This window comes from Plectropomus leopardus, chromosome 13, assembly GCF_008729295.1.
Source record: "Plectropomus leopardus isolate mb chromosome 13, YSFRI_Pleo_2.0, whole genome shotgun sequence".
NCBI lineage: Eukaryota > Metazoa > Chordata > Actinopteri > Perciformes > Serranidae > Plectropomus > Plectropomus leopardus.
Genome location: NC_056475.1, coordinates 16,380,709 through 16,443,070, shown reverse-complemented (window position 1 = coordinate 16,443,070; position 62,362 = coordinate 16,380,709). Strand labels below are relative to the sequence as shown.

Below are 62,362 nucleotides of genomic sequence, written 5' to 3'. Positions count from 1 at the left end.
TAGGCCCTGGCTCTACACCAGGTATAATCAACTTACGGCCCGCGGGCCAAATCTGGCCCCCGATCGAGTATAAATATCCTAAAATCCTAACATTAAAAAATATGTTCTATATATCCAAGCAACATCCTAAAATCACAGAGGTATCCTAAAATCCTAGAAATGTCCTAAGGCCCTAGAAACATCCGCAAATCCTAGAAACATGCATGGGGCTGCTGCAACTGGCCCTTGGCCTCTTGTCATTTTGCAAAAGTGGCCCCCAAGCAAAGCAAGTTGAGTATCCCTGATCTACACTATATCCGCTGTTGCTTTGTTCCCCAAAGAAAAGGAGGGAAAATCCAAACTATGTCTTTCATGTGCATTTGTACTTAGTGACCTAAGAGTGTGAGAGGGTCAGTGGGGATGTCAAAACAATGCCATTTATAAACATTTTATTCTTAGGTCACTTACTGAGGCATGCAAAGCTCATCTCAAAATCTGGCCTGTGTGTGATGGCATTCTGTGACATCATGCATTCAAATTAGGGGGGCACAAAAACTCGAGCCAAACAATGCAGTCTGATGCAACAGAAACATTATGTGGCATCAGAATGCCTCACACTATCGATAAAAAGTAATTACTGAATATAGTCTCTCTTTCTCTCTTTCACACACACACGTAATGTAAACAAACATTTCTGAAAAGGATCACTTTGTTCTTTAAAGAACTCTGAACAGAATACCTATGGTGTCTGATATTTACAGTTGCAAGTGTAAATACAAAATAAATAAGTAAATGAAAATAAATCTCACTATGTGATAGTATCACTGCTTTTGAAAGCATGTGCTGTGCAAAGTAATCTCAAAACAAGGTCAATTTAGTTCTTGGTATTTCATCGTGTCACAAGATTTTGTTTGGATGTTCAAATTTCCATTTTTCGGAGCATTTTAAAGAGGTTTTATCCATGGTAGGGTCAGGGAAAAATCACTTTAGAAAAGTATTGTAATATTTTGTGTGGCAACATTGTATCAATACACAATTTTGTATTGTTTTTTCTTTTTTAATTACATTGTTATTTTTAATATTGAGGCACAAATTATACTTTTGGGAGACTATTAGAATAATAAAATCATTTGTTTTTCAGTGTCACTAGATACATATTGCTGCCATTAAAATGACTGAAAAAGCAAAAACTTATTAGATTAAATATTATTATTAAACAGATGTTGACAATTTTCCTTTGGGGACTAAATCTGCATTTTAAAAAACAAATAAATCACAATACATATTATTGCAACACTCAGCATATCAAAAAAAAAAAAAAGAAAAACATTGCAATAGTTTTATATGGTTGCCTAAGTATCATGCTAACATCACATCAAACTGTATTTGACAAAAAAATCTCTTCACAAGGGAACATCTGCTGAGGAAGAGTGTGAACTAAGAAATGGGCCCAGTGAGGAGATTGTTTCATGAAATACTGTTTTAAGGGTCAAGAATGAAGTTTTACTCTCTTCTTTAAACTTATTTGAGCATTTTGGTTCAATTTTAATGTCCACTAACTCATTTTTTTCTGAACTTTCAGACACATCTAATGATCTTCATCAGCAAACGTTGCTGTCTCAGGTAGGTCAGTCTGGCTTTAAAGATGGAAAACTGCTCTAGTCACTAAAAATCAGTACAACGCTGCACAGTTGTTTTCCATCTGGAGGTTAAACACTCGAAACAATGTGGACGATTTAGTGTTTATGCTTTTCAAGAATCTACTGAACATATACTTGTGCTCTTAAAATCATCTTATTCCATATCGTCTGTTAATATTTTGTATCTGCTTGTTCGGACTTGTCGTTGAAACCATGTTAACTCTACCAAGTCTTTAATGATAGTACATAACACAGGTAGGAACTTTAGGATCATGCAAAACCTATTAAACCTCAGTAACTTCTGTTCATTGTTTTATACCTGTCCTGCACAGACATGAACCCTGTAGAGATCAGTGTCGTGGGCCAAGGTCACATACGTTGAAACCTTTATGGATTGAAAAATCTGAGTCTGACTGAGGCCATCGTTGTGGTCAGAAATGGATGTAGCACTCCCTGTGCTGACACAGAACAGGGAGTGTCTCCATCAGACTGACCCCGGTATCACCCCGCAGTTTTTGTGCTGATGGCTGCAGAAGTTTACATGCCAGAAGATACTTTCATACATGAGTATCAACTAGTAAAGGTCACGCAGAGTTACTTGGAGTGTTTGTGAAACAGTGAAAGTAATTTCAAAATCCTGTTTTGATTCGGTCAGGCACTTTTATGTTTTTAGGAATATGTACCATGTATTTTTTTAACACATCACCTTTATGACACAGACAAGACAAAGTAGTAAAATAGAAATCATCGTGGACGGATTATGGGATAATGGGCCCCTGGGGACAGACATGCAGAAGGCTCCACCATGGGGGCAAGAATCACAGACTTTTAGCTTCATTTAACTTCTTTTTGTTGTGGTTTTACGTCACTTTGTAGTCACGGTGCGTATCTCTGTGCTTTTGTGTCTCTGGTGGTAGTTTAATGTCTCCCTGTAGATGTTTTTTGTCTCTTAGTGGAAGTTTTATGTCTGTAATTTTTGTGTCTCTTAGTGGTACTTTTGTATTTCTTTGTACATGTTTTTTTTTAGTCTTTTTGTAGTTGTTTTGCATCTTTTAGTGTTTTTTATTTTTTTGTAGTTGCTTTGTGTCTCTTAGTGGTAGTTTTGAGAGTTTTCTGTCGTTGCATTACACTCTTTGTATACAGCTTTCTCTTTCTTAGTGGTAGTTTTGTGTCTCTGTAGTTTGGTGTTTATTAGTGGTAGTTTTGAGTCTCTGTAGTTGCTTTGCATGTCTTTGCAATCATTTTGTTTCTCTCTGTCATCATTTTGAGTCTCTTTATATTAGTTTTGAATGTCTTTGTAGTTGCCAGTTGCCATGTATCTCTTTGCAGTCATTTTGTATCTCTGTGGTTATATTGAGTCTCCTTGTGCCTCTTTGTGGTCATTTTGAGTCCCTCCCAGGTTTGTACGTGTTTCTTTGAGTGACATTTTGTAGATAAAGACAAGGAGGGCCCTGATACTTTGGACCACTGGGCCTGTGGCTTTTTGGCCTTTTCAATTATCCATCCATGGGGCTCACTGTTCAGATTCTAAAAAATCAACTAATGTGGTGCTGTCATGCTACATATTTCCAGATATTTGTTTTACTTATGACATGTTCACACTGCTAATTACTTTTTGATATAAGGTCACCATAGTAAAGTATCTGTCTAACGGAGGTAGTGCCAACAAGATAGAACTAAAAAGAGAAATTAAGGGCCATATTGACCTTAGAAATGAAGGAATCTGTGTGTGAATATGAGTGTCGGCCATCCAGTCATGTACACTTTGAATAAAATGGATTTGTGAATTGCCTTTTCTCCCCCTCCACCCATTGCTCTCCGTCCGATGGTACTATAGTAGCCACTCGTCTCACCTTTTGTACTTGCCCAGTCACACTGCTTTGGGTTGCTCTTTCAATTTACTTCCACTTTATCAAGCTAACCCAACTGTGTGTCTCTGCAAACACAACAAGCGCCACGGCTGCACACTGGGCTCCAGTGTTTAGAACCGCTAACAAAACACCACCTAATCTCTGCCTTGGCCCACAGTGCCCATCCTGTCTGCCCACTTTCATTACGCAGGACAAGGCCAGCACATCAAAGATCACTTGTTCTGTAGGTCACAGTTTTCACTGATTAGAAAGATCAGGGTCTGTGTATGTATACCAGAAAATATCATCTTTCTACTTCTGTGTACTCAAACATATTCAAACGTACGCACGCATATGCGGTTTTGACACCATGCACTGGAGGACTGTGGTTTGTCTTACCTCTGGTGCACGAAAAAGTGCAACAACATCAGCTGGCTGAAACTAACTGCTGAAAAGAGGCAGAAAGATCAGTCCATGCAAAAGTGGCAAAGTGAGCTGAGAAGTATGACGTGATATATATATATATACAGAATTTAAACAAGAGCTCAAACTGGAAAAGTATTTGTTGCATGTCAACCAAAACTACAGGCAGGCTATTTGTAATTTTAGAGTAAACAGCACATTCTTGCAGTCATTTTTAGATATAAAGGGCTGGATAGAAACCAGAGGTCTCCAAACTCTGTAATGACAGTCGTGTGGGAGATGAATATCATATATTGTTTGAATGTCAGAGCATACGCTTAATCAACTATAAAGAAGGTTTTAGCCAAAGTCTTATGTAAACAGCTACTCTGTGTTTAGGTTAATTTTGTTATTACAGTAAAATAAGCCAAAAATAATCTGTAAACTAGGTGCTTTTTTGAAGAATGTTCTGCCTTTGTTTAAGTCACATTAGTTGTACTTAAGCCATGCAGTGTGCCATTGTTACGTTACTTTTTTATGTAATGTTTGTACTTCATACCATGTGATATGGTCCTGAGTTAAATAAATAAAATTAAAAAAAAACATGTTTGTGTGTTGGAGAGGGGATCCTTCCTCAGTTTCTCACTTTTTATTCTCTTATCTAAGTTGAATGTAGGGAGTGCTATGCTGTATAGGCTGGTTGTACAGCACTCAGAAACCTGTGATTTGAGGGATAAATACATTAATCTGACTTTTCTCTTTTATTTCTTACAGTGAACCATGTGTTGTTCAGTGCAACACAGGTACTGAACTGTATAAACTGTTCATAGATCCTTTTTTTTATATTAACTTGGAAGCCAAAACTGTGTCCAATTACAGTCACGTCTGCTTTGGATCACCTGCAGGTCAAGGTCTACATCACAAGATCACTATTCTGGGACAACTTTAATCCACCTGCGGCCAGAATTCTCCTTCCCCCATTAATCCCTCTATTTCCTGAAAGCGAACTGCAGCAAGAAAAAGATTAGAGGACTTAAGGTTTCATGTCAAGTGAAACAAAAAGACCCAGTGTTGCCACTGAAGAGCCATAATTTGTTCTTAATTTGCCTCCTTTCTGCCACGTAAACTGCAATTTTGTATTGACTGCTCAAGAACAGGCTAAATCCTTTTGATTATATGATAAGTTAAAAAACAATTAGTTATAGTTTCCAAAGGCGTCTTCAAATTAATCATAATATCCGCATTTATACAGCACATTTTCAAAGGAAATAAAATAAAATCCATAAACTTTATTTAGGTTTTATCTGACAAATAGCCCAAAACCCAAAAGTGAATCAAATCCTCACATAAGAAGAGCCAGAAGTGACAAATTAGTTAAACATCAAAATAGTTGTTGATTAACTTTCTGTTGACTGATTGATCAATTAAATTATCTATTACTTTAGCTCCAGAGAGTTGCATAAAAGTTTGTTTGGATTAATAAAAATGCACTTCACTATATGCAGAGGAAAACAGATCCGTTACTGTATTATGGTTTAGTTAAAGTGTGTGTCCGGCTTATCTGAAATTCTAAATGAATGGGCGGAGTGTTCAAACTTTCCTCAAATTCAACTTTTTCAGCCATATTCAACTCCTTTCTGTTCATTCATATTTTCACCCAGAGACCTCAATCTAACCTTTAAAATATTCCACATCTTGTCTACATTCATACTTGCACTAAACTTTCAAATCACATTCATACTTTTTGAAATGTGCAGACTTGCTTTGAGCTTGGTAAAACTGCCAAATTCAAGATTTAACATTGGCCTCTATGGGACAGGATGTTCAGAGCTAGAGTGGAGGACCCAACTGTTGGAGTGCAGAGAGCCTCCTAAACATCTGTCTTAAACTCGTCATCACGCCTACAACTTTTGCTCAAAACACACCATCTTTGGGGAAAACATAGTACAACTTGTGCTCTTCAAACAATGTGACTTTGGAAGCAATCAGACTTACAGAGCTCCTACAGTGAGCCTGAAAGTGAAAGGAAATCCACCAAATGCCCCATGTAACTCAATGTAAATGAGTCCAGAAATCTCTGTCACCATGGCAACCCATCAGTGCTGCTGGACACACCAACATTCAGACACAGACACGCACACACAGGATTTAACACATTCTACATTTAAAATCAATCTGCTGCTCTGTAAGCACGTCTGAACCTACACCAACACATTTAAGACACTGTTCTGTGTATTTCATGGAGGCTATTCAACATTTTCAACCATATTCAAACTAATTAGACCCCTTTACACACTTTCAAATTTTAACGACATTCATACTAATTAAACCTATTCCAATTTTTTCAGGTATTCAAACTACATCACCATCTTCTGACAAATTCAAGCGAGCATTGCAGTGTAGCTTCAGCTTTTCAGCATGCTTAAACATATTTTACATCATTAGTATCATTCGACATTTTAAAGACATTCATATTAATTAAACCTATTCAAACTTTTTCAGGTATTCATACTACTTCACCTTCAAGTCATTCAAGCAAGCATTGCAGTGTAGTATCAGCTGAGCATTCACACCCGCAATTTCTCCAGAAATTGCATTTTCTAGGTTAATTTCAAACCCTGCCAGGGTTTCATTTTTAGAGTGAAACATAATCAGATTTCACCTAAGCGGTGATTTTCGTACAGTTCCTTACTTACCAGTCTACAACTGAAAACTATGTTTGACTGCTTTAAAAATGTCGTAAAAATCTTTATGCACAAATTTTAATATTTACACAAAGCATTGTAAAATTTCTCAAAATTACTAATTTCAACCTCCTCTTTTTTATTTTTTTCCATTTCATTGCTAAATTAGGTCATCTGCCAATCTGTAGCCACTCATCCAGCTCCCATGACTCTCCCTGATCCGTCTCACTGAGTCTCAGTGTGACGCACTAATCACAAACTGTAAGAAGGCGGGTTTTACCGCTTCTATTTCGTCGATTTAAAACCGAAAAGACACATGTAGACATGAAACAGCAGGCAGCAGGAAATTTAATTGGTGGACAGAAATAACAAGGAAGTTCCTCGTCACCCATTGTGAAACTGCAATGATAACATGTATTAATACACCTCACATTAATATTGATAGAAAGGATAAACTGGCTGAAAATAAGCGCAGAATTAAGCCTTATTTCAGATCAATAAACCAGATGCTGATTACGCCTTTTAACAATGAAATATTGTTCATATAATGAACCTCTTGTCACAGTGCTTAGATATGGTTATTTACCTAACTTAACATTCCCAATAGCTGATTTGACAACACACAGCCAAAGTGTAGGCATGATGATGGGACTAAGAAAGCAGAGTAAAAACAATTAATCATGAAACAATCCTGTCTAAGAGCATGTTCAGAGCATTTAACTCAGGGCAAAGTATATTGACCGGAAATGAAATGTCGCTCTTTTTCATGATGCTACATGTTGCTCGACTTTGGGAGGTTATCATCAAAATCACAACTCTGCTAGCAAATGAAGACATTAATCAAAGCAGAAAATTATCCTCATTTTAAACTGGATCAAATCAATTTAAAAGACATTCAGAAAAACATAATAATCATTGTAAAAAATAAAAAGTCTAGCTATGACAATAGGATACATGGACCATGTTTTCTTTTTCACTGATTACTGAATCAAAAATAATGTACATACTGTATGTGGAATGACTGAATAAGGACACAACATCAAACAATTTATACATTGGATCTCTTAGTTTTGTCCAGGAGCAATAGTTGTGTTTTTCCTGCACCGTTGATACTTATCAGTTCTGACATTTCCACCCGCTCTATAATGACGTGAAGTCGAAATAAATGTACATGGGGCAGGTGCAGCAGTCTGTATTATCTTTGCAATAAGAGAGAGAAAGAGACAGACATGAGAAATAATATACACACATGTTCAAGCTTTAAGTGGATTTGGTCGATGCTGTGAATCTCAGAATCTACTGATTACTGACTGAATGTAATGGCACAATATTATAATACTATTCACATAATATCTCACATGAGAAATAAGGGTGGGTCCATTCTCTACAACAGCCCAAATATCGGTACCTTTTTCTTTTTTTTTTTTTTTGTTGACAAACTACTTAACTTTTCAAATAATCAAATTCACATTTCATACATTTGCTATACATGTGAATGCTCTTTTCACTGCTGTCATGCATTATTTTTTTGCTAGAGTAGGCAGTTGCTTGGGCGTTACAGTCGACATAGAAGCGACACTGTGGTCTCTGAAATAATTTTAAGTAAGCATATTCTTGTTTTCCATAATGGAAAACTTAGTTGTACACTCACTTAAAAGTACCACACGTTTCTGAAAGTGTCATTAAACTTTGGAATAAAACAGGACTTGCTGACTCCTGTTTAATATTGGTGTGTCACTTTTAAATTCAGCCAAATCAGGTGATCACTCAAAACAGAACAGAACAGAACAGTTTTTGCAAAAAAATGCGATTGCCTCTTATGTGATTATGCAGGCAGGTGAAGTAAATTATGGCAGCTTCAATACAAACTAAACATGGTACATTACACAGGACTGCATGCAGTTTTCATGACATGGTGTCAAAACTGAGCTTGAAGCTGAACTGTGCATTATACTTCACAAATAAGCATCATGCAGTGGTTTTTTTTCTGGCCAAGATCCGCCATGTTCAGGGTTCCCACACATTTTCATGGACAAAATATCAAAAACCTTTCCATGACTTTTCAAGGACCAATAATGCAACTTCCATGACCATTCACAATGTTTAAAATGAACATTGCTCCATCTCAAAAATGCAGTTGAAGTATTATGGGGGCACAGCACAGGTATGGAAACTGTGGGATTCATGACCCCACATGTTAAATATGCAGTGATATTTTTTTTCTCTTGATCAAACACATCAGATTGCAATTTTACTCAAACAAAACGGTTGCTAGATGGAATAAAACCGAGGGAAGAAAATGAAATGTACGTGATGGTCAACAAAACATTTCACACATCAGCACTTATCAGAGCTACGTTACATCAACAGCTAGCTGCAGAAAATAAATTTGCCATTATGTTAAATTATGTGAATGTTATTCATTGAAGATTACAGTTATGATTAATTTCACAACATACAACAAAATGGACTTTTCAAAAAACTTTCAAGCATTTTACTAATTCCATGACTTTCTCAAACCTGGAAAATGAGTGTGAATTTCCATAACTGTTTCAGCTTTTCCATGATTGTGGGAACCCTGCATGATGCATTTATATGGTTCAAGACGGTCAATATGCAGTAACTGGAATGCAATGTTTTTTGGTTTTTCTTTTATCGCTGATTTAAGTATGGGTATTAAATTGAGTTCATTAGACATAAACTGCCTGATGAACCATCGTTGGTACAATAGACAGGTGTAACTTGAACATAAAAATGCAGATATATCAATATTGAATTGGTGACAGCATTAACTGCTTTGCTTTAAAAAAATAATAATAAAAAAATCCATGTCTGGAGAAACTGAATTTAGGGAAATAAAGATTTGAATCAACACACTGAACAACATGATGGTACTCAGAGGCATATAAAATAATTGATCAGCGACAAACACACATATATACTGCGAAAAAAAGCGTGCAAGTTTGCCATGCAGCCGATGATTAGTGCAGTTGATAATGACAATGTACCACGATTAGTTTGAGAAATGTTTCAAAAAGAGCTTTAGTCATGGGTGGTGTGCAGTACTTAATCCCAGTAAACAATAGTTCACATAACTCCAAACACTAGCAGTGGTTTGTGTTGTAACTGGCCTGATACTGGTGGACGGAGAAACTTCTGCAAGCCAGTTTCTGAGAATCAGCTGATTACCTTTAGTACACTCAGTACCAACGAAAGACTATCAACTGCAAATGACATTTTGTCATTTTTCCTCTACATGTCAGATTATGGGTAAACTGGCTTGCAGAATGTTCTTCTGTTTGATGATCATGCCAACATTTTTGAGGAATAATTGGTTGTGTCATGTGACAACCAGGGACTATGTGTGGTACATTTACAAGGTAAAGTGACAGATCCCCGTGATAATTTATATATGGTTTTGGCAGTTTTCTATTTAAGTAATAGTGAACTATCGCCTTTGGTCTTTTCAGTGCCCATGCAGCCACCTTCAACTTTCAGAAAGCTCTTAGAGACGGGATCAAATAAAGCAAACTTACTTCATTCATACCTAAGAAAAACAACAAAAAAACAAAGAGAACAAAACAGGATCAGAATGCTCATTGACAGTCTGCATATATCCCTATAGTACACATCAGTGTCATGTTCTGACATTATTCTACTTTATTCACATTATATTACAATCATGAATATATGACACTTATCTGGGAAAGCCTGAATGTATAAAACATCATTTTTACTCCTAAAAATTGTGATTAAGCGCCAAATCTTCATGCAACAATCCCTAATACTGAGGGGTGCTTTCCTCATTTTACACTTATAAAACAAATGCACAGGGGAGATTGTTTAAAAGCCTTATCGACATGTCCAGATGTATAGTAGAACATACTCTGACGGCAAGATTAAGTGAATATGACTTCACAATGGTATACGCAGTGAAAGAAAAAGAGAGAGAGGTAGAAAGAGAGATAAGAGAAGATCAGAGGCAAGCGACAGTCTGTCCTACCTACACCCCAGAGTTCAACCCCCTCCCACCTCCCTCAGTGACCCTAGTGTCGTACTTTTCCAGGAACGTAGTTACGGTCAATGACTTCCTCTTGCAGAAACATGTGAAGACAGCGCTCGCTCTGGGCCAAGGGGTGACCTGCAATTCTACAGAGACGCACACACAGACAGACATAGACACAAAGTCACTCATTTTAATCAGGGTTACGAAACATTTTCATGGAGAAAATTTCTAAACTTTTCCATGACTTTTCAAGGACCCATAATATATCTAAAGAAGGAGGGAATAAGGAAGAAGATTAAAAAAACATACATACATGAGGGTACGCAAAACATTGTCACACATTACGTTATGTTGACAGCTAAAGAAAATAAATCTTCCATTGTGTTACATTATCACTACCCACAGAAGATTACTGTAACAGCTTCATTACACGCAACCAAATTCCATGACTTTTCCAAAACTTTCAGTGATTTTCAACCCTTTGAAACCTGGATTGACATCAATTTTTGACATAGTTCAGACGCCTTTCACAAATGTTTTGATTACTGAGCAAGGTTTGATTTCTTTTAAAAACATCGGCAATGGGCAACTTAGCAAAAAATATCCAGGTGCAAGAAATTAGTCGTTTTTGATAGTTATACATTATTTTACGGTCATTTTGGTCATTTTTCTGTTATTTTTACTAATTTTCTGCTATTTTAGGGTCTTTTATAATAAGCAGCTCATAGTCTTCTTCCCATTTTTGAAAGAAATCAAGACAGTTTGCTTAGGTTTAAAAGGGTTAATAATTCAATGACTTTTCCAAAACTCTCAATGATTTTAACTAATTCCATTACTTTTCCAGGCCTGGAAAATGTGATTTTTCTAGGTTTTCCATGACAGTAGGAACCCTGTTTAGTGCTTTGCTTTGAAGCTGGTGAGATGCAGTTTTGGACTCATCACTTTACACGCATACATTAATTAGGTTAAGCCATGTGTTGGGCTTGACATGTTTGGCAGTGACTGACTCGAGTGAATATGTGAATTTAGGTTTAGGCCAACATATTTTCTGGCCGCATAACTTGCAGGAAACACAGTAACAGCTTTGGGACAAGCTTTACAGAATTTAATCATCCTGCAAAATATTTTTGTAGCTTCTTCGTCAGCAACTCACATATTCCAAATTAACACATTTTCATGTGTGTTTGTTTCATTTACACCTAAAAACACAAAGCATATGTTTTAATGTAGGGTTGAAGTGACTGACCTGTTAATGAACTGCTCCAGACCCGATCGCCGCTCCTCGATGAAAGACTCCTCAAAAATGCCCTCGTCTGTGCGGAATGGCAACTGTCTGCTCAGGGCTTTGCCCGGCAGAGATGGTACTACAATCTGAAGGTGTCACAAATAACAAGAAAGCTAACACATGAAATCTGAAGTTCCCACTCACTATGTAGTTAAATAAAAAAGGCAGACATTCACATCAATACAGTTAAGCAAAGTAATAAACTTATTCAGAATGGCAGTGCATCCAAATGTTAACACACTCAACAGTTTGAGACGCCACAAAACTTACATTTTCATTCGCTATATCAAGACAAGAACAAACCCAAAGTGCAATCCTATTTTGAGTGATAATCAAGGGATTATATTTTTTCACCTGAAGCACCAACATTGTCACTTATCACATCACTGTAACTATTAGTTTGCCAAACCAGCCTGCTTAAATGATTAGTCTGAAACATAACATTACTGCTCACTCACCTTACTGTCTCTTTCCAGCTCATTCTTTAACCACTCAAAGTCACTGTATCTTCTTCTCACACAGGAATCCTTCAGTTTGAAAATGGGAAGGTTTGTCTACACAGAGAGGAAGAAGACAACCACAAACAAGAAGAAAACAGCCCTTTATTTATGCTAAATTCAATCATTTGGACATGGGCGCTGTTGAAAACAGAGTACAAGACCTGCTGAAGAGCTGGCGACTATCATGACTGCGTGCTGGAGGCACTGTGGAGTTGCCCTGAGAGAGAAAGGTCTGACAGAAAAGTAAATATCTATGATATCAAGTCAGCAAAGTTGGCAAAAGAAAAAAAATAGACTAGCACACTAGTTTGACGTGAGAATACAGCTTGTTTTATATAGAAACTTCTACAGTTGTATCTAGCGATGCAACTACGTTTTATTTTCATTAAAGATTTTTTAATTTATTTTAATCTTTTAGATTAATCAATTGTTTAATCAATGCAGAGAAAAGACAAATTCCCAGAGCCCATTGTGTTGTCCACAAAATGGTTATTATGCTTTATCAACAGCCCCAAAGTAACAGATATTAAATTTACAATGATTTAAAGAAAGTGACTTAAGGAAAAATCCTCACATGAAACAGCGAAATGTTATCAATGATTTAAACTGATTTTCTGTCAATCAATTCTCGTGAATTGATTGTTTTAACACTAGTTTTATGTGGCCAGAAATCATGAGGAGACTTTTAAAAAGTGTAGAATAAAAAAGTGGTCTGTTCATAAAAAGTTGAGGCGATTTTGAACCATATCGTTTGATGTTTCATTTATTTAAAATACAATCAAAGGAGCCTGCCTAACAACGCTTTTTCACTACGGGCTAAAAAGTTTGCTGTTTGATTAAAAAGGCATATCATATGAGCAACTGACAATAATTGCTCCAAGTTATTCATTCATTTACTGTAAGTATCTGTCAGTGTTTGAGTGATAACAGAAAGGTGATTCTTTAGCACAACTTTCCTATGATGAACTGCTGTCTGTACACAGATGTAACAAAATGCTTTCCAGTGAAGGCTGGCATCTGTTAACTAAACTGATCTGCTTTGTTTAGGTTCGTCTGTAATAGTGAGACAGACCCATTCAGATAAGCAAGTTAACAAAAATTATCCTCAACTAGTTTATTTAACCGCTGATCCATGAAACTATCACACAGGGTTGTGCACGAGTCTATATGTGGTGTGTTGAGAAAAAGCAACTTCTTTACATTATGATGGGCAAACTCTCCTGAAAGAAAGACACCAAAAAGGGGATTTGACAAGACAAGGAAATTACACTTAAGCAATTGCGATGTTTGCACTAGCTTCCTGAGAATAATAACATTTCTTGAACTTTGCAGTGTCAGCGAATTTGTGACTAAGTCAGCGCAACTGCCTATCTGCTAGAGGAGGAAGTTTAACTTACTACGCCTCTTATTCCCAGCAGTTACTAGTGTTATTATTCATATTTATATTATTTAATAAGGGTAATAATATCACTTGATACTTTTAATTTAACCTTTTGAAAATGAAGCAAGTTGGCTTGATTTCTTTCAAAAACATTGGAGGAAAGCAATAAACAATGAAAGAAGAAATTACCCAAAAATTAGCAAAAAGAAATTGGTGAAAAGTACAGGAAAATTACCTGAAAATAAAAGAAAAAAAGGGGGGGGGAAGTACAAAAGAAACAAAAAATCAAGGAACTAACTTGAAAAGAGGGCTAAAATATAATAATAAAATATAAAAATATAATAATTTTGTAACATAATTCTAAACATGTTATTATGATCATATTACAAATATAGTTTTTCCCTGTGAAAGGCGTCTGATAAAAGCTCTAGAAAAGTTATGTTGCTCCAGATTTCAAAGGGTTAACTTATTTGAGTAACAAGTAAGATGTCATTTCTCTTTTCCATAAAACCGGACATCTTCAGCAGTCTTTTAGCTAGACACGTTAGCTTTTGCTTACATGTCTCAAACGTAAACGTTATTCTTCTTCTTCACACGTTTACCGGAGGACAGCAGTAACGCCTGCTGTGTTTGTTAACGTTGTTTGTAAACACAGCTGACATCTGTAAAGGCAGACTTTGATACATTTGCATCACGGTGTCTGGCGTCGTTGGGACTCCCTGATTTCTACAGTGTTTCACTCCGTTTTACTTTTTACTGTTATTATTTACATTCTTATTATTTAATATGGATTCAGTAAACTTAACTTGAGTGACAGACTTTAACATCGTTTGTTATACTTGTTAACGTTGTTGGTTCATAAAACGTTACTTGACATCTGTAGAAAAAAGATGTTATTTTGGTCCTTACTTTCTTGACAGCTAGCTTATGTCCAGTGACGGTAGCAGTTAGCTTCACGGTGTGTGCTGGGACACCCAGATTTCCCCCATGGTCACGTTTGATTTTCCTGGTTACTACTGTTATTTATTTTCTTATTATTTAACAAGGTTAATAATAACACTCGATATTAAACTTAATCTGAGTAAAAAACGTCCACGCTGCAGCATGCTATTTCTTCATTTTCCATAAAACCACCGATATGTCCAGCTTTTCTTCTTTAGTTAACGCCAAGTATCATTTGCTTTGCCTGCATGTCAGTCACGTTACTCTTTTCATTCGTTTACCGAGTAGTTGCGTCTGTCATGGTGGTTACTTGTTAAATTGATCCCTACTTTCCATACTTAATATGATGTTAGTTTCAAAAACTAACATCATATTAAGTACGGTTAAGTAACGTTAGCGGTTAGCTTCACGGTGTCTGCTGGGACTCACAGATTTCCCAACTGTCATGATATTTAGTTTTACTGTCAGCTAATTTTACGTTAAAGATAACTAGCCACTTAGCTACATAAAGAGCTAGTTTACAATGCGTTTTTATTTGACGTTAATTCTGCAACAGTGCCCGCTTTCATGCTGGAAAACGGGCGCATGTTCGCGAAACTTCTACATCCCAGACTAGCTAACGTTAACAGCTCCTAGCAGGCCTCGCTCAATCCCCGGACCTCGATTTTTACTGGAGCGCCATCTTGACCCGCTCCAGCCGCATACCGCCAACGTCACAGCCCGGTCCCCCTGTTGACTTCAGCACAGTGGCTAAACATGCTAACTCGCTAGCTAACAACAACACTGCAATTACCAGTTAGCTTAGCCAACAAATGCTAGTGGTGCAACAAGGTGTTTTGGGGTCGTGATGGGAACACCTTACCCTCATGCGAACTTCGTAGTTTGTGTAACGATTGCGTCCAGCTCCAACAGTTTGTGGATCATAAACGTCTATTTCCAGAAAATTGCTGGGGGGGCCGTAAGCATCCGACAGCTCCTGGGGCTTGGGATTCAACCGGCGAGTGTCGGCCACCGAACCGTCTGTCATCTTGTCGGGTAGTAATTTTTGGACGACCAACTGCGAATCGAACCAACTAAATGCACAGGGAAACCTTAAATTGCATCTGAAGACATCAATTGATTGCGATAGTTGATCGGTTCAGCCAGGGAAGTAGCGGACTTGTGTGTCTCTCTTGTTGCGGGGGCCAGCCGCCCAGCCTGCGTCCTACCCCTTCTAGAATCTGAAAAATACGTTGACTCAGTTCCGTACTGTGCGGGACACTCCACACTCCCTCTAATGGACACTGAGATAAATAAATGGTTGAACTTGCCCCTATATCAATCACTGCAGTTGTGCATTTAATGTAACAGAGCTTTACATGAAAATCTAAATATTTATTGATCAAGAACAGGTCATAACAGATACTGTATGTATAAAAGATACATAGTAGGTTACAAAAACATCCAATCATATTGAAAAAGTACATTCAAAGATATTAAGATAGATGACCATTAAAAAATTAAAGGCATATAATACAAAAATATCAGCCTGGGTTGAAAATTGTTATATTAGGCCTACGACATGCAGCCATGTCACCGGGTTACAAGGAGTTGGCAATAGCAACAAATTTGGTTACATTCAGATATCAAGTAATAAAGAGTCAGAATTGCTGACTCTGATACAGATACTGAGACTTTTTATAATGATCAGTCTGCTAAAATAACAGCTAATAACCTAATCCAATGCTGAAGATCTGATTTGACTCTCTTTGTTTGTTTATCTATCTATCTATCTATCTATCTATCTATCATTTATCATCATCATATATCATCAGTCATCATTTATGACCCACTAGAAATATGTGGCGGTGTATTTATCTGCAGTGACTCTGAACTTTGCCTGTATTTTCCCTATTTCTTCTTATTTTGCTGTGTTCGGGTATTCCTGAGTGTAGTCTGCAAGTCAGGTTGGGAGATAGCGACCAGGTGTCAGCTCGTAAGCAGCAAGAGGGAGCAAAGGAAATCATGGACACAGTGCGTAGATAAAAAAAGGAGAAGAAAAAGGTCCCTGCAAATATGACAAAACATAATATGGGGCTGGCTGTCACTTTCGCTGCCGATACTGACCAACGATTCCTGCATGATATTCCTTTAAATTTATGAAAAATGTACACGTACATCAATACACATTAAAACAATACCGCTTTGCTGAATTTAGGCAGAAGAATAACATTTCTGAATTGCAGATTTAAAAAAAAAAGTGACAAACTGAAGCAAAAATGAAGAAGACAGTGATTTTACAATTTGGTCATACTGGAAGTATCCAGAGGAGTGAAGTCCTGCTTTGCTGATATAGATTCTGATTTAGTAACTTTAGTGTGGCTTTTCCTTCTTTTTACTCCTGCTGACGTTACATTCTTGTTTATCAACAAAGTGAAGCTGGATTTCTGAACAGTAACGAACTGATACGTGGGTGCTTCCTTTTTTTTTTAAAGGACTTCTAATTGTTTAAATTTACAGTCACAATTCAGAGATCGGAAGGGATGAGAGGAAGTGGAAGTTTTATGTCTCTTCTCTGACGTGAGTGGAACTTCAATGTGCTCTATTACAGTCAAATATACAGACCACAAAGAAACTGCTACAGTAAACACTGGTGCCTCAAAGTGGTTGACAATTACTTTGTATATATTTATACCTTAAAGTGTATTTTCAAGAGTGGCTTTGAACCGAATGGCACTGATAAAATTATTTTAACATTTTTATTAGCGTAAAAAAAAAAAAAAAAGAAGCTTTTTTTTTAACCTATAACTGCTGCATCAGGTTGTTGGCATTCTTTACCATTAAGAAATTTAATTGAATAAATTGCTTTAAACCCTTTGATACCTGAGAATATTGACTTGCTTTCTTTCAAAAACATGAGAATAGGGCACAAGCAACTTAAGAAGGAATGGCCAAAAAAAAATTACAAAAAAAATTACGAGACAATGACATGCAAAAAAGTGCTGACATGCAGATAATGTATATGTATATACTTTTTTCCCCCCTGTTGCATAATTTTTAATTCAATTACAAGAGTTATAAATACAGTAGTTACCCGTTTTTTGGTACTAGCTAACAATTTCCAATAATTCTTGTCTCCTTTTTCAATTTTTCTTTGCATTTTTTTGGACATTTCTGGTTAAGTTGCTCATTATGTTTTCCTGTTTTGTTTTTTTTTGTTTTTTTTTTTTTTTTAAGAAATCAGGCCAATTAGTTCCAGAGGTCTAAATGCTGGTGAAAGGCATCACAAGAAAACTGATGTTACTCCAGTTGTTCAAGGGTTACATGCATCAAACAGATTTAGTTTTATCCTAATTTTTCTGATTGTTGCAGCCATGTATGGATATGTGTCAGTGAAAGACAGTGTGGATTGTAAAGTTTTGGGAAACGTAACCCTGACTGAGATGCCTCTAAACAGAAACTGTTTCTCCTCCGCACACTAGACTGTAACGGTGGAGGTGGAGGAGGAGCAGGGGGTGGTCAGGTCGGATTCAGTCCCAGGGATAAGGACGGAGCAGTTGGTTTGGTCAGTGGTGGCAGAGCAGGTGGAGCAGTCGGAGCTCTCGCTGTCAGTCTGGGGGACATGGCAGTACTCACGAACAGGACAGGGACGCTCATTGTAGTTAAAGCTTTCTTTCAGGCCTTTGGGGAACTGAAACCAATCCTTTAAAAAAGTTATAAAAAAAACATGTATGACTTGTTTTGCTGTCATTCCCTTTATGATGGTCCATTACTGTCCTGTCATTTAATTATATTTAGTTCAGTGACTGCAGTGGTTTTATTAGCTGCCAAATAAAATAATTAGGTTTAATACAATTCTGTGGTGTGACGGCAGCACAGAGCTCGGGATGCTACTGACCTCGGGGTTGTGAAGCTTTGCGGATGGTTTGGGAACCACAGGGATGAAGATGATTCTGATTCTGTATGGGAGGTAGACACATTTTCACTCTCAGATGATCATATCAACAATAGCTCATCTACATTATTATATTTATTGAGTGAAAACTCAACAAATAGTTTTATCGAGTGACAACTCAATAAATATGTCAGCACCAAGCGGGACAGTGTGTGGGAGTTTCTCTCTTTGTTTTTAGATAGTAGAATGACAAAAAAATCTGTACATTATTTGAGAAAAACATGAGCCTACATCCCATTTCGTATCTAAAGGTTCTCCTACTATTCTCATCATTCTGAAACCACAAAGCGACAAAAGTTGAGGATGATGATTTTCCATCCTGCAACCTAAAGAGAGGCAAAAATGTGTCTGATGTTACACATAGAATGTAAAACACAATATAGGAAATTTAAAATTACGTAAAAATGCAAGTAATGCTGTAAAACATCTTGATAGGTTCCAAATATAAATTGTAAATACAAAACAAGCTGTGCAAACGATGGTAATGATGTAAGAATATAGATGATAATATAGTGTCAAAAATAGATAATAATAGTGCAAAAACTATTTTTGTTCCACTATGTTGGAGTAGTTTAGTTTGTTTAGTTGACAAATCTGCTATATTTACATCCATACTATAATAATCTGAGCTGCTCTATTTGCAAATCAAGGACCCCCAACAATGTCAAATAAATCAAGCGATGTCCACTTCTGCTCTTCAGCACTGCTTGAGTGAGGTTATAGGGATGTTTTAGAGCATAATACTAACAATTGCAAAGCAGATTTGTTGGGTAAATATTTTTAATGATTACAAACACTAAATCTAATGATTACCATCACTGAAACATGACATATGACCCACCTCTCGTGGTGCAGTAACATCATGACCAGCAGGATCAGGATAAAGGCACCCACCACGTACAGCACTGGAGTCCACACAGATGTTGAACTCTTCACTGGGTTAGGGGCTGTGACAATGAGAGAGATGAGTAACTGTTTCATAATCTTCTACATTTATTTTGTTGTGCACATGCAAATTTGATGTTGAATCCTGGTGAATAGGTCATAGAAATTCAAAGAGTTTACCTATCAAATCACACTGCGCTTAATAAAAGAGAAATAAGTCAGGTTTTTACTAGCCTGGTAAGACCATCCTGATGATGTGAGCTCAACACTTTGTTTCTCTGTTGGGCTCCTCTGATCAGGATGGTCTTACCAGGCTAGTTTTTTACTGCCCTACTGTACATACTTCACATCATATACTGTAAATAAGGTAACTATTGCTGCTTCATCAATTGCAGCTCTGCCTTTGAAAACTAATTTATCAACTTGGGAACAAAAAAAGAAGCATACCTCACAAACACTAAGCATTATGGTCAAAATGTCAGTTCCACATATTGTCGGTAAAAGTCAGTGATTACTTCATTTTTTCAGAACAAGCCGCTGTGAGTTATTGCAGAGTGGCTTTTTTCACAGCAGACATTTAGCATTTTTACCCGTGCTGTTGTTGGATCCCCAGAACACGGGTTCACTCCAGTCACTCCAGAAGTCAGAGTCTCCACAGGCGAAAGTTATTTTGCTCCGCACTTGCAGCTCATACAGGGAATTGTGGGAAGGCAAGTTGATGCAGTAATTTTGCGTCCCAGGACCAGGACGAGAAGTCTGTGGACAGTGAGATGACTGAAGACACAAAAAGGACAAAGAAACATAGAATTTTCTTGAAAAAAAAGGATGAGATTTCAATTTTTTTTTTTAACTACTTACTGCCCAATTCCTGTTGTTGATCCTGTAGCGGACTTCACTATCCACACAATTAGGTGAAATCTGGGTCCAGCTGAGCCACAGATTTGAGTCAGATCTATTCTGGACAGTCAGGTTGGTTGGTGGATTTAACTTGACTGGAGACAACAGATCATTTAATGATTAAGAATATACAATACAATGACAAGATCTTAGGTTCAATACATTGAGCCAGTATATTTATATATTCTTGATTCCCACTGTTTTATTTATTTTTTCTGTTAAATGTCAAAGTACCATGTTTATCTTTTACTCATAAAAGAAGATGAAACAGGCTGCATTGTAACCACTTGGGGCATATGGCACCATCTATTTGTGCTACTGACAGGCTCAAACTGTTCTTTTAAGTGACAATATTATGGAAAGGATTCCTGCAGTGGTCAACAAAAAAAAAAACCCAAAACAAAACATAAAATTAAAGTAAAAATTCAATGTGAAACAAACAAACAAAACATTAACAGAGATGGTCATCACAGGATTTGTGGAAAAGCAGGTATTTTACATATTTTTCCTAAATGATATGATCAAATACCTTCAATAAAGTGAAAAACAGTCAAATGAACAGCAGCAGCAGCTGCCAAGAATAAGGCCTAAAGTTCAAGTATGCTATTTCAAAAAAAAACAAAACAAAAAAAAACAAACAATAGGTTTATAGACATTTTCATGAATGGTTTTCCAAAGCAGAAATTTTATCATCCACTGTTCCACTAATCACCAATGCTCATTTGGTTGAAATTAACCCTTAATTTACCCTGTTAGACATAAAAATATGCTGGTTCTATATATGCTAAAATGTTTATTTAAATGATGTCTGGTGAGTGTGGCAATAGTGATTTTGGGGCTGTCTCTGATTAAACCATAGACTGTATATAAAAATGGACTACATGACAGCTTCCCCAAACTGAAGCTTAAACATCTCGATCGCCCCCCGGTTGGTGGATGCAGTGCACATAAACCCCACCCCTTCCATGTTAATGAATGGGACAGAGGCCAAACTACAAACTCAAAGTACACGCCAAATACATTTTACCCAAAGATGGTTTCGGTTTCTTAAGATACTTCTTATCACAGTGATATATGTTCAAGTGACTGTTTTTCTGATAAATTTGGTTTTAATTTGTCTACAAAAGGGGATTTTTCCGCCATGATTGACAGCTGCATATGCCAATCTGTGCGCTCATGTTCAATGGCACTGCTATCATGTGGTCGAATTGCTACTGCTCAGAATCTGGCTCTAAATGCAAGGATGTATTATAGTGAAGTCGTCTGAATGACGTCACCAGCACCAGATGGCAGCAGACATATCAACAATATTTTGGTTTCACTTAAGCATATCCTCCTATAAATATAGTCTATGGGTTAAACAAACAGCTCTTTCTCCGTAAAGATCCTTTCCACGGGGTTTTCTGAGTGACAATAATAATCAGAGCCTGTCAGTGGCAAAAACAAGCACTTTTAGACTGAAGGTGCCAAATTGTAGCCTGTTTACCGGTGCTTGCTGACTCTATATCGCATGAGTTTAGAAAACAGTTTTTCCGCGATAGTCACTTCAACACAAAAATATGGGAAAATAGAGTCCAGGATAAAAAATACCAAAGTTAATTGGATTACTATTTTAAAGGGTACCTCCCAGTGTTATGTTGAAGTAAATAAGCATACCTTTTTCTTTAAGATTATACTCCCTCCGAAAACTGGTGTTGCCGTGTTCAAGTTTGGTGTGAAATGTGCTGAACCTGTTGAGTGGATTCTCATATGGTTGGTTACATCCCGTGGTTATGTTCTTCTCTGACAGATAGCTGGGGCACTCCTTTGCCTTGTCATTTTGAAACCTGTAAAGAAATCATAGATTAGTCATTCACACACAAAGCAGTATGCAGCCATAGCAAATGAAAACATGGCAGTGACTCACTAAATTATTAGATTATTGTACTTATCTCGGGGGGGGGGGTTCTCTGTAATTTCCTACTTTCTGATGCCAGGGGCTGTAGCCTATTTACTACTCAGAGTTACACAACCCTAACCCATAAACCAATGTCAGAGAAACATGCTCTCAAGTAATCCCTCGACTTCTCAGTAATCACTTGACTATCACAACCAGGAAATATTTTTGGTTGTTCTGCAAGTTCTCCAGAAAATATCTCCTAACTGTCCAACTGTGGCTCATGTCCATTCCTTTTTTGAGCTTTTTGCTTTTCTGCAAAAACGTGATTTTAACTGTTTAAAATGTGGATTTATTTGTGTGAAATCTTAAGTATCAGTATCAATTAACATGTTGAATTAATATAAATCTAATACATCTATAAAATATGAATATGGATGAAATAATTGGAGGCTGGCTGAAATTGAAACAAACAAACAAACAAACAAACAAAACTGAAACTGGAGTAGCAGTTGTTTGGTAGGCACGGTACATAAGAGAAATAAAAAAAACTATAACCTAGTCATTACTTTTTTAATATAGCTTTTCACACACGTTTGTATTGATCTATGGAACTGTTTGTATGTGAGTTTCATGGGTGTGAATGCTTTTTCATGTTGTTTGAGCCCCCAACCAAAGTGAGTCAACATATGAGACAATAAAGTTTTTTGAATCTTGAATCTTAAGTCACACGCGTAAATTTGCAGGCCATGATCTTGAACATAAACTGATTGCAATGCAGATAAATGCAGAAAAAAAGTATAGCATCATATCAGATCTTCGTATCACATGCAAAACCACCTCATTTTGAATTAGTCTTACTTTAATCTGTCACATAAGTCTAACATATGTATCTATGCAGTTTGCTAGATTCAGATGACATTCTAAAATTAGTTGTATTTTGTTAAAATAATTATTGATTACGAACCAGCCATAGAAGGTGTAATTGACCTGGGGAGTCCCCTGCTTATTCCAGGAACAGTGGACATATTTCAGATGCACCACCAAACAGTCCATATCTGTCAGAGACACAAGAGGGTTGAGACAGAACAGTTTTACAAAGAAAATAAAAGTTATATTGACCAATATGCAAATGGAAATAGATTATTAGCAGCTCACGCTCTTTCTCTCTCTCTCTCTCTCTCTCTCACACACACACACACACATACAAACACACACAACGAGGAAATGGCAACACTGACGTCAAAGGGAATTTACAGAAAATGCGGATAATCAACAACGTAAGGCGTTTACCATAAACTGAATTTAATTCAATTTAATAATGAAAGCGATTGACTATTTACAATATTAATAATGCCTTGTCGCATTTAAAGGTAATTGTGTCGATCCCCGCTCTATAATCTTGATTTTATTTTAAGGAAAGTTATCAAAAGTAGACAGGTCATACATTACTGTGTTTATGGTGGATGATTATTATTATTAAATCATACTATAGATATAAAAAAATACGAAGAAAAGCAGTTTCGCGTCATGAAATCAAACGAAAAACAATATGATCGGATCTGCCAAAAGCAGATTGAAGCTGAAGCTAAATTGGGTAAGTGCTCAGACACATCCAAACAGATCAATTAGTTATAATTAATACCACAATCCATCTATAATTTAATAATTTCATTTTAAATGTTCTTACCAGGCGGTTCTTTGGAAAACACATGACCTGTAAGACAATAAAGCAGAAGCAGTCTCGTCAGCATCGTGGCAAAATTGAAACAGGATGTCCTCAGCACGGCGCACGTCTTCTTCTGCATCTGAGTATGGATGCAGTGGCGCCTTTAGAAATATTTCAGAGGGGTGGCCAGCCCACTGACAATACTGAGACAGCAAATCAAAACCAAAGGCCAGGACTGAACTTTAGGGATTAGGGATTTGAAAATTGTCAAAATAAAAGTAGGGGAATCACTGTAGTTAATGAAGTTAAATTTACTTTAAAATATGAAAAACTAAAAAACAACAAAAAACAAACCAACCCCAAAACAATCAATTTGGAAAAAGTAAGATAAATAACTTAACCCTGTTAAGTTGTGTGAAATGATCATATGTTTAGAAAAAACATGCAATTACTGAGTGAGCTGGGGGTTTTTTTGGTTTTTTTTTTTAAATATGCAAGCACTTAATGTATCTCAGTATAGTCAAACTCAACCAAATTGTTACAACTCTAAAACTGAGTCACATTAATTAACATATTCTGTCAAAAAAAGGTGGACCTTTCTCAAAATTTGTAACACTTTTATGTCAGACTGAGGTCAACTTCAATGAAGTTAAAAGGAAGCACATTAACTTAATCTAGCTACTCTGTCAAAGTAATTGAGCACTACTTAATTAAAGAAAAAATATACTTAATGTTCCTTAGTGTATAACTGACTTAAAGTATAGCTGATCAGTGTATAACTGATAAAACAAATAAAAATGTGATGATGAAAAGCCTAATTAATTATTGTTATTTATTTTTAAAAAGGTAAGAGTACTTTACACAACAGGCAATCGTTACATATTATACTCTCTTTATAATATATGAAAACTGAATAAATACACATCAAGATGTCTCCTTAAGGGAGGGGTACCCCTCTTTCGCTCAGGCAGCTGTCCCCCAAAATGTCTGCATTGCATTTCATTTTCTGTTTTTTGCTTGTCCTGACCTGATCGTTGTGGCTTTTTGTTTCCTGTTAACGGAAACAGTCTAGTTAGGTCACAGATAAAGATGACATGACTGCAGCTGGGTCTTCTGTTGTATGGCTGTTACATAAAATAACACAGAGACAATTTGTAAAACATGTTTAAATTGAATATAGGTGTAACCACATACTACACTTATTTGTTCATCATTCACTATAAAAATAGCATTTCCAATCGTTTTATAAGCTGTTGAAATCCAAAACCAGTGTTTCTTATATTGTGAACAAAGTGGATAACTTTATGCATTGCTGCATTAGCCATGTGCATTTGGCAAAACTCATCATGATTTTTAAATTAAATTTCAAAATTAGATGCACACAGTAATCTTGCATCATTTGCTGCCAAAACACAAATGCATGGAGTGGCAATTTGCTGATAAAAGATTACAGAAAATGATAATTGCTTTGTGCAATCACAGAACACAGACTCACACGACTTAGAACATTTTCAACTTGTGCCATTAAAGGAGCTGTTTTTCAAGCAAAGAGTTTCCTGACTGTTTATGCCATGCAGCCGGTAAATGTGCCAATTATGTGTGAAATAGGACGATCTGGATTGTAAAGGTTTGGGATATCCACCCCTCTCTGAGATGCCTCCTGTACACAGTCCACCTGCTTCTCAGATGAGACAAGAACAGTAGAGGTAGAGGAGAAGCAGACAGACAATGTGACGGAGGCAGAAATGTTAGAGATGGATATTTCAAAACCTTGTAGGGTGTATTAAATACAATGGATGGCAATGACTGATATAAAGACAATATTAACTCTGATAAAACCATAGAGCCACGGGGACTACAATAAAGCTGTGGCACATGTATTGTTGCCTATTATAAATGACTGAATATTGGATTAACAAATTCATGTTGTGCAAACTAAAAATGAACAGCATCAAATATCAGATAAAGTCAGAATATTTTGTTCCATTTTTTTGAGTTGCAAGATTTTTGTCAGCTGTCAAAAAGTGTGTTTTTTGCCTATTTATCTTATGTTTTTGACAAAATAAAGACAAATTAGAGAGAAAACCAAATCTACATAATTTTGAGGTAAAATGTACTTTGTGCGTGAAAGGATCACATATCAGTTGTGTGTCACTTGTATGCTGTTCTAAAGTTGAGTTCTGTGGGTTTCCTGTCAGAGGAAACAGTTTTAAAAACAGATGTAGTGGAAGGTTTCATACATGTGCTGTGTTGTGGTATGTCATACAAGAACATAGAGATGAATTGTAAAATCATCTTTCTTTAATTATTAAAGACATACTGTACTGACACCCTAAACTTAATTAACCTCTATCATATGCACTGTAATTTGTGATGAATGTTTTCTTGATCTAACATATTTATTGGTATAACTCTGTGTATTAAGTGTAGCCATTAAATTGGTAGGCATGCTTTTAACTTGTAAGCTTAACAGAATCAACACAAGATGGTGATCTTAGTCTGTTATATCAAAATGCAAGCAATGGCAACATACACAATTATAAAAGCTTAAACAAAAGCATAACTGCCTTGTGAAATTCCCCAGAATACATATTTTTTGCCAACTACCATTATTATCTGAAGATCTAAAGATGCATGACTCAAATAATTTCAGCCAAAGCAAGCTCTAAAGCCCCAGATCTGTGACTGACTTTTAGTTTATCATTTGGTCTGTGACGTCTCATCCGATGACAGCTTATCTCATTTCCAGTGAACAAGAAAAAAAGATTAGAAAAAAATGCACATAATATACTGCAAATAAAAATGTATATTACTGATATTATATCGAAGGTAATTAAAAATCCAACCACAGATTAAGTTAAATATCAATATAATGACCATATAGGTGAGCAATTGTTAGAGGAGCATGAAGATGATATTAAAACATTTGAGTAGGTGGTTAAAAAATGTCACTGGGGTGTTTTTTATCCTCATAAAGCATCTTACACTCTCACATCATACAAGTCGTATACATTCAAATATCTTGTATCTCTAATCCTGAAATATGTCTCATCTGATTCTGGTCTGACTGATTATTTGGTCAGCTCTGTTAACTGTGGGTACTTTATGAAGTAAACTACACACAGTATTTACTTTAAATATTAAGTAAAGCACCAGCTTTCCCAAGAAAAGAAATCAAGAACAAATCGCCAAATTAGACCTAAGATTGCTGTATATTTACTGCTGAGCAGCCTTCCAACCCTTGTTGGGCTTTGCTGTGAATGTAATTCTGTATGTGCGAGTGAAGAAGTGCCAGTGTAGGACGTTTAGGTGATTAGACTGATAAGTCAGCTTCCTTCCATGAAATAATGTATTCTCTTTTTTCCTGTAGATGTGGCTTACATTGCTACTTTAATTATCAATTGTGAAAACATGTTAATAATGGATACCAAATGTGAAATTTATTACAAAAAAAGAAATGGAGGAAGAAGTTGTCCTCTCAAATAAACGTGAATGGAAAAAAAGGTTGTGATAATGGACAACAGCCGTATATTATAAACATAGTACGTTTTATCACCATACTCAGTATTAATTCAATTTAATTACGTTTCCAGTCTATTTTTTCTTCCTTAATTTTTATTTTCATGGTAGTTAAAGGGACACTTTCAACAAAAATCAAAAATACATATTTTTCCTCTTACCTGTCTTGCTTTTTATAAGTCTAGATTGTTTCAGTGTGAAATGGAGAGTGTTGGAGATACAGATACAGTGTTGGGATGTCTGTCTTCTCATGAAAATACTGAAACTGAATGGCGCTCTGCTCAGCCAAGTAGGACGCCAGAAGTATTGCATCTGACGCTGTCATGAGGACAAACCTCTCATGCATGAGTAGATGCACTTCTCCTTCTGTGCAGTAATACAGTTGGCAGGTGTAGTTTGGTCGAAGCAAAACAGTTCCTACATGAAGCTGCTCACCACAAGTTCTGTTGATTATCTTGAGTCACCAGGTCATGATTTCTGGAAAAAGACATTGCTGATGTGTTTTTCAAATGTATTTTTGGCACTTTTACCACCACAAGTTGAGTGTAATTTGTAAAACAGACATCTCTACATCAAATGTCTCCAACACTCTGCATCTCACACCAAGACAATCTGGAATGATAAATAGCACTGCAGGTGAAAGGAAAAATATGTATTTTTGATTTGGAGGTGAACTGTCCCTTAAAGTTTCTTACTGTATTTATGTTCAGTCTTGGATGAAGTACCTGACTGATTAAAAAGATCAGACACCTTACCAGAAAATGACTTTGGTGGAAGTTCAAGTCACCTATTAAAATATTAAGTATACGATATTTACTGTGTTTAAGTATCAAAAGTAAATTTATGAAATTAAACATGCTTCACTATTGGAAGCAAAAGAACAAGTAAATAACAAAAGAGCAAAGAGTCAGAATTTTATAGGGTCAGTATGATATTTATGAAGAACAACGAGGTCATTTTTATTTTTTATTTAAAGGATTTAAAGAATAAAATCAATGTTTTCCTTCCTTCTCATTCCTTTGTGTCTATTCTTCCTTCCCTGGAACTAAGGAACTAAGATGTTTGGGGAAAATGTATTGGAGTAAAACTACATTTTATTTGGGAAATATTAGTAAAAGTGAAAGTTGACAGAAATGTAAAAATTCAAGTAAAGTACAAATACTTAAAAAATACTTAAGTACTGTAACAAAGTACTAGTACTACTACTTGTTTTGGCAGTTTGTCTGTGTGTATTTTCTTCCTGGTGCATTTCACTGTTACTGTGAGATGACAACTAACCTCAACACCACGCAGAGTCGCTGTTTGTCTCAGCACCACCACTCGCCATAGGCTGACTTTTATTTTGAAGAACCGGAAGTCCCAGTGTTTTGATAGCGGCTGCGGAAGAAGCTGTCATTTGGCCAATTTCTCGTCCAAGCGGTACTTTCCCATCAAAACCGATCGTGATTCAACGACAAATGTAACCGTTTCACAAAAAGCCACAATGGGATCCACATCGAGACGCTTTCTTAGTGTTCCACCATCGAAAGCGCTTCTGTTGTTGCCTTTTTTGTTGACGTTGTTGCTCGTTGGGAGCCGCGGAGAGAGCAATGCGATGGACAACGTCGCAACTGAGAGGCTGGCTGAGGAGAGCCACCGACAGGACAGTGCCAATCTGCTCATATTCATAATGCTTCTAACACTCACCATTTTAACTATATGGCTGTTCAAACACCGGCGTTTTAGGTTCCTGCACGAAACAGGACTTGCCATGATCTATGGTAAGACTGCTGACGCTGATGTCAATCAATAAAAGCAACTTCGCGTCCATGCTAGCTGGCTATGATACCGTTAGCTCCTCAAACTCAACCTGCAAGCTAATCTGACAGCTTATTCTTAGGTTTTAAGGTGCACAGGGAAGAGATATATCTACATACAGCACTGTGCAAAAGTCTTAGGCCACCATAGTCTTGTATACCATATATATATATATATATATATATATATATATATATATATGGCAGTGTACATTTGCTTATCTAGTATTAAAAAACGCAACTGGACCTAGAGTCTCACCTTTATTTAAAACATTTTCAAAAGGGAGACTCTCTACACAAACTTTCATTTAACTGAAGTGTTTGTTTATATTTGAGTAATAAAACACTTATTTGACTTAAGAAAACCTATTGTTTTCATTCCTTCTAAGAGGCATTACAACTGATTATAATAACCGTGACACCGGAATATTTTTTGAGACTTTTATCTGTACTGTGAAAGTCTCCTACCGATGCAACCCGAAGCAGCTGTCAGATTGAAAAATGGAATATAAGGTTCTGTTGGTAACTTTTAAAAATGTTGGCTAATATAAAATATGATATTAATCATCCCCTTTAACTAGACACCAGCACCACCAGTCATTTTGAGTATGAAATGAGAAACTGCTTTAAATAATTTGTTGAATAGATTTTTTTCCTTTTGCAATCACGCCCATCCCTTTAAAAAAATCAACTTATCTCAACTGAAAATAATTTTGTAAGAACTAAAGTATTTAGCACACCCAAATAATTAAAAACAGATGATTTAAGAACCTTACCTTATTTTGCTGAACAAGGAATCAGACAACCTAGAAAAATGTTTTGACTTATTTTTTTGTTTTTATGTTTGTAAAGCACTTTGTAAAACATGTTTCTGGAAATGACTAAATATAAAATATAATATTGTTATTATTATTCACAACAGATCTTTGGCTTACTTTGCCTTCACTTCCTCTCTTCTCTCCTTCTTCCTAAAGGCCTTTTGGTGGGTGTGATCCTCCGATTTGGCATCCATGTGCCCCAGAGCATGAGTGACGTGATCCTCAGCTGTGCTGTCAATGCCAGCCCCGCTACTCTACTGGTCAACGTCAGCGGGCGATTCTACGAGTACACTCTGAAAGGGGAAGTCAGCCAGGGCAAAGGTCACCAAGTGCAGGACGATGAGATGCTGAGAAAGGCAAGGGGATGAAGAGATGAAGGGTTGAGAGGAGGGTCCAAGTGGTTGTGTTTGGTGTCAAATTACCAGCTGGCAGGTGCCAATTGGCAGAAAAATATGCTACATAGTGTGATAAACAACTTCTGCAAATGTTGACATATATCTAGATATAATCTGTCATGAAAATGTTGCTAAATTATGTTCATTTACTGTTTTTCATACACAAACACACACTGTGGGCTATGAAGGATGTTGCAGAGATGTTTCAGGTTCAACACATGGGGAATTTTGCCACTTAAAAATAGGTGTGTAAACTCTGATTACCTACTACTGTCTGCAGGTGACCTTTGACCCAGAAGTGTTTTTCAACATTTTGCTGCCTCCCATCATCTTCCATGCCGGTTACAGTCTGAAAAGGGTAAGAGGGTTAAAGGGACTTATGACACACTAATAACACAAATGAATAATTCAGATATTTTGCAAAGTGGATTTTGAATGGGCCTCATTATTCTCTTTGTTTTAAGCATACAAGTGTACAAACATATTGAGCTACTTTCAGGGTTCCAACACATTTTCATGGACACAATTTTCACACTTCCTCATGACATTTAAAGGACCCATAATAAATATATCTATTTTGGAAAAGCATGCGCTTCACTGTCTCTGCCGCACTTGCCGGGCAGATTACAATACTTTTCTGCGCGCGCGCGCGCGCACACACACACACACACACACACACACACACACACACACACTCGCAGGAGAGTCTCGCTTCCAATAACAAAAGCTGCCACTCTATGTCACATATACATGTAACTCATCTTAAAGGGGAGACTTAGCTGGCATTAGTCATGGAAAATGAGAATCAGTGAGTTTTTCATTTGCCTTATTTCACACGTCCTTCGGTGTGATTATTGAGCACCGCAATGTCGATGTTGAAACGATATATCATGCCGCCCTAAGTCGACACATATTAAGAGCTATGTAATGTCAACAGCTAACTGGGTTTTCCCCAGAAGATTACTGTAAAATTCATCACTTGTCCAAAACTTTAAATGATTTCTACTAATTCCATGACTTTTCCAGGCCTGAAAAATGAGATTGTGAAATTCCCTGACTTTTCTACATTTTCCATGACCTTGAGGAACCCTGTACTTTTTTATGATGGTGTGATATTATTGTAACCCTCTGGAATTTCGTCCCTCCAAACATCTGCAACTCAAACTCCCTCCACTCATTTAGAAATAAACTTAAAACCCACCTTTTCAAAAAAAGCCTACAATACCTGTCTCCCATTGCCTCCCCAAATCTAAACTGCCATATCCTCTACAATTTGTTTTTGTATTCTGCTCTTGTATTTGTTCTTCTGTTTCATGTAGGTATCTTTCAGTATTTTGTATTTTTCTTTTTGCATTTCATGTAAAGCGTCTTTGAGTACTTAGACAAGTGCTACACAAGTCCTATCTATTATTATTATTATTAGTATTATTATTATTAGTCAAGAATGACCCAGCCCCACTAACTACTAGTACCAGACAACTTCTGTTTCCTAAATCTGTGTCCTTGTCTGTCTCAGAGACATTTCTTCAGAAACATCGGCTCCATCCTGGCCTATGCTTTCGTGGGAACAGTGATCTCCTGCTTTGTTATCGGGTAAGTCATGTGTTGTTATGTACATTCAGACAGAACGGGCAGAGGGGTGCCAGTGTCTTCTCTGAGTTCTGCTTTCCTCCTAGGATGATCATGTATGGCTTTGTGTCCTTCATGAAAGCTGTGGGTCAGCTCGGGGGAGATTTTTACTTTACTGACTGCCTCTTCTTTGGGGCCATCGTTTCAGCAACAGACCCAGGTAAGTGGTGCCATACTTGATCTCAGCACTAAGTATGTACATTATGGAAGCGGTGTGAAAACTTAATCGTTCCTGTCGCTGGACACACTTTCTGTTTGAGGTCTTTCTGCGCTGCTGTCCTGCTGTAAAGTATTAGTGTCTCAGTGTTTCTTTCTCTTCTGTGTCTCAGTGACGGTGCTGGCTATCTTCAATGAGCTAAAAGTAGATGTGGACCTGTATGCTTTACTCTTTGGGGAGAGTGTCCTCAATGATGCTGTGGCCATCGTCCTCTCTTCGTAAGCATGAATTAATTACAAATTCCAGATATATACACACACACACAGCCCATGCAGAAAAAGTATTGTCCCCTTCTGTTTCATCAGTAGTTTCTATTGTAAAACAAAATGAACATTTTGACAGTTTTAAGTTCTGCTGGTTGATACTGTACTATATGTCTCAAGTAGCAGTGATGCGGGACAAAATCCACAGACCTTAGTTCAACTGAAGGTCACATGAGGCTCTTGCTGTCTGACTCTGAGTTAGACAAATCAAGTCAGTATTGAGAGATTTGAAATTTAGGGCAAAATTCAGCTTTTTGGTTTCCTACACAGCGTTTCCTTACTGAGCTGCAGCTGAGGGAAATTAAAGCTAAGAGGGAATTCTGTTATAAAAAGACTATCAAGCAAGATACCTGCTTGTTTTGTTGTACTCTGTAAAACCCTCATTTTTAGCTTCAGTGGAATTTTAAAATACATTTTACACAGGATGAAGGCTGTGGATTTCATTCACCATCACTTTAATTAGAATTGCATTAGGAAGAATTGTTTTCATGGAAAGGATAAATAAGTATTGCTTTGAGGCAGACTTGAAAAAATGTGGACCTATCCTTCAATTTCTAGTTCTGTGGTAAAGACCTGCACTTCAATGACGCTAAATTCAGCTTCTTGTGTTGTGCTGTGCACAAATGGACACTAATCATACTAACGTCAGTCCCTGTCATTTCACTGCTTGCCTCCCTTCACCCATCCGTGTCATTCATCACCTACCTGTACGTATGTATGCAGTGTTCTCCTCCGCTTGGAGAAGCAGGGTGGGCAGGGGGCTGGAGCTGTGCGCTCCCCAGGAGGCGACAACCCAGTCTGGCCAGAGGGGGCAGGGGAATGGCTGGCAGAAAACCAGACATCCACTTCCCGGTGGGTGGGTGGGCGGGCTGTTTGTGTGGTTGTGCTGGCAGAGTTTTAGCTTTAGAATCTGATCATCTCAACTCAGACGCAGATCTTCTGCTTAGAACGTAGCCTTGAACCACCACCCATGAGGATGATCACTGCCCTCCCCTGCTACCCTTTCATATCCATTCCTTGTATCATTTTCAGTTTTCGCTATGCTCTATAAAACCAACAACTGACCAGAGCATACTACTTTATTAGTGGTGAATATTACGCTACATTTCCACCAGATCCGGCGAGGATGATTGAGGAAGTGCTGCTCCACTCAGCTGGTCACTTAATGGGCTTCTCACTGTTCGCTATTGTGGTATGCACTTTACTGGATAAACATGCTGCTAGTTTGGCGCTCCCCTATTCTCTACTCACCATTTTAAACAGGAAACAAATGGCGGCCAGTTCTTAAACTTTTATTCTTAGTCTCTTGTTCCCTTAGAGGCTGTAAAAATAATGGCCACAGCTACATTGATGTCACCTTTTGGTTTGTGGACTGCTGTTATGAAGCCTCGAGTTCGACATTGTGGCTTTCCCATGTTGAATTTTAGGAGCTGTAAGTGACCATATGTGGACGAGAGGCAAAAGCTTTGGAGGAGCGAGGGGCGGATGGGACTCACAGAGAGCGACACCTCACAAATAGCCTGTCACTCAAGTGGCCTGTTATTAAATACGCGCAATTTTGGTTATTAAAAAAAATCACCTCTTGTACAGTTGTCCTAAGTGTTAAAATTAACTATAGAGACTAGAACAGTTTTTTTGTAAAACAGTTTGGTCTCTATAGTTAAACATGTTTATTTTTTTGTGTAAAGTTGGGCATTTTAACATGGGGTTCTTTGGGGAGTCACTCTGTTTTGGAGTGAGCCTCAAGTGGCCATTAGAGGAACTGCAGTTTGTAGTACTTCCGCACTGGCTTAATTTTTTTTTTAGCCTCGGAGATTGCTTGTTGCTTGCTTATTCCATTTAAGCAATCCACCAAAATGTATTTCTGAAAACATTTGAAGCAAGAAATACACAGTACCACTGCTAAATCTTACTTTGCGAGCCAAGTTCATTGTGCTTGACGGGCTCATTTGCCTTAAGTTGAATCTAAAATACAGACTGGTAAACGCTCCCAAAACCCCTCCTTCAAACTTACCACAACACTCCCTCCACACAATGCTTCTCCTGCTCTCCATGGGAAAGAAAATAAGGCGTTGAGATGCCCTGCGTCGCTGGATTTGGTGGAAACACGTCATTAGTGATGCAGATGTGCTTTTTTGGTCTGAGGTCATTTGGGCTCTATTCCTCAAAAAGGATAGCACCTGAACTGGCTTTTTCTGTCTTATTAATAATCTACTGGATATGAACTAAATAGTATTGAGAGTGAGAGATCCAATTAGAGTTGAGCATGCAGGACCCTAACTCCCTCCCTTTTTTGTGACTGTAAAACCCAAATCCAGTCCATGTGTGTTCAGTCTCTGGCATTTTTAAAACTCCTCTAAACTGAACAAAATCAGATAAACACCAGACTGGTGAGCTCAGCCACTGTTGGATTTGGGTTGCTGCAGGTTTGATTTGATGCCTGATGTCATCTTCAAAATCTGTTTCTTTATGAAAGCATGCGGTTAACATTTGACCGGTTTCCCTCTGAATTCTCGGTAAGTCTGTTTCCTTTTTCCTGTAAATTTTCAGTGTTTTCTGTCTACCCCCCTTTCAGCTCCATCGTGGCATACCAGCCTGTAGGAGACAACAGCCACAGCTTTGAGGCCATGGCCATGTTGAAATCCTTTGGTGTCTTTCTGGGCGTCTTCAGTGGATCCTTTGCACTTGGGGTGGCCACTGGAGTCATGACCGCTCTCATATCCTTTCACATGGAGTTCACCATTAGATTATGTACATTTATATTTACTGCTGTGCACAAGCAGCAACAGAGTAACACTACAGGGTTTGAAACAGTGGCCAAGTTGATGCTGCTTGGAGCCAGAAAAACTGTTCCAATAGGAGTATTTTGTTGTTGCAAGACAAGATAGAACAGAGCTTACTTATTTAAACATTGATGTCTCTCTCACCTCATTGCCTGCAGGTCATACGCTGCAGGTCGAATGTAGATGTGCCACCTGTTGTTTTGCGCCTTGACTTTCACTTTTGTCACGTGACCAAGTTCACAAAGCTGAGGGACTTCCCCTTGCTGGAGACAGCTCTCTTTTTCCTCATGTCCTGGAGCACCTTCCTGTTGGCTGAGGCTTGCGGGTTCACAGGTACACCTACACACAGCACACATGCATGCAAGTTAAAGGTCCAATGTGTAGCAGTTGGAGGCATGTACTGGCAGAAATTGGTAAACAATATTTCTAACTACGTTGTCATTGTTTTATAGTTACCTGACACTAAGAATCATTGTGTTTTTGTTTTGTTTGAGGGAGGGCCACTCACCGTAGTTCTCCTACACTCTTAGCACACGGGAGAAGTTTCAGCTCTACATCCTCACTGCTAGATGCCACTAAATCCTGCACACTAGACCTTTAAACAGTTTTTAGTTTAGTTTTTAGTTTAAGTAGATCAATTGACATTTTTTTAAGTTGCGGTCTCATTTTTTCTACTCTATGAAACATTTACATTAATCTTTCATCAGGCACCCGTAGTCTTTTAGCTGTTTTAGGTTTTCTTTTTAGAGAGTTCTAACTAACTCACCTAAAAATAACAATGCAGTAAATAGTCCTGGACTGTTTACCAACTCTCACAAAACTTGTGCAATATAATCTAGTGAGGAAGGATGAATCGTGCCACTAAAACACACATTAAAGCTACCGGATGTCATAAACTACTGTGTCAGTTTAATACAGCATGATGGATACATTAAAGTTAGATGTGTAAGTTTTAAAACACAAAATTTGCCAAGGACACAGACGTTGTTTACCTGTTTATTCAAACAGATAGTCTATATAGTTTAGTTTCTATCTTGTTAAGAAAAAAGACATTTTGCTGTCAGATGTATAACTTAATGTTCTTAGATACACATCTGTTTCACAAATCATGGATTTCATGCTGATTCTACATGCTTTTGATGCCCTCTTGTAAAGTATAATTCAGTGTTTTTGGAGTGAAACTGAAGTGAGACCCGTGTGTGTTTGTTTTTCATTCAGGCGTAGTGGCTGTGCTGTTCTGTGGTATCACTCAGGCTCACTACACCTTCAACAATCTCTCTCCTGACTCTCAAGACAGGACAAAACAGGTGATGTGCAGGCGCATATATTTGGTCACTTTTACTTGCTTTATTTAAATGTAAATCTTCACTGGATTCTGAACCCTTCAGAATTTTAAGTCCCGTCATTAAGATGGATTTTTTGGCGCAGGGACATTTTTAAAGTAACACAAGGTCTAACACATTTTTCTTAGTAAATTTGACTTAACAGGTAAAATCTGGCACTTATTTCAATTGAATGCACTCAACTGTAACAAGATACTTTCCCATGATACCTTGCATCTAATTTGACGTGAATGCAATGTGAACTTTTCTGTTTCTGTTTTCGTGCAGTTTCTTTACATTATTTATAATCTGTTTTTTGTGTCTTCCCCATCAGTTATTTGAGCTGCTGAACTTCCTGGCAGAGAACTTCATCTTCTCCTACATGGGCCTGACTCTCTTCTCCTTTCAGTCACACGTCTTCAACCCTTTGTTCATTATCGGAGCCTTTGTATCCTTTCCTCTCTGATGTTTCTTTATATTATAGTAGACCATTGCCACAAAGACCTGTCCTCATCAGTTATTGATAGTAACTGCCAGAATGATAATAATACAGTGTATTCATATGGTATTTGTATTTAAAACAATATTTCAGTGCTTCAGAGAGACCAAAAGTAACAGCAACATTTAAAAGACGGATGAGTCAGTGATGACAAAGAATTTCCGAGCTGCCATCCACCCACAATTGCTTTCCATCCCAGCTTGCCCCTGCTGTTATATTGCAGTGTATTCTGTCCTTAACCTTCCTCGTGTAGGTGGCGGTGTTTCTGGGCAGGGCTGCAAACATCTACCCTCTGTCCTTCCTGCTTAACCTGGGCCGAAGGAACAAGATTGGATCCAACTTTCAGCATGTCATGATGTTTGCAGGTATGGAGCCAAGGCCGGAAAGTCTCTGTTGTCAACTCTGGGCTAATTTTACTATAGTACTACTTCTCAACTAGTTTTCAGCTGGGACCTGGTTCCATTAAAAGAAACTGTCAGTGGAACAGAGCAGATTTGAGCCTGCAGTTAAAAACACATTAGCCTAGATAATGGTGTGGGAAAACAGTCTCCTAGGTCAACAACTCTCTGACGTACATACAGTATTATTAACAGCCTCTGTGTCGGCTGACATTTAATGTTGAAACTGTCTAATAAAAGAAATCCCCTACATGTCTAAGCACATAATTGTGTCCTGAGAGGCAATAAAACACATACTGTGCACAATGGGCTTGCAAAGAAATGAGCAATAGCAACATTAAGAATGAGCCAGATAGTTGCACACGCACAAGGTCTCTCCCACGCTGTGATTTGGTAAATCACACACGCCGTTTCTCACTCTCAGGCTGACTTGTTGTCCGTCTCCTCTAGGTCTACGTGGGGCCATGACCTTTGCTCTTTCTATCCGAGACACAGCGACGTACGCCCGTCAGATGATGTTTTCAACCACCCTCCTGATTGTCTTCTTCACTGTGTGGATCTGTGGCGGCGGCACCATGCCCATGCTGTCCTTCATGAGCATACCGTAGGACTGCATGCGTCTAGTTTTATGCATCGTCTCCTTGTTTGTTTGATGCCGTTTATCTGTTATTTTTCTGTCAAAGTCACTGCTGCTACCTTTTCTCTTTCAGTGTGGGTGTGGACTCAGATCAAGACACCGCTGTAAGTAATAAGTATGGATTGAAATCTCTTGTTTTTGAAAACATAGTTGTGTCAGTGTTTTGTCTGAAGCATCCACTACAGAAACCATTCTTGGCCACATCTCTTTCTACCATCCTCCATGCTGCTGCTCTGTCATAATGGCCTTTACCCCTCCCTACCCCCTTTAGTTCTGGCTGGTTAAAGTAAAACAAGAGGGTCACCACAGACACTAAAACTTTGATTCACTGTAAAATACAAAGAACTTTCCCTTGCAGCGCTAGGCTTGATCAATACTGTGTGAGCTCAGTTGGCAGGAGCGTAAATGTAACGGATTCAAGCTTTAAAGGAATACTTCACCAACAAAATGATCATTTGTGCATCTATAACTAACCCAATGTCATGTTAAACTCGTAAAAAAGAACACAAAACAAAACAAATAAACAAAAATATTCCTGATGAACACTACATCAAAATGTCTGTTTACCAACTCTCACACAGCTTGTGCAATATAATCTTAGTCTCATTGATCCAGTCTAATGACAGAACACATCTATTTGCACTATAACCTTACTGTTTCAAACAATTCTGGATATGAGTGATGCACCGGGGCAAGCACATGTTTGAACTCTGCTTGTGCATTACACTGAGCAGAGTTCAAACAAAGAAACAAAAACAACGTTTCTTTACAAATTCAATGCAACACAGGATGAAAAATTGAAATGCATATGATCACCTTGTAGGTAAAGTGTTACTGAAACAGCAAGTGTTGAATGATGTTCTGTTCAACAGAGTTCAGCGGTGTTGGATGGGTCACAGCGGAGAAACACCAAACATGAGAGCGCCTGGCCTTTCAGGATCTGGTATAACTTTGACCACAAGTATCCTTTCAGCCTGGATCACGTTTAAAGCCTGTATTCAGAAGTGTGGATGCTAGATTCAGCTTTGGACACCAGAGGGTGCTCTTGGCCAACTGTAAGAAATATTAAACTGTAACTTCATCTTTCTGTACAGGAGATTGATAGTTAACTGGTTAGTCAATTAAGTTGTTTAATTAAAAGTGTTGTAAGAACTGTTAATAATCCTTGACAAAAGCTTGTTCTGCAGCTACCTGAAACCCCTCCTGACCCACAGCGGCCCCCCTCTCACTGCTACTCTGCCTGCTTGTTGTGGACCGCTGGCACGATGCCTCACCAGCCCACAGGCCTATGAGGTTTGGACGTACAGCATATTGTTATTGAAATATAAACTTGCTCTATGGCATTTAAGATGAACAAGAATGAACTTAGAATCTCCCATAATCGTATTAGTACATGTAATTAAAGACCCAATTAGGAATCCTAACAGGTCATAAACTTGTGTATTGAAATCTGGGCACCTTTTCTTTGTCCGTTTGGGTTTTTTTTATTTTTTTTATTTTAAGTAGCAATTTTTCCTGTTTTCTTTTGTGACTTCATTCATATCTTTCTCTCCCATTTTCCTTTCCACTCACCAGAACGAAGGCCAGCTCCACGACGATGACTCCGACTTCATCCTGAACGATGCCAACGTGAGCTCCATGTATGCCGACGTCACTGTCAGCACGGACGCATCTGGATCCCACACCATCAACCGAAAACCCAACTCAAGCGGCGGCGGCGGCGGCGGCGGCGGCGGCGGCGGCGGCGGCCCGTCTGATGAAGGTCTGGATCACGAGCTTGCCTTGGCGGAACATGAAGTGGCGATCAGGGGCACCCGCCTGGTCCTGCCCATGGATGACCCAGTGGAGCCTCCGACCACCGTCACCCTGCCGCCGCCACCGTCTCCGCCACGCTCTGAACCTCGCAGGCACAGACTGTAAGAAAGCTTACACAATTAGGGTGCAGTTTGTTTACATCTAAAAAAACAAAAACAAAACACAAATTGAAAAAAAAGAGTCATCTGTTAGTTGATGTGTTTGGATTTTTGATTGGAAAAACAAACAGCTTTTTAAGTACGAGTCACATAAAAAGTCGCCATGTTGACGGGACCACCTCTTTATCTAACGTGGTTTTAAAATAGGCTTTGCTTTGTGACAAACTTGACGTGCGCTTGATTTAACTCACCATTTAGGTGGATTACTGTAGTCTTGAATGTGAATGCACTACATGTAAGACAAGGTACTGTAAATCAAGTGCACCTTAAGTCTAAAACGTTACTTAAAATCACCCCAGATGCACATTTAACCACCATATGGGGAAGCTAAAAAAATATGGGGATGTAGTATTTGCTCCTAAGTTGTACTACTGTGGTGATATGCCAGTGCTGTTATCTATGCTCTATAAAGGCCTCGACTCCCCTCTGGCTTTTTGGGCGATCGCTAAACAGTTCATATGCAGTTTACCCTTTTCTCTGTGGTGAAGTTGCTCCTAAAATGGGACATGTATTTGTCTAGCTCACTTCGAGTATTTGTAAGAAGACCTACAGTATCTAACATCAAGGGCACTTTGCTCTGCTGTAACATTCAGCGGCGTGAAAGTGCATTTAAACTACATCACTAATCTTACTTATCAGAGCGGTTAGTGTCTCCCTGTGTTTGCCTCCCTCTTGTTGGTGGAGAAAGTTCAAAGAGGAGGAATTGTGAATTGTAATTGGTTGGAGCAATTGGACAAGGACTTTGACATTTGTGATGGAAGCAGTATTAGGATTTTTGAATTTCGAATGAAACAAATATACTCTACAATAAGATTATAATTCTATTCGGGCAAAAAAAAACTCCAACTGCTTCCACAACAGACTCAAGTTTTATCACTGCCTGCGTCTTCTCTTTTTTATCAGTCTTTTGACTTATTCATTTATTTATTTAACAAAAAATGATTTATTTATATAATGATTTATTTGTTTATTTATTATTTATTCGTTGTTTTGTGGGTTGACAATGATTATGTTGCCCTGTTGAAAAAGAGGGCTGTCAGTGATGAAAGGTTCTTACGCACCTTTTTCCTGACAAACGACTACACAAGGTACATTGTACAGTAGGTGGAGATGAATATTTGCTCGAGGAGTTTGTTCTTTACCACATGTGCATGTTAAAATATCTCCTCCCTGTACTGTAGCAGATCCTTCTACTTTATACCTGGAAATTAGAGCTTCCCTGTGTGTGTATTTTACAAGTGTGTGTGTGTGGTTGATGTCAGTATGAAACTGTCCAAATCTACTGATGTGGTTTTTAGGGCTAATGTCTGTTTCTGAGTTTTCTGTCATCATTTGGTTTGAAAACAAAAAAAAAAAAATTAACTGCCGTGTCTTTGTGAGGTTTTATCATCAAAGATAACTGAGGGCTGGCTGAACTGTTTTGAATTAAAGTGCCTATTCAGAAATTCAATTAATGTAGATTTGTACATATTTTGATTTGTTAATGTGCAGTAAGATGATCTTTCTTGGTTTTTGTATGACACTAAACCCCCTGACTGATGTTGAATATTGTATTCCCAGTATAATTAGGCCATTGAGTGACTGCCTGTCTATGGTGGAGATCATAAAAGAGCGCAGACTGAATTATTATACTTTTATTAATGTAAAGTAAATATCACTAATATTTTATCAGATAGAATCATTTTGGAAAATGTTTACCAAAACATACTTTATCATTTCATTTTAAAATTAAACTGTTGGGGACCGAATATGAATTCATTAAAACCTTACATCTTTTTTAGGTTTTGTATTTGCCAGTAAGGTCAAAGGAAAGGTACAACAACAGGAGGATACCGATAACTTTTTACTGATGCAATGTTTGTGTTTTTGTTCTTTGTCTGGCAACCAAAGTCGTATATTCTGTTCCCACCGACATGAGAGGTATTTTGCAGAGGTGTCTCCTTAGTTAACTCTTGGTTGTTCTGTTTTCTGCTGATTTTTATGACTGAGGTAGAAATTAATTCCTTGTTGGAAAAAAAATTATTTTTGAACGTGAAGATGTTTTAACTTTGTTAAGCTGCACATGAGTTGTCTTTTTTGATCTTTAAGCGTTATTCTCAATATGAGGTTTAAGTTTGTGTATAATCATTCAGAAATATGGATGACTGAATTTACATTTTTTTCTTTCACTAAGGTACTCTGATTTTACTCTGTTGTTTAAATGGAAGTGAACCATAAAAACATACTCTGTTTTTATTGGAATTTTAAAGAAAGAGTTGTAATCTTACAATAGCAACCATAACTAACACTAAAAATCTGAACATGCTCTTGTTTCTACTGTTTGTAGAAACTGTTAATGACAGTTGTATTTGTAAAAAGTACATCTGCGATTGGTCTATATGTGAATGTTTTTTAAAATGTGAACTCATGTTGAGGGGGAAATCATCTTAAGGTTTGATAGATTGTTCCCTGTGTAGTCCTGAAGTTATTAACAGTGTCTTCTCAGTCAGACATCTTGCAAGTGTACTAGAAAAAAATAAAAAAACGTTCTTGAAAATGACACGTCTTTGCTTTTCATGTGCTTCCATAACCATCTCCCAGGCAGTTACAGTGCTATATCATTGGGCTGCTTAAGGCTTTAAGGTCCAGTGTGTTGAATTTAGTGGTAGTCTAGCTGTAAGATTGCAGATTGCATCCATGTGAAACTTCTCCCATGTGTCATGCGTGTAGGAGGACCATGGGGGCATTATTTTTTGGCTTTTTGTCCAAGGTTTAAGACATAGACTGTAGGTAAAATTGGACAACGCATTTACGCCTGCTATGCTTCAGTGAGGCTAAAATATCCAGAATACGGGCGCTGCCATCTTGCGTTTCTCAATTCATTTGGAGCTGGAGTTTGCGCAGTAGCGATATCTGCTGTGGGCGAGTTCTCGCCAAAACACCCGTCCGACCAATTCTGAGCAGCTCAATTGAATGCGAGTGCACAGATTGGCTGTCACAGCTGTCAGTCATGGCGAAAAATCCCCTTTTGTATAATTTAATGACTCATTAAAACCAAACTTCTCATAAAAACAAACACTTGAGTTAACATCAGGGTGACGAGAGATACATTCAGTGACAAAAAACATTTTTGGGAAAAATGTATTCACTGTGTATTATTCGTCCCATTCACTGACACAGGGGGCGGGCTTTATGACCTATATTGCAGCCAGACACCAGGGGGCGATCAAGATTGAAAAGTTACACTTTGGAGGAACTGTCATGTTGTCCATCTTTATATACATCCTATGATTGAAATAAAGAAAATGACTGATGTAAAAAAATAGTTCTGACAACTCAGATGTCCCCCTAAATCCTACCTACTGTAACTTATAAATTTAATTTTCCTTTTTCTCTTCTATATGGAGATTCTTTATGACAACTGAACAAACCCCATCCACTGGTTAAGATAGTGAACTACTGTAGTAGCGGAAAAACTAAAGTGGATGCTTTGTCATTATGTATTTTTTTTTCTTTTTACAGTTTTACAAGGTCAAAGATGAATGTTTCATTTTCAGCTTTTTCACTTTTCCTCAAATTATTCAGGAAAAGTAAATTAAAATATGTACTGGTATGATATAACACACAAGCTAAGTATAAAAATACTGCTGTCTTTTTAGCACGCTCACACATTTAGTCAAGTAGCTGGTCACATTTACTTTTATTTTGAAGGTAAAATCACTCCACTTCTTTTCGAGCGTTGCATTTATTTTGAAGGTACAACATCCCGTTTCCAGTCTGCACCTCGTTTGCGCGCAGCTTGACGCAGCCGCAGATGGCAGTACTTAAAACGCGTGAGGGTCTCGTTAAAGCGGAGTTCCGCTGCCTCCACACAGCTTAGAGAGCAGCGCTCATCCACGCCGCCGTCATCACCCTGAACCCGGTAAGCTGTCTGCTGAGCACCGCTGCTTATTTACAGCACGCAGTTTAACCAAATCTCATCCAGCATAAACGTGTTTTTAGACAAATCCGACCTGCTACTGCACAGCTGTTAGGTAGTTTGCATTTGCAGTTTATATGACACCTGATTAAATTGTTGCCAAACTCGCGAGACGCACTTTTATCTTTTATTAGTCCATTGTCAACATATGATCATTGAAAAGTTATTACATTTTTAATGGCAGATCGCCTTTTACAGCATGTCCCGCTAACAAATGTACAGTAGCATTTGACTTTCTTCCTCATCACACATCTTATGATCTGATTTCACGCACATTTCACTTGCAAAACTGCAGTTTGATATCCGGAGAGGAAACAAGTCTTAAAGTCAGTCTGGGGCGTTGGCTGTCTGTGTAAGTGTGTGTGTGTGTGTGTGTGTTAGAGCTACAGTTACATGCTGACTTATGGAAGCCTGGGCTGCTCCTGAAATCTGTTTCCAGTTATGAAGTCTCCTTTTTTTCAGCCAGTGATGGAACCGCTGAGGCTAAAAAATGCATCACAGAGGTCAATTAAAATTCCTGTACTGCTATTTTTCATTGTCGTGTGTGTTAGTGTGTGTGTGTGTGAGAGAGAGAGTGTGTTTGCATCCTTGTAAGTGATGCATATGGCATCAGTGTTGACTTTACCAGTTATTGTTATTGTGCAAGAGGTTGTGAAGTAAATTGAGGATCCATATGTGCGACTACAGCACACATGGCAGATTGTGTGACTGAAATCTCTAAAATATAGGGAGAAAACTTTATTAGTAAATTGACTGAAACAAGTAAATTTGCCTGTTAACCAATATATAAACTTGGATTGACATCAGTTTTTCTAGTGCTGTATTCAGATGCCTCTCACACGTATTTTACCTTTGAAACCTGAGCAAATATGTTTAATGCTGGTCAGAAACATGTGAAAAAAGGCAATGAGCCTGAGAATTAATGCTTAAATAGGAGAGAGCCAGAGAAAAAGAATGTTAGAATATTTTTTACTTTTCTTTTCTTGCTAATTTTTAGGTAATATATTAAGAAAAACAACTTTTAGGATGGATTTGCTTAGGTCTACAAGGGTTAAATAAAACTGAAATGTGAAAGGAGACTTTTCCAGTAAGATTACAGAAGGAAACATCATGTCACAGATTTTGCAACTTCTTTAAAGTTTTCTGGATGTAGACTCCTTAATGTTGCTGACTTTAACAGCCACATGGATGTACTTACAGTGGTAACATCTCACACTGTCGCACGTGCACAAACACACAGACACACAAGACAATAACTAAACCAAGGCCCATATGTGTGACTGACCTTTTGCTGCCTGATGCGCACAAACACCAGAAAGCCGTAGGGAGTTTTCAGTGCAATTTGAAGCCGGTGCCTGCACGTTAAAGAAATTACCATGAGCTCAGTCCCATAAAATACATCACAGGCTTGTAAAACTTTATGTAATTTGTCTGACTTCATGTCATGGGAACTCCCTGTTGTGTTTTGCCTGTCATGACTTTAACAGGATAGAATGTAAATGGGATACAGACGCCGTGATTTTCTTTTCATTGATCCCCAATGGCAAAGTCTGTATTAGCAGTGTTTTAATGCAGGTTTTTAATGGAGCTCTGCAGTTTGAGTGCTCTTGAAGGTGAAATAGATTTTAAGTGAGTAACTTGGTGATGTGTTATGTTTGACCTGCGGCCATTAAAACCTGTTGCAATATGTTTGAGTTTACAGATATTAGTCAGTGGTTGTGAAATTGTCAGAAAAAAAAGCTTTCCTGTGGCTTTGTGTAACAGGGAGGCTGTCAAGGATGGCTACGAGAAAAGACACAGCAGCTGCCTGACTGATTAAATGGTTAGACGTTACACGGGGTTCCCACATATTTTTACAAATGAATTTTCAAAAATTTTCATATATGTTCTTTTACTCCTTTTTTATGTCTTTATTTGAACGGCTGAAAATGGCGGGGTCTAAAATCACTCAATCCCACGTATTTGTGGACAATATACATGTTTATTAGCGATCAATCTCTATAAACATATCTGCATGTTTGCAGAATCTGTAGGCAATGGTAGAAGATGTTGGTATTGAAAGTGGTCCATTTCCTGTTTGTAGTGGGAGTTGTATTGACCATTCAGAAATGCAATCACTAAAACCATTAGCTATCTGTCTGATGACAATAAGCTTCTGGGACAACAGGCGATATTTCAGAGACATGTATATCCGCAGCCACATTCTCTTGTCAGCGCACATGACACGCCCCTTTCGCCTACTACCAGTACAAGACAAACCCACTAACACCAGTTATGAACTCTGCTACAATGCCACTTGTAGTGACTAAATACGAAGCCAAACACAGCCATAATCCATTCTGTCCATTTACTTTTTCGTAATACACAAAGATGATTTACCTTATAAGTAACGAGATGTAACCCTTATTCTAATCCTAACCTTATTCACCTCTCTTTTAACCTAACACTTCATAGCCAGATAAACACTAACGGAGTATTTTCTTTCGGGTATTTTGGGCTGAGCCGGTGTAGTCAGTGAATATCTAAGCCAAGGCTTCTTCTTCTAGGGCTGCCCCTTTACAATCGGAAACTCTAATCATCAGTCGCAGACCATAAGTCAACTGAGATTGCTATAAATTGAGCAACAGTGTAGTTCTGGGGACGTTTTGGTCCCAGATTTTGCTACAGAGTGAGTGCTCTTGACTTTCACACTACTCTTTACAGCTGCAGACATGCAGGCAGCGGCACAGAGGGAGAGGGAGACCGCACCGTCAGGTTAAGAAGTGGTGAATTTACAGCTAAACACATGAATTTACAGCAAGTTAATACGATACAGTCTCTGGCTTCTGTTTGACATCTTGTGTCGGCAAAAAATGTTGTTGCACATTTCTGATCTGTCGATAATGCTGTCAGCTTGTTTACTATATGACATGAATGGTGCTGTCACAGTGAACGTCCATGAAGCCAGTTCAAACTTTCAAACTTTATATAGAAAACAAAACGGATCATTAAATATTCGTATTGATCGGCCAAATCTGATTCAGCTGGCACAATTCTGAGTCGGGTCCAGCCCTATCCTGTTTTAACATTTTGGCCAATCTCTACAAACAGATATCTGCATATGATTGCAGATACATTATAAAAAACATAAAATAAAGCCAAATCATCTTCAGTCAATAGCCAATGGGTTCAGAGATTGCTTGTGCATTCAAATATCCATACTACCATACTATATAATATGGCAAAAAGATTTAGTAGGTCCCAATGCATAGTATGTCAAATGTACTATGCCAAAAATACCAGGATGTTGTATTGCATTCAATCTGATTTTGCAGTATGCAAACCAGCATGCTTTTCTGGATCCTCTGACCCACAGTCCTCTGTGCAGTGGCAGATTTGTCACATCTTGACAGCTGGCTGACAGCTGAATGAAAACTGACAGAAGCCGCAGTGATGGATGACAGGGCATCAAAGTGACTGACGACTAGTCAAATGGAAATAGCAGAAATATGGATTGTTTAAGTGAACAAAATAATCAGAGATTATCACCAACAAAAAAATGAAAATAATGATAGAGAAATGCATCTTTAGTCTAATTCAACCCATATAAAATGTGTAATCCACAATGTATACACAGTTATAACTTAAAAAATTAAACACTGCAAAATATCAACAGCAGAGCTCTCTGGTTTGATTTCTGTCTCTGCTGAGCTTGGTAAATGGTGTTTTGTTTTATCTCCCAGGTAATGGGTATATGATAAAGACGGTCAAAGCCCAGGGCACAGTGTAGTATTATTGTCTGCATACTGCATGCAATAGTACATAATTTGATAGGGCAGCTGTAGTGACTATCAAAAGTAAAAAGAAAAAGTATGCACTTTGGTCAATATAAATCAGACTACAAATGGAAACCAGAATGCTTCAGATACCAAGATCTTATACGGTCGCCTACAGAGTTTGCAAACCTATGCAGATACAGTATCTGTTTATAGAGATTAGCCGGCACACATAATAGAAAATCCACTGGCTACATCTGAATCCCTGATAATGACCATTGCCCCCAAAGGCTTATCATCATCAAACTGATAGCTGTTGGGTTCAGAGATTGTTTAGAGCTGGTAGGCAGCCAACATCTCCTGTCTGTAGCTTCACAGAGCGGTATCAATCTCCTCCCAAACTGTCAAACTATTTCAAATAGAGTGAAAAAATGTAATGGGTGAAGAGACTTTAAAAACATAGATTTTTCCATACATGACAAAAGAGAAAATCGCGCTCATGCTCACCAGATCTCGAACTAACCAAACAACTATTGGAGCAACATGACAGCTCTATCCACCGCCATCATCAAAACACCAAACGAGTGAATATTTTTCGTTAAAGAGACTTGTTAAATCAGGAACATTGAAGTTGTTCTGGAGACTCTTGACCATGTTTTTCCTTTAATTTGGCACCCATCTGTGAGCTCACTCAGCCTTGTGGTTTAACTGTTAAATTGATGGTAAATGATCTAATGTTTGGTCCCCTGAAGGCACATTTATATATGTAATTTTAATACAGAAATAGTCACGTTTGGCATTAGTTTAGAAGTGGTTTAGTTCAAGTAAGGGTTTGGTGTGATCATTGATGTTGGGGTTAGAATCTGGAAGAATGGTTAGAAAGTGAGATTTGCAGGGGATTTTGTTGGTTAGAGATTTATGAAGGGAGATTTTGGAAGCAAACAAGCCCTCAAGACAGCACGGAGGGATCATTTTAACATTAAATTTTACTGTTAGCGTTGGACCTTCTGTAGAGTTCCAACAGCGCTGATCTGGTGCCAATGCAGGGAGGGTTTCCTCACACACACAGAAAATGTCAAAGATATTCATGGAAATGGAAATTGGTCATACATCGCTGCTGCTGGAGGTTTTTAGTTTGGTCAGCTGCTCTGTTCTGAAAGACGTCTCAGTAAATGAACTGAGAGAACAGCAGAAGAGTGCAGAAACAGAACGAGTGTGTAACTGAGATGCAGAGACAAAACAGACAAAGTGAGGTAGGTTGACGTACAGCTAACCAGCAGCCTCTGGTAAAATCATCATGTGTGTCCTGTCATAGTGGGACATGCTGCGTTTCTTCAACCTCTCTCTACACGACTCAGATCTCTTGTATCAGCGTTATTCTACTGTCTGGAATGTGGTGCACCGGAGCCAAAGAAAACAATTATCTTTCTTTGTAGGTTGATGTGGAGTGCAAATGTTTAGCTGAACTCGCGGCTCAGTTTCAAATACGTATATTGTGTATTTATTTTTGAGATGGTATGATTGGAATCGGGGGTGGGAACGCTCACAGCGGGATGTTGCAGTTTGGCCATGATTCGGAGATACACTGATCTTTAAAGCTGCTCTAATCAATATTTTTATAAGTACAATGGATCAAATTACACAGAGGGAATTTTGTGCTCCCCTGTTCAGTTCCCCTCAGCTCTACAGACATTTTTTAGCGTCCTTCAGCTCATTGTTTTGAGTTTACAGCTTCCAACTTTAATTTGGCTTCATTCACTGCTCTTTCCAGTGACATGTTTCCCTCAGGAGTTTCATAAGACCAAAATAAAGCTAAAAAACAGTGAATAATAATCAGTACTCAAATGAATGTCAATGATGTTTTCTGTCTATAAATGTTGTTTATAGTTTTTGCTCTCAAGTGGCCAAAAATGAATGGATGCAGGTTTTAGTAAAATTAAGTTAAAATTGTTTCTGATTACAGTAAGGAGCATTGCCATTATTTATTCCATGAGTCAGTGATGTTCTGTGCACTTTTTAAAACACACATTTCCCAGAATATTTGAAACACCCCAGAGGGGGCTTAACTAAATCCCATCAGTCTGTGGTAGTTGTAAAGATAGTTAAACAGACACACAGCCAACTAGTTTGGGAACATTTCGGCCTGTTCATGAGGACAGCTTCTTACTCACAGGTCTTGTGGATCCAATGCATTCTGGTCTTTTGAGACTTTCGTTGGTTTAGATGTTAATGATGCAGACTTCTGAATTCAGTTCAAAGCTCCTGCTGCTTCATTCTGAAAGACAAAAAAATGTGAAATTTTCTTTATACAGCGGAATATTTTTGCCCATTTAATCAAAATTTTACTTTGCAACATGCAGTAAATATCTTTAAAATATGTATTTGTTTTTAAAGCTACAACAGTCAGTTGATTTTTCAAAGGAAAGAAAATTAATCGGCATCAAACTTGTTTTTTTAATGGTATTTGCTTACAGTTATTTTTAGCCTTCTATGATCTGAAATCGAAATATTTTTAAGTTTTGGGACTGTTACAGGGACAGAACAGTTTAAAGATATCACCATAGGCTCTGAAAACTTTTTATGGATATTTTGTAGTATTTTCTGACATTTTATAGAACAAAAGATAAATTGAGAAAATAATTTACAAATTCGTCAATAATGAAAATAATTGTGGGACGAAGCCGATATTTAATTTTTATTTGTTTTGCACTTCTACACTAAAACAAATATCCAAATAATGTGCTACAAGTACACTGCTAACGTTTTCGGTGGACTTAACCTTTCATTATAAGCTGTAAAAACAACACAGTGTTTAAACACAATCATTTAATGACCATTTATAGATTAAGACCACAAAAGACTTATACAACTTGAAGGTCATTCCTTTGCCAGCCATTGCAACATGACATTTAAACAATGAGTAAACCTTTATTATCAGTTGTATACTTGTGTGAAGTGAAGAAAGAACATCTTGGTCATTTATTTAAAATGCACAGAAAGACAAGTAGGTAAAGACAAGTTGAAAAGACATTTTTAAGCATTAAAACAGCTCAGGTGTGGATTGCAGGTCAGGATGAAGATACATTTAAAATGGATATTTTTTATATTCAGAGTTCCAGTTCTAATCTGTTTTAAACCACTATGAAGTCCCAGTAAGAGAAATTTTCTACCAGCTCCCAAATCAAGTCAATGATTAAAGAGCCAGGATGTTTTTACAGGCCAAGTCTGCATGGAAGTAGAGGTCACACCTGCAGCACACTCTGTGTAACATAAGGTCAGACAGGGCTTGTGGTATGTGAGGCATTAATGAGAAGTCACTGTAAATACGGTTAATAGCTACAACATTATCTAGAATTCAGTGTGTGTGTGTGTGTGTGTGTGTGTATGCGAATTATGCCTACTTCACCGTCTCAATGGAGACTTCCTGTTTCTCAGTTTTCCACTACATTCTTCAGCGATAAGCTCATGCCAGCACACACTAACACACGCAGATGGTGGGTACATGCAGACGCACTCAAATGCACACTATTTTATTTTAGTTTGTCTGGTCGTGTTTATCCTGGCTGCTTTCCTGTCTCTCTCTGTTGCCTTATTTTCACTTCTTTTTCGTCCCCCGTGTGTTTCAAAATGTGTGCGTGATTTTCCTCTCATCCACATGACATGATGTCACCTCTCTGTGTTTTATTTTTACACCACAGCACAGACCTCCAACTGCAGCTCTAATTGTTGCAGTGAAGTAACTGAAACTTTAACAGAGGTAGCGAAGGAAACAAACAGGAAGCAAGACTTGAAGAAAGTCACAACTAATTCATTGGCGGTTTTGAACTCTACAGACTGTATGCGTCTATGTGTACTCACTGTTAGTTATTTTGGGTTAAAGGGATAATTCAGATTTTTTGAAGTGGGGTTGTATGGGAAACTTTTTGATAGACAGTATATCAAAAACACCCCAGTTTGGAGAAGCAGCCTGGTGTACTGACACAGAAGCTAAGCAATGCACTGAAGAAAAGAAGGCAAGATGGCTCACTCCATAGCTATTTCCATCATGACCTTCAGAAAAAAATGTGCTTTATTCTATTTTCCCAGATTGTTAGTTAGTTGCTAGATTTTCAACATGACGTTTTACTTGCCCCTGGCAATCTGGCAATACTTATTTTTGTTGTGTTGTATGATTTCTTTTCTCTTAAAGAAACAGGAAAAACATGCAATTTTATCAGAATATTTATATGAATAATAAGCATTTTAAAGGAAAAACTGCCTGACTTCAATCCTTACGTGAACCCAAAACTAACTCTTGATTATAATAAAATGAGACTTGTTTTTCGTCCTGAAATGGGATGCAAATCCTCATGATGTCACTTTACCAACAGATTTACGTCCCCTCAATGTGATTAATACACACACAGAGTTGTTCTTGGCTGCAGCGCCGCCTTCCAACTCTATGACATGGCTTAATTTCACATTTAACTGTTTCCATGGCGATCAAACATAGAGGTTTATAATAGCAGTTTGGATACAAGAAAATGATGCATGCGTGCTGTCGTGCCATGACACAGCGAGAATATTTATTGCAGGGCAACAAAGTAAAGACGTGCAGCAACACCGTCCTCAGAGCAGTCTGACGTCAGTGAAACTTGATTTATTTTCCTCCAAACCTGTGTGGATACTGGCTTGCTTCCTGTCAGCCATTGTTTGCTTCCCATCAGATAACAATTTCACGATGCTGGTAGCCAAGCACTATTATTGCCTGCTTTTCAGCCGTTGAGCTACACAGTACTTCATGTAGCTGCATGCTCCACACCCAGCAAGTTTTGACGAAAAACAATTAAAAAAAGTGACGGAAAGTTATGCGTTCATTCTTATTAGTTTAGGGAGAGGCAAGGAATTGAAATAGAAGATAACAGGTAAAAACCAGACCTTACTTTTGGCTGGCCTGACTTGCTGTCCTCTACTAGAGATGGATGAGTAGCCTCTCCCAGTCATCAAATAAAGCTGCTGCTGGTTTTTCCGTTAATGAATAATGAATTAGCAGCTCACAGAAAGGAAGATGTATGTCCACTCCACATGATGTCGAAGTCAGTTTGTAGCCTTATTGTCTGTTGAGGAGACAAGAGCACAAAAGAAGTTATTTAATCAACTTCATTAACAGTAGCACCCTTTAACCTCGGCCACATATCTCAAACAGCAGTCGAACAGAGTCTGGGTAACAAAGCAGTGTATGTTAAACTGACTGTATGATGTGCTTTCTGCTACTGGTCTGAATTTTTGTCCTCCATGACTGCATAAAATATGTGTTAATGCTATATTTCTATATATTTTTTATTCTATAAAAAATAGTTTTCTTTGCACATCTTTGTATTCAACTGTTTGATTGAAGAGTTTGTGTGTCACTGTTTCAGTGGCTTTTCCACAGAGAAAATTCTAGCATAAAAAGTTTTAATTACATACACCTCAAATGGTAAAATTAAAAGATGTTCATAGCTTATCATTTTCAGTTTTGTTCTTTTTTTCCTGTGGAGAAAAAAAAAGTGAAAGTTAAGTTAAGTTTCCCTAATGTTTTTTTGATGACACAGTTCAGAGCTCAAAGTCACTGATTATAAAGAAAAGCGTGCTGCACTGGGTCAAGATACTTGACCTCTACATTAAGTGAGCCAGACAGTCATTGTTTTTTATAGCCATTTGCTGTAAATGGTATTTTTTGGCCACAATAGCAGTCTGGCTCTGGATTGTCAACTTCTGTCTGTTGGTGAACCACTTTGGTCCAGACAGAAACCTCAACTATGAGACGGATTGCCAGAGATGTATATTTCCTCGAGAGCATGAATCTGACTGACTTTTGTTATTTCCTGACTTTTTTTTTATCCAGGGCCATCATCTGGTCAAAATTTAAATGTGTCTAATACTTTGGTTTATGACCAAATAACTGAAAAACTAATGATAATCATCAGCATAAGCTAATTAGTATGATTAGTAAACTAAGACGGTTAACATGGTAAACATTACTCCTGCTGCTCGGCATCGTAATGTTAGCACTGCCATTTGTGAGTATCTCAGTGTGGTGGCATTAGCGTACAGCTAAAGGTGCCCATGCACAGTCTTGTTATAACCCACTTTTAGTTTCAAAACTGATACATTTCCAGTATTATTTTTTGAATACAACTACCAAACTAAAAAAAGTGCACTGAAAAGGGTGTAGGATTTAGTGGCATCTTGTGGTGAGGTTGCAACATTGCCGATAAAACCTGCTAACATCTAAATTTTGTATGTAATCGAAAAGGTTACAATTACCATTCAGACCCAAGTTAAATGACTGCAGTAGTCACAGGGCACGGCTACGATCGGCAGTGATGCAAAAGCAACAGCCAGGTGAACTCGCTAATTTTGGCTGCTTAAAGATGCAATGAAGAACCGACACAAAATACTGTCCATCTCCGCTGAAGCGGTGCTCAAACACTGTTCAGTCTACACCGAGTTTGTAAGAAAGGTATGAATAAGAGATATAAAAAACAGGTAACCACTGTAAAACTTTCGTTGGCCTCCATACTGCTTTCTCCTGTTTACTAACCCGAATAGTCATCTGCTGTAGAGGCGTGTACACAGCTCTGGTCTAATGGCAACAGAAAAGGCGTCTATTGCCTATTTGCCTGTTTGAAAAACCCACATACAAGTACTGTTTTTGGTAAAAATGGGATTCCACTGAAACTTTTCCCATGTACAAAGCATGTAGGTGAACTTTGTTGGCCACACAAAAAACACAGATGGCCCTGTCGAGAGCCGGTGTTTAGTGGCAGACTCAGTGAAACAGGACCTGCTCTTTATGTAAATATAAATTGCTCATTATAAGGTAACAAAACTAAAGCAAGTCTTAGTTTTAGGTGATTATACAATATTAAAACATATTTATGAATGTTACATGTTTCTGTCAATATATTACTCTAGATGCTACACACTGGACCTTTAAGACATTGAATATTGGCACAAGAGACAGTGTGTTGTATAATAGCTGTTATAGTCCAAAAAACAGAGTATTCTGGGACAAATATGAAGGTCATGACTCTAATTTCAGTGGACCACCATCCTCCCACATCTTTAATCAAACCAAACCTATTTTTAACCTAAAATCTTTGTATAACAATTTCTAGTTTTAAAAAAAAGGTTCAGTGGTTTTGTTTTAAAACCAGAACAACTTGTCCTTCACATAAAGATCATGCAACAGGATCTGCTGCCTCCATCCACCTGTGACTGATAAAGACAAACATGACTCTAGCTGGCAGCCACTGCCTATAAAAAGAATCTGAGTTTAAATAAAAGGCACAAGAAAAGGGAGGATTTGAGTGTTTGTGAACGCAGCCTAAACCTGTGGTAATGTTGGTCCTGCGCCAAAACCAGAACTTCCTCATGAATCTGTGCTGACATGCCACTCCAACCAGGAGGTGAACGCTATAGTTTGTGGTTTTGTTGGTCTCCGAGGGAGTGGTCCGTGTAAGATGTGGAGTGTGTGTGTGTGTGTGTGTGCGCGCGCAGGGTGTGTGTGCAGGGTGTGTGTGCAGGGTGGGGATGGGGGGGTGGAGGATCTGTCACAGAATTGTCAATGTTCCAGATCTCACCACATTAGTCATACCAGGCATTCCTTCATGTGTTCACCTCACTCACACACACACACACACACACACACACACACACACACACACACACACACACACACACACACAGCTCTCTCACAGCAGTTTAGGAGAATTCCTCGCGGTCAGCCAGCATGAACTTGATGTGGGAAATAACTGAGTGAACAGTCTTCAGCCATCACTGGTGTAGCTGTGATTTTGCCATCATGTCCTGTACTATTTACCATCTGAAATCCCGACCCTGTAATCACCGCTCTTTTGGTGATCAACGTGGTGATTTTGGTTCTATGTTTAGGAAGTTTGTGAGTCTTGTATTTTTGGGAGAGTGACTATATTGTGTGAGAAATCAGTTACATAAGGATAATGAAGACAATTATAATCGCTTGCAATCCAGTTTTGGAGCTGAATTCGACTAGAAGGTGGACAGCAGTGAGAAGTAATCAGATCCTTTACTTAAGTAAAGCTCTCAGTACTTAGTTTTGTGAAAATACTGACTTATTGATACACATCAATTCTGAATATTTAAAACTGTTTGAATTAGGGATGCATGATATTGGATTTTTTGCTGATATCTGATATGCTGATATATAACAATTCACTTGGCCGATAACTGATATTGATATAGATATATCCACTTTTTTCCAAATCTAATTTTAGTGATTAAGTGTCCCCTGTAGTGCAGTTATCATGATGGCCCACCAACATATGGAGACATAAAATACAATGCTTTTCAATATATGTAATATTGATTCATTGTGCAAAAATCAGAAAAATACTTCAAAATTGCAGTAGATGTTTGAGGAACACATCTGCTTATTTTTTTTTCTTTAATCCAAACTGTATTTTTATTTTGTTTGTCTTCTTAATATCTATCCTTCTAAATAAATACAGATAAATTCCCATTCATAATTAGACTTGAGGTTTGGAAACTCTACATTAACAATTTAAACAAGTCCACTTACAGCACAGTGAGCAAATTAACTACCCTGAAATTAACTACTGAGAATTTGATTTAAAATCATGAAATGACATTTTCAATCATCTTATTTTATGATTCAAACATGTGTTGATGGTCATTTGTCTGCTTCTCAGATCAGCCGACGAGTTTTATTGTCCAGGTTATCAGATGTATGAGTTCTTTTATCAGGCACAGATAAGATGTTTGAGTGAGGGGGAACGTATCGCACTCGCAGACTACATAAGCGCTCTGTCATGAATGCTGTGCACATATGCAAACACACAGGTGGACACACAGAAACTCAGGTGTATGTACACCTGGTTGCTATGTTTTTACACAAAACAAATATTTAAGGGGCGCCATTTTTGTGTCAGAGTGGCAAATGATAGGTGTCTAATCAGCAAAACACAGCAGTAAATATAAAAAGGGGACTCTGACACTGAGTAGATCAACAGCACCCCCATGTGGTGTTTTTCTCAAATTGGAATACTTTGTGAGAAAGATGTGATATTTGCCATCACTGAGAGCAGCTGATTAGAGGTGCAAACAACAGGACAAACTACAAGCCAATAAAAAATGCAGTACAGTAACTATAAAGAGACAGAAGAACAAACCTTTGGGATTATTTTTCAACATTTTCTGACTTCCTATAAACCAAACATATTATCAGTTTTATATTTAAAATGATTTCTACATGCTGACTTTATGATGAGCAGGACTTTACCTTGCCTTTCCTCTTGGTTTATCTGTTGTAGTTGTGAGTCTCCCTCGGAGCGACCATGGCAGACAGCTCGCACTGTTTCTACTGCCGGGAGGACCTCGGGGGGAAGAAATTCGTGCGCAACGAAGGCAGGCCAGTATGTGTCCGCTGTCACACCAAGTTCTGTGCCAACTCCTGTGCCGAGTGCCATCGACCCATCCCTGTGGAATCAAAGGTGCGTTATCAGTCTGCACTAGAGCTTCCTTATTTGGGACCCCTTTATTTTCCCTTCACATACCTCTCATCAAACTTCCCCTCTCCATCAGGAGCTCAGCCATAAGGGCCGGTACTGGCATGAGGAGTGTTTCCGTTGTGCCAAGTGTTACAAGCCTCTGGCCAAGGAACCCTTCAGCACCAAGGACGACCGCATCATGTGCGGGAAGTGCTGCTCCAGAGAGGACGCTCCCCGCTGCCACGGCTGCTATAAAGCCATACTGGCTGGTAAGACCCATGACCTGCAAAACCCGATTTTATAACATTAGCAGAAAAAAAGCAGTGCGAGTTATCTTAGAGAAAACCAAGCTTTCAAAAGAACTGAACTTACACATTCATCAAAACATGCACGATTAGTAGCCTGATGCACTGCATAATAGCGCCATCAAACCATGGTTTTGTTAAACTGTAAGGATCCCCATTAGCTTTGCCCTGAAGCACAACTAATTTTCCCAAGTTCCATATTTAAAAACATACACTAAACATTACAGTACTGACTGTAAAAACATATACATACATATATATATTCAATAATCCTTCGCATGTTCCTACGGAGATATTACATCAGATTTGACGTCTTCATTACCCATTTCTCTGAAGTAGCATTATCTCCTTTCCGATCTTCTGCAGGTACAGAGAGTGTGGAGTACAAAGGGAACTCTTGGCACGATGAATGTTTCACCTGTTTCCACTGTAAACGACCAATAGGATCGCTGAGTTTCCTCTCCAAAGGAAATGACATTTACTGCAGCCCTTGTTATGACAAGAAGTTCGCCAAACACTGCGTCTCCTGCAAAAAGGTAGTTAGTTTCATACAATAAACAGACCTTCATCATTCTATCTGACAGCAACAGATACAACAACAATATTCTCACACCTGGCTCCTCTCCTGCATCTGTCTCCAGGCTATTACCTCCGGAGGAGTGAACTACCAGGACCAGCCGTGGCACAGCCACTGTTTTGTGTGCAGCTCCTGCTCAAAGCCTCTGGCAGGCACGAGTTTCACCAAACACCAGGACCAGGTCTTCTGTGTCGACTGCTACAAGAACTCTGTGGCAAAGAAATGCTGCGGCTGCCAAAACCCCATCACAGGTTGCTTTAAAGTTGATCTGCAGATTATGTTGTCATAGGATACGGATTAATCTTTTACAAAAACTTGATCAGTTATTTTGTGTTATTGTGCAACTTTGGTCAATCTGAACTTAATTTATAAACAACCAAAGTCGCACAAAAACACAAACTAACTGATCAAGTAAGTGGTAGACCAGCCACTCCTGTGCTCTGCGAGGTAAAATTACTTGGTATTTGGTTAGGAGTTTTGGGGGCTTTGGTGAGAGCATAGATGGACATAACGGCTTCAGTTTGTTGAAAACAGCTGTCTGATGGCAAGGTAAAGCAATAAAAATATTAAAAATATTTGAAATTGAAATTGATTGTTTTAGATGTTTTTTTAGGTGGCTACAATACGTTTTGTTGCTCGCCTCATCCACAGTAGTACATTGCTTAGCTTCCATGGTGGCACTCCTGCCTGCTTACCCAAACTGAGCTCGCACCAACCGCCATCTACTGTTAGTGATACACTAACTATGCATAAATACCTCATACAACCCCACTTCTAAATTTGATATATCCCTTTAATATATTATAAAATAAAACTCCAATGCTGGAATAAACTTTGACTGTCCTCTCATGTCTTCTCAGGTTTTGGTAAAGGAGTGAACGTGGTGAACTATGAGGGCAGCTCCTGGCACGAATACTGCTTCAACTGTAAGAGATGCTCCCTCAGTCTGTCCAACAAGCCTTTCATAGCCAACGGAAAAGACATCCTCTGCACCGACTGCGGCAACAAGTAGAGATGGACAGCCTGGTCATTGTCTAAAAGTGGTTTATAAACTCATGATTTTGCTTGTTTTTTAAATTTTTACACAAGTCCCTATTTCAATATTCTGTGTATAACTCAAGTGAGTTTTTGGGAGATCCCCCCTGACATGATGGAAAAATTTGTGTCTGCTGTTAACTCTGTTCTTAACTGTATTTTTTTCATCTTTTGAAATAACTGCCTGTGTTAGTGTCTTTGAAATCTTCTTTTTTTTGTATTTTTGAAAGGTGGTATTTTCCTCTGACCAAAACAAGTATTTGTTTTTAATAATCAAAATTATATCTGTATTTGTAACTGCTAATTGCCAAAGGATTGCTATGCTTATTGTACATTTTGAGTAATAAAATTAACTTTTTATGCACTTTTCTTCACATTTTCCCTCTAAGGAAAAATGAAGTCTAAATATCAGATTGGAATATATGCAAACTGTATGCCTTGAAAGGTTGCTTAAGTGAAATAAACGTCCTACAAAATTGAGCGTTACATTTGTTTTTACTGATTTAACATTGGTTTTAAGAGGTTATGTTGATATACGGGAAACAGCAAAATACTATTACACTAACACGAAGATAAAGATGGTAAATCAGAAGGGCATAAGACCTTTTACATTAAACTGTCCCTTGTGAAATGGGGATAGGGAACTTAATTTGAAAATGATTTCCCAGTAAAAACAGAAGTGTAGCAATACGATTTTACCAGATCTAGAAAATTATTTTACATAAAATGGAGGAAAGACTAATAACAATGTTACTGGCTTTAACATACAGGTCAGTTCACTGTTTTTTATGTATATGAGCTTCATAAAGCAGTTTAGCTTTACACATGCAAGCATTTACAGGAAGTAGTGCTACTACTACAAAGTAGTTTGTCCAAACTAATCACGTTTTTGTGGGGGTTTTCTGTTTTTGAACTTAAACTGATGGTAAGAAAATATTCAGCATGCACATACCCATTTATCTCTCTCTCACCTGCACACAGGTGCAGACATGCATATTAACCAAGCTGACCAATCACGGCACAAATACACCTGTCTCTGCACCACACTAGTTATACCATCCTTGTTTGCAGAGGCAGGTTTGTGGTTCGTCCTCTCCGCCTCAGAGCTCATTGTTTGAAACCAACACGGCACTTTGAGGTTGTCTGCATGAAGTATTGCTGCTACTGAAAGTACTGACCAGGATTTACCTCTACAAAACTGAATAATTTTATCTATGCAGGTAAGTACTTCTTTGATTTTTTCAAGGTTTTAACAGACACTTTGACTTCAAAAACCAAATGTTTCACGTGACTGAAACTCAGAATTATTATTTATAAACAAAGCAATGTTTTAAGTAGTGATGAAAATATATTATTTCATCACACTTGAAAGATTGATTGTTGAAGGCCATTCCCAGGATGTCAAATACCAATGCTTTGGGTGGTTAGTCAGACCAACCTATCAGCCTAAAATGTGGATATTTGAGTTTTATATAGCACTTTATAATGTCTCTTCAGGTTTTTTTTTTTTTTTTTTTTAAATATGTTTATAATATGACCTCTTTTTAACCTATTAATGTACAATGGTTCCTCTAACTGAAAATTTTGAAAAGGAAATAAGCTTCTTTTGTTTCAGCTTTGTGATGACCTTTTTCCAACAGTTCCTAAACATTTTAATCACTTTGTCTGTGCTGAGCAGCCCCTCTGCTATGAAGCAAGGTAGGACAATGTTTTGTGTGACTATAATTTGACAGTTTGATAAAATAATGTGTCAAAATATTGAAAAAAATGTGCTATGGTAATTCATAGCTAAGGATTTACCAAAAATAAGACAACATGATTTAAAACAACTGACTTGTTTCAAAGATATAAACCTGTTTCTAAAGGTGTTAATCCTTTAAATTACAACCTGCATGGCTAAACCCACAGTTCTGTGAGAAAATCACTGTGGTGACTGTAAATAAATCAAAAATATCTAAAGCAAACACAGTATGCTGTAGTTAAACACTATACAGCTACGCACTTACATAAATGGTCTCTCAAAGTTATAGATGAAAGAGCAAAAGTTTGAGACCAATGAGAAGTGCAAGTACATTTATACAGTTCAACATTTATTGCTTCCTGTTTTTCTGTTTGATGATGATACTGTGTAGTACATGTAACAAATGTAATGTAACAAATTATTTTCTTTTTCAAACGTGGTGCCTACATTGTCAAAGACAAAAAGTAGCCTCAGAGCTGCTCTACAAATCTGTTCCTATGTGCTGTGTGTTAATGATTTACTGTAATTATTGTCCATTTCTGTCTCAGTTCCTCACCTCAGTCTGTGGGGGGAGGTGGCTGAGTTCACCTTCGGGTGCAACCACTGGAGACTAAAGCCTCAGGTCTCCATCCCCCCCCTGCAGGAGCTCACGGTCTGCTTCAACCTGAAGTTCCAGGTACTGATGACAAACTGCAACACTGATTCACAAGTCTAAATTACATGACTACAACTTTTAAGGATCCAGTCCAACCCCTTATAAATCATATAAAATATTTCATCACCCATATCTAGTTCCGGCCTTCCTCACCATGGACCGCCTTCACGTACCGCCATCCTAAGGCCCAACATACTGAGCTGGGCTTGGGAGGAAAGTGGGGTCGTTTAGTGGTCTGGCTGTTTGGAACAGAGTGGACTACAGAAAAGATCAACCTCCATCCATCACGATGGTACTCACTGTGCCTGACCTGGACACATACTAAAGACAGACCACACCTATATGTTGATGGCAACCTGGTGGAAATCACGGCAGGTGGGTTAAGTAATAAGCAAGGGAGTTACAAGTATCCGAACACAGGAGTGTGCTCTGCAGAGAGCATGGTATCTCCATTCTGTGTTTTAACTTATGGCCTGTTTTCGTAATAATATTTTAGTTTTTCGCAGCTATGTTTTATATTCTGGTGATGCTCTGTTACTCTATTTTTTTTTCTCCGGAAAACCTCCCATTTCGTCCGGGTCTGACCCTACTTTAAATTTTATCAATAAATTACACAGTGGATCTGTGCATAGACAGTATTTGCTG

General features: G+C 38.0%; 4 protein-coding genes across 5 annotated transcripts; 2 read left to right on the top strand and 2 right to left on the bottom strand.

Moving 5' to 3' along the window:
- Window positions 1–6,885: 6,885 nt before the first annotated feature.
- snx12 (sorting nexin 12) lies at window positions 6,886–15,947 on the bottom strand. Of its 2 annotated transcripts, XM_042499911.1 has the most exons (6): window positions 15,532–15,947; window positions 12,305–12,400; window positions 11,808–11,932; window positions 10,614–10,704; window positions 10,092–10,102; window positions 6,886–7,754 (listed from the first exon to the last, which is right to left on the bottom strand). In XM_042499911.1, exons 1-5 carry the CDS (start codon window positions 15,694–15,696, stop codon window positions 10,097–10,099), a joined length of 483 nt encoding a protein of 160 aa, XP_042355845.1. In that variant the 5' UTR covers window positions 15,697–15,947; the 3' UTR covers window positions 6,886–7,754; window positions 10,092–10,096. The 2 variants fall into 2 exon arrangements, with proteins under 2 accessions (XP_042355845.1, XP_042355844.1); XM_042499910.1 differs by lacking the exons at window positions 6,886–7,754; window positions 10,092–10,102 and having other exon boundaries at window positions 10,117–10,704.
- A 75-nt stretch (window positions 15,948–16,022) lies between these two features.
- LOC121953003 (cytokine receptor common subunit gamma-like) lies at window positions 16,023–24,059 on the bottom strand. The gene is made up of 8 exons (XM_042499909.1): window positions 23,952–24,059; window positions 23,229–23,319; window positions 22,042–22,211; window positions 20,347–20,480; window positions 20,079–20,244; window positions 19,445–19,550; window positions 18,547–18,607; window positions 16,023–18,351 (listed from the first exon to the last, which is right to left on the bottom strand). The coding sequence occupies exons 1-8, from the start codon at window positions 24,013–24,015 to the stop codon at window positions 18,127–18,129; spliced, it is 1,017 nt and encodes a 338-aa protein (XP_042355843.1). The 5' UTR covers window positions 24,016–24,059; the 3' UTR covers window positions 16,023–18,126.
- A 4,776-nt stretch (window positions 24,060–28,835) lies between these two features.
- LOC121952473 (sodium/hydrogen exchanger 6-like) lies at window positions 28,836–42,715 on the top strand. Its single transcript, XM_042499188.1, has 16 exons — window positions 28,836–29,209; window positions 30,220–30,419; window positions 30,739–30,816; window positions 31,975–32,051; window positions 32,135–32,247; window positions 32,417–32,522; window positions 35,143–35,284; window positions 35,578–35,683; window positions 36,569–36,657; window positions 37,007–37,120; window positions 37,425–37,536; window positions 38,020–38,173; window positions 38,280–38,310; window positions 39,079–39,167; window positions 39,394–39,499; window positions 39,782–42,715. Exons 1-16 carry the CDS (start codon window positions 28,933–28,935, stop codon window positions 40,124–40,126), a joined length of 2,139 nt encoding a protein of 712 aa, XP_042355122.1. The 5' UTR covers window positions 28,836–28,932; the 3' UTR covers window positions 40,127–42,715.
- Window positions 42,716–43,967: 1,252 nt separating this feature from the next.
- LOC121952919 (four and a half LIM domains protein 1-like) lies at window positions 43,968–59,801 on the top strand. Its single transcript, XM_042499799.1, has 6 exons — window positions 43,968–44,080; window positions 57,228–57,407; window positions 57,499–57,673; window positions 58,076–58,245; window positions 58,351–58,537; window positions 59,147–59,801. The coding sequence occupies exons 2-6, from the start codon at window positions 57,252–57,254 to the stop codon at window positions 59,296–59,298; spliced, it is 840 nt and encodes a 279-aa protein (XP_042355733.1). The 5' UTR covers window positions 43,968–44,080; window positions 57,228–57,251; the 3' UTR covers window positions 59,299–59,801.
- Window positions 59,802–62,362: the final 2,561 nt, after the last annotated feature.

What these genes read in the sequence shown, in the direction of transcription:
- snx12 (XM_042499910.1), bottom strand. Translation starts at nt 15,696, where the DNA reads ATGACAGACGGTTCGGTGGCCGACACTCGCCGGTTGAATCCCAAGCCC. An exon ending in AGCTGGAAAGAGACAGTAAG is followed by an intron (nt 11,933 to 12,304) that starts GTGAGTGAGCAG and finishes TGACACCTTCAG; the next exon opens with ATTGTAGTACCATCTCTGCC. An exon ending in CTGGAGCAGTTCATTAACAG is followed by an intron (nt 10,705 to 11,807) that starts GTCAGTCACTTC and finishes GCGTCTCTGTAG; the next exon opens with AATTGCAGGTCACCCCTTGG.
- LOC121952473 (XM_042499188.1), top strand. Translation starts at nt 28,933, where the DNA reads ATGGGATCCACATCGAGACGCTTTCTTAGTGTTCCACCATCGAAAGCG. An exon ending in ACGATGAGATGCTGAGAAAG is followed by an intron (nt 30,420 to 30,738) that starts GCAAGGGGATGA and finishes TACTGTCTGCAG; the next exon opens with GTGACCTTTGACCCAGAAGT. An exon ending in CCAGCCCACAGGCCTATGAG is followed by an intron (nt 39,500 to 39,781) that starts GTTTGGACGTAC and finishes TCCACTCACCAG; the next exon opens with AACGAAGGCCAGCTCCACGA.
- LOC121952919 (XM_042499799.1), top strand. Translation starts at nt 57,252, where the DNA reads ATGGCAGACAGCTCGCACTGTTTCTACTGCCGGGAGGACCTCGGGGGG. An exon ending in CTATAAAGCCATACTGGCTG is followed by an intron (nt 57,674 to 58,075) that starts GTAAGACCCATG and finishes GATCTTCTGCAG; the next exon opens with GTACAGAGAGTGTGGAGTAC. An exon ending in CTGCCAAAACCCCATCACAG is followed by an intron (nt 58,538 to 59,146) that starts GTTGCTTTAAAG and finishes ATGTCTTCTCAG; the next exon opens with GTTTTGGTAAAGGAGTGAAC.
- LOC121953003 (XM_042499909.1), bottom strand. Translation starts at nt 24,015, where the DNA reads ATGCTGACGAGACTGCTTCTGCTTTATTGTCTTACAGGTCATGTGTTT. An exon ending in ATGTTACTGCACCACGAGAG is followed by an intron (nt 18,608 to 19,444) that starts GTGGGTCATATG and finishes CCTCCCATACAG; the next exon opens with AATCAGAATCATCTTCATCC. An exon ending in CAAAGCTTCACAACCCCGAG is followed by an intron (nt 18,352 to 18,546) that starts GTCAGTAGCATC and finishes ACTTTTTTAAAG; the next exon opens with GATTGGTTTCAGTTCCCCAA.